The 61276-nt window shown below is 56.2% G+C and overlaps 2 protein-coding genes across 4 annotated transcripts; one reads left to right on the top strand and one right to left on the bottom strand.

Annotated features, from left to right (window-relative positions):
• Positions 1 to 31297: 31297 nt before the first annotated feature.
• Positions 31298 to 45764, top strand: TIPE1 (TNF alpha induced protein 8 like 1). Its single transcript, XM_045804332.2, has 2 exons — positions 31298 to 31410; positions 43354 to 45764. Exon 2 carries the CDS (start codon positions 43359 to 43361, stop codon positions 43917 to 43919), a length of 561 nt encoding a protein of 186 aa, XP_045660288.1. The 5' UTR covers positions 31298 to 31410; positions 43354 to 43358; the 3' UTR covers positions 43920 to 45764.
• On the bottom strand, positions 38146 to 59409 carry MYDGF (myeloid derived growth factor). Of its 3 annotated transcripts, none has more exons than XM_045804333.2 (6): positions 59187 to 59409; positions 57861 to 57911; positions 52010 to 52071; positions 50489 to 50570; positions 49141 to 49213; positions 38146 to 42237 (listed from the first exon to the last, which is right to left on the bottom strand). In XM_045804333.2, the coding sequence occupies exons 1-6, from the start codon at positions 59358 to 59360 to the stop codon at positions 42140 to 42142; spliced, it is 540 nt and encodes a 179-aa protein (XP_045660289.2). In that variant the 5' UTR covers positions 59361 to 59409; the 3' UTR covers positions 38146 to 42139. The 3 variants fall into 3 exon arrangements, with proteins under 3 accessions (XP_045660289.2, XP_045660291.2, XP_045660290.2); XM_045804335.2 differs by lacking the exon at positions 38146 to 42237 and adding an exon at positions 44774 to 45055; XM_045804334.2 differs by lacking the exon at positions 38146 to 42237 and adding an exon at positions 47371 to 47845 and having other exon boundaries at positions 59187 to 59406.
• Positions 59410 to 61276: the final 1867 nt, after the last annotated feature.

Here is a 61276-nt window from a genome sequence, read left to right as displayed (position 1 = left end):
CCCTTGGGCTTGGGCTCAGCACCGTGCAGCACAGAACCTGGCACAAAGTAGGCACTCAGTGAAGACAGTGAGGTACGGGTAAGGTCCAGGCAAGTGACAGGGAAGCCTCTTTGCCTCCAGGGTTCCACAGAACAATGGGCCAGTTCTCACCCCAGCCCTGCCCTGAAATTGCCATGAGGCCGGTGGCTCCCCTTGTCTGGCCTCAGTTTCCCCTTCCAGAAGATTCCAGTAGGCCACGATGGGGATGGAGGTAGGAGGAAGGTGACTCCTGTGATGCAAGCACACAGTGGGGAGCCGGAGACTCCCCCATGCCCTCCCGCATCACTGGCGCCGCCCACTCCCCAGCTTCCAGTTCCCCTAGGCCAGCAGGGATTTGGGGGGGAGGGAGGGGGAATAACTACTCATGTCATTTACATAAAACCTGCACAATTAGCATAACGATTGTAGGAGCCTAGAGAACTGGGCATGGGAAATACTAACTTTAATGACAAACAAGGCGGGCAGCCTCCCCATGGAAACAGCTGGTCCTAAGTCCACCCCCATTTTACAAATGGAGAAATTTAGGCCCATGGAGGTGAGGCCTAGCCAGGGTCTCTGCCTTCTACGGGCATCCATGGACACAAAATAAGAAAACAAAAAATGACTAAAATAATTTCAGATTATTGTAAGGGCCGGTGGGGGGGGGGGATAATGAGAAGAATAGCTGTCTGGGGGCATCAGGGAAAGCTTCTTGGAGGAGGTAACATTTGAGCTGAGACGTAAAGGAGTAAAAGCCAATTTGGAGGGAAAAACAGGGTAAGGGCAGAGGGAACAGCAGCATGTGCAAAGGCCCTGGAGTAGAACTGTGACTGGCCTGTTGGAGGAAGAGTGAGGAGATCTGTGTGTCTGGAGGGGGAGAGAGGGAGGAGGAGAGGGTGGGGAGAAAATGGGGGGCGGGGCATGGGAAAAAGTTTGAATTTTATTTCAAGGGCACTAGGGAGCCATGAGAGAATTTATAGTGAGCAAGTGAGGTGATCTGATTTAACTGTTAAAAAAGATCCCTCTGGCTGTCTTTTGGAGATGTATGCAAGCCCCCAGGGGGACCAGGGAGGAGATGACTGCACTAGTCTAGGGGAGAAGCTCAGAGGCGTGGACCAGGGCAAGGGGCCTTGGAAATGGAGAGAAATAGGTGGCTCCAAGAGGTGTTGCAGATGCAAAGACAAGGGACTTGGGGAGTGAAAGAAGAAAGAATCCAAGAGGACCCCCAACCCCTTCCCTGGAGTCCCTTCGCCAACATGGCTCCTTACCCCCCATCTCTCCCTTTCCCCTTTGGGCTCTGCTCATATCACATCCACCAGAAAGCCGTCCAGACTGCCCCAGCAGAGTTGAACTGCCTGCCTTGGCCCTGCCAACTTCCCAGTGCTCCTGCACGGCATAGAAGTCCCATGTGTTCCCTAAGAGAGAGAAGGAAGATTCCAGGGTTCTAGGATCTGAAGATTCTGACAACCTCATTGTCTTCACTTCTGGGTTGAGAATCTCACCTGCACCTCCCAGGGACGGGCCCAGCGATGCTCCTCTTTTCTCCGTCGCCTGGCAGGGGAGGGAGGTTGAGCCCATTAGGGGAAACCAAAGCACCATGAGCTGTTTTCCTCCATTGCTATCCAGTAGGGGTCCCTGGGGTTGGGGGCTTTGGCCCAGCTACTGGAGTGGGAGCCCAGCCAGGAAAGATCGGAGTGGGAGACGGGCAAGCCCGGGAGGGGCTAGGAAAGTGTCTATTTCTCCTCCTGCCGCCGTATTTATGGATTCCCTTTGATATCCCAGCGGTTGGCTGACCTGGTTCTCTGCTGCTGCGGGAGGAAGACAGGTTCTTGGAGCTGCTTCTTGGAGCTGGGGGGGGGGGGGGCTGCCTGGGTGTGGAAAGCCTGCGTGTGCGGTGACTGGGCCCCTGGGCTTGGGAGGAGGGAGGCAGGGAGCCAGCCTCGGTTTCCCTATTCACAAAACCGGGCTGTCAATGTACCGTTCTCAGGCCACCATAGAGTAAACATGTGTCAATGGTTGATTATTAACTCACTGTTCGGGGAACCAGTTAAATGGTCAAGCTAGTTCTGAGAGCATTTAAGGAACTGGGTGTTTATCAGGACTTTTCCTTTTAAAGTTCGCTAGAATAAGAGCAGCTTAGATACCAGCTAGCAAGTGTCCTATAGGCAACAAAATACTAACCCTGGTTCTCTTTTCTGCAATCTGCAAGTTCACTGTAACTTCCCTGGGCCTGGGCTCTGATCAGATGATAAAGAGCGAAGTCAAGCGGAAGTGCATCCGTGTGGAGCAAAGCTGCCCCGTAGAACTTTCCGTGATGAGGGACGTGTTTGAAATCCACGCTTTCCCACGCAGCAGCCACCAGCCACGGGGGCTCTCAAGTGCTTACCGGGTGGCCAGTGTGAGCGAGGACCTGGATTTGTAATTCCATTGCAGCTGACTTGTTTTAAATTGGCGTAGTCACCCATGGCTAGTGATATCATAGTGGACAGTGCCAGGAAAATAAAGTAACGTGTGATGGCCATTTTCGACAACACCCCCGTGGGACGTCGGAAGCACCTGTCCCTTGCACTCTTCCTTCATCTCCAAGCTTTATGTAGGTTTTCTTACGAGGTATAGACCGCAATGGTGGCTTGAGGGCAGCGGTGATCACAGCCCCATTCATGCAGCAGCCCCAGGGGGCAAGGTGTCACTAGCCGGGCCCAGGAGAAGTGTCTTGTTGACCCCAGTGGGTCCCAGCTTTTCAGCTTTGTGACTTCGGGCAAATGGCTTAGCGTCTCTGGCCCTGGGTCTCCACATCTGCCACAGGGACTTCTATGAAGGGTTCCCATGACCTCATTTGATTTCGGGGGGGGAATTAAATGAGCTCACCCGTCTCAAGAAGGCTCACAGCGAGCTCGAAATATGTGCTATTATTGGTAGTCCTGGATGGATTATTTCACCTCACGCTCTGTTTTCACATCTGTGAAATGGGGTCAAAGTACTTGAGAACTCAGAATCTTGCTATAAGACAGCTCGTTCGTCGAAAGGCCGTCAGCAGGGCTCTGGGCACACGGTAAATGCGGAGAAGGTGGTTGTCACTGTCGATGGTGGCAGTGCGGAGAGAGGCTGACTAACTTCCCAAGGCCACATAACCGGGCAACGCCAGAGCTGGGAGTTGAATTGGGGTCTTCCCAGCTGAGGTCGGGAGCAGCGCCAGGGCTCTCCACGGGGTCAAGAGGGACGGCGTCGGGCCTCTGAGGACCCGGCGCCCAGGCTCCAGGGTTAAGCCCATGCGGCAGCTGAACTTCCGTGCGTCTACTCCTCTGAAATCCCTGGGAAGCGAGGCATCAGATGTCCCGGAACAGGCCCCTGCTCTTGACAGACCACACACACATGGACGGACAGCTGGCGAGGACTGGTGGGCCAGGAGGGAGGGGCCCCGGGGAAGGGGGCACCTTGGCCAAAAAGAGAGGTCACAAGCTGCCCCAACGCAGCCATCCCCAGACGGGGGCTATGAGCCTTCTCTCTACAGTCCTCCAGACCTCAGTTCTTTCATCAACATTTGGCAAATATTTATGGAGCGCCCGCTGTGTACCACGTGCCTTGCGGAGCCCTGTCTTTAAGCACTGTGAGACCGAAGCTCAGAAAGCCACAGTCACCTGTCCAGGTCACACAGCAAAAAGAATGGCAAAGCTGGGACTGCAAGCCAAGGGGCTCTTGCTCCTGCCTCAGGGCCTTTGCACCTGCTGCCCTCGCTGCCTCCCTCGACCCCTCCCAATTAGCCTTTAGCCCTGTTTAGATGACGCCTTCTGTGAGAATCCTTCCCCAATCCACTGGCTCCCTAACCCCTCCATCACAGCCTTTTGACCCCCACCAACCCACCAACCATCTCCCCCACTAGACTGTGAGCCCCCTCGGGCTGGGGCTGTAGCCCCCGCCCCCAGCACAGACTTGCACGCAATAGGTAATTGTTGAATAATAAGATGAACATGTGAATGAATGAAGTCAGGATTTCTACCCATCCCCCGTTTCAAAATTGGTCCCTTGGGAAGTGAGGTGCCAGAGGTCTACACTTGGATTTGAAGCGGATATGCATGGATGAAGTCCTTCTGTCAGTGTCTGATATAGCCCTGGACTGGGGGTTCCAGGTAGGCGGTCTCTGTGGGTGTTTGCTGTGTAATGGGGGCATGGGGTGCCCCCCAAGGGGGGGACCTCAAAAGTTCTGGCTGTTCCAGTCACAAAATATGTAGGTGCTGCTGCGGATGGGGAAGGGCCAGGGAGGTCCCACCTGCTACGGGGTCTCATTTCTATCTGGACTGTCCAGGAAGGGCTGTCCCAGGCCACCCTCTCTGAAGGAGCTGAGAGGTAGGAGAGGGCTCAGAAGGGGGATGGGGCTCTGAAGGGGGAGAGGGCTCAAGGAGGGGAGGGGGCTCAGAAAGGGGTATCCCAGATGAGGGAGGGGGATTGGGGAAGGGAGGGGACTCAGAGTGGAAGGGGGCTCAGGGAGGGGAGGGGGTTCAGAAGAAGGAGGGGGTTCAGAGAGAGAGGGGACTCGGAAGGGGCTGTCTCAGAAGAGGGAGGGGGCTCAGGGAGGGGAGAGGCCTCAGAGTGGGAAGGGGCTTATGGAGTGGGAAGGGGGCTCAGGGAGCCGAGAGGGCTTAGCGAGGGGCGGGGCTCAGGAGGGTTGAGGGCTGGAGCGCCTGCCTCGGTTCTGTCTTACCCTGGGGCCCCTGGACTCCGGGGTTAGGAGTGTATCGTGTCACCGGGTTTCGTGTCCATCCAGAAACCTGACCGCGTCCCCAGGGCTTAGGGTCGTCCCCAGTCCCGCACCCTACCCCCTCCCTTCTCGAGTCTTCCAGGTTCCCTTCGATCTCCCTCCCCCACCTCCCCAGTCAGCTGTGTCCGTATTTATAGCGGTGAGGGCCCATGTCGCTTTACTTCCGAAAGGGATTGTGTCCTTTACTTCTGCCTTCAGAACCCTCCACACCTGTTCCCGGCACAAGCCTCACGGCCGCGGGGAGAGGACCGCCTTGCTTTCTGGAGCCGCCGTGGGACAGGGGGCTAGGCCCCCTCCCCCCTCTCTCCGAGGCCCCGCCCCCCTCCGAGCCCTCTGCTCCAAGTCTCCCCCGCCCCGAGCCCCCGTCTGATCTGAAGACTCCCTCCCTGCACACCAACCCCAAGCCGCCTAGTTCCCAGGCCCCCAAGGCCCCCGGCCCCGCCCGCCCCTGTTGTCCTCTGCCCGGCCCATTGTCCTGGCTCCCGGTGCGGGGGCTGGGCGGGCAGGGGTCTGCGTGCAGGGGCTGGAGCCCGCCCGCTGCCCACCGGTCTCTGGGCAACGCTGGCAAACCCCGCGCGATGCTGGCCCTTCGAGCCCGGACACGGAGGCGGCGCTGTTCCCCGGGAGGGGCCACAGCTGGGAAAGGGGGTCTTAGGCCGCAGGCAGATCTCGCTGTCCCCCGTTGGAGAGAGGTTAGTGGGCGGGAGCCATGGAAAATCTTCTCCCTGCGCAGTGCCCCCAACCCCTTTACCATCCCTCCTTCCCCTTCAGATCCCACAATGGAAGCTGGGCACACCCGGTTCCATGAGCCGCCCACGACCTTACCGTTGGACTCTGCAGGGAGGCACACGCCACCCCTGGGGAAACCGGCCCGGGAGCATCTGAGATCGGGTTCAGGAGCAGGGCCTAGGGTTGGAGCCTCAGCTCCGCATTCCCCCCAGCGTGGCCCCATCGCTCTGCTGAGCCTCTTTTTTCATCTGTACAATGGGCAGGTAGCAGGACCCACCGGCTGGATTGTTCTGTGGATCCCACGGCTCCCGCGTGAGCGGGTTCAAACTTGGACTGCGGCTTACCAGCCCCGCAACTGGCCGGGCACGTCCCTGCTCTGGGCCTTGTTGTCCTCATCCGTAAAACGGGGATTACAGCAGGATGCACTTCCTGAGACGCTGAAGGGGGAAGGGCACAAACCCGGGGTAGCTGTGACTTTTATTCTTTATGTTACTTTTACTGTTATTTCCCTCTTAGTTTGAGTCTTTATGAGGCTCAGAAGGGCTGTGTGTATGGGTGGGGGTCATATTCCCAGCGCCTCCCAGGCCCCCGGGGCTGGGAGTCAGGGGTTGGGGTGGGTGTGTCTGGGACTGGTCAAGCTGCTGGCTGAGGGACCCCCCTCTCCGCTCTCTCCTCCACCTGGACCATGTAGATCACCCAGAGCCCCTGAAGTGGAAAGACCCCCCCCCAACTCCTGACCTGTCTGAATAATCCCTAGAGAGTGGGGAGCAAAGCCCCTCTTACCCTCACCCTGGGCCACGACTCGCCTGCTGGGGGGCGCGGGCTCCAGGCCAGTGAGGTGATGGCAGCTTTTCCGTGCAGAGAAGGGACCTGGCTGCCCCTCCACCTGCCCTGGCAGCCACCAAGGTGGGGTGCTGCTGCCAGGGCCACCTTCCCAGAGTGCACTTCCTGGCGTGGGGGTCATGAGAGCCCCATTGGAGCAGATTCTGGGGGGTGGGGGGGACAGAGAAGGGAAAGTGAGAACAGTGAGTTTAGGCAGAGGACTCTCAGAATTTCGCGATAAAGAGCTGAGAAACGGAGTGGTCACTGGAGAGGAATGTGGGATCAACGGAGGGGTTTTAAAAAGACGCAAAGTGTCTTGAACAGTGTAAACGCTCACCAAACGGATGCTGCTAAGTATACTTTTATTAGATAATAATTAAAATCATTATCCTAATGACGGGTATTACCAGTTCCCGATGCTTTGGGCAAATCCCAAACGGCTCCAAAGACTGTCGTTCCCTTCAGCCCACAAAGGAAGGGCTAAAAGTGACAGCAGGCGCCAGGGCTCGGAGGCCAGGGTCTAGACCAAGGGTGTGCACGTGGAGGTGGCATTTCTATTTTCACGCATTGGCGGCAAAGCCCAGGAGGCTGCAGAGTCTTGCCTCTCAGTGGGGTGGAGCGGTAATGAGGCTCTCCAGGGAGGATGAAAGCTGGAACCAGCTTCTAGAAGCTGGTCAAGCCGGGAGGGCCCCAGATCGGATCAGGGCGGGGAGTTGGGAGGCCCCCCTGCCTGGCTTCCCCCAGTGGCCAGTTTGCAGGTTATGCCTGGGAGGGGCGACATCCCATAGTTGGGTCTGAATGCTGATGCTTTCTGCCAACGCACATTTATTGAGTGCCTACTGTCTGGGGCTCTGGGAACTCACTGGAGGCTGCGCCAGATATTAATGAAAGAAGCACCCGAATACACCTGCAACTGTGACCAAGAGAGTTTTAAGAACTCGGAGGGAATGAGGGAGCTAGCCTGAGCTCAGAACAGAAGGAGGGGAGAGGCAAGGGTGCCTGGCAAAGGTCCTGGGGCCACATGCCCTGAACAAGCCCATTCTTTTCTTGACTCAGAGCCTCGTTGACCCCATCCGTGAGATGGAAAGAATCAGACCCTCAGAGAACCTAGCTCTCCAGGTCGTGGGCGCACATGAGCACTTGCTCCGACATTGGCTTCTTTATTAGGCTCTAATACCCACCCCCGCCCCGCCACCATCCAGGGATCAGCTTGGCTAGGAAGCATCTGTTCACTGCTCTAACCGCTGGGCCTGGCATGCAGTGGGTGCTCAATCAGGACTTGCCGAATGCATAAACAATAAGCATTATAGAACGCTGAGAGTGTGTCAGGTGTTGTGTTAAGCGTTTTGTTAATGTATATATTTTTAAGATTTTATTTTTAAGTCCTCTCCACACCTGATGTGGGCCTTGAGCTCGCCACCCTGAGATCGGGAGTCACGTGCTCTTCCGATGGAGCCAGCCGGGTACCCCATGTTTTGTTAATTTTTTTTTAAAGAATAACCTACTTTAACATTTTTTTAATTTTTTATTTGTTTGACAGAGAGAGAGAGGGCACAAGTAGGGGGAGGAGCAGAAGGAGAGGGAGAAGCAGGCTCCCCGCTGAGCAGGGAGCCCAACACGGGGCTGGATCCCAGGACTCTGGGATCATGACCTGAGCGGGAGGCAGACGCTTCACTGGCCGAGCCACCCAGACACCCTGCGTCTTGTAAATATTAACTTACTTGCTTCTAAGGCTCCGTGGGGGGACCGAGGTGCCTCGCTCCTGTGCTTCACTGCCTTTCTGGATCTTGTGGGTTGTGGGTCTGTCTGCCTGTGTCACGTGTCCAAGTGCTTCTCTGTGCGCTCTTGGTACAACTGAGTGTGCGATGATCAAGCATACCCGGGGCTCCCGCAGGCTGGGGATGAAGGCCCGGAGTCCGCAGGTCAGTGGAGGCCCCAGCCCCAGGGGCTGCAGAGGGGAGAGCAGGTAGGCAGCAGGGCCTCCTCCTGTGAGGCATAAGGTCCAGCCCTCAGGGCTTTTTTTTCTCTCCTAGAGCAGGGGCCCCCCTCCCACCTGCCGTGGCCTGGCCCCCCGCCCAGCTGCCGACCTCGAGAACTCGAGTCCCCCCAGGGATGCAGGCAATCAATTAGAATTGGCAGCGCTGCCTAAGTAAAAGGCTTCCTTTAATGAGGAGGCCGGAAGAGCTGCTGCTGGCCGCAGCCCTGGGCCGAGCCAGGCTGGGCCGAGCCAGGCTGCTGCAGGGTCTGGGCTGGGGGCAAGGGCACAGCAGGGGCAAGACACACCGCTGTGCCCTCCTGGGGGCCTCACAGTCCAGTAGGAGTGACAGACGTGACACCAGGTGACCCACACGGGGTGTTAACAGCTGGGATGGGAGTGAGCGGGCAGCAGCGGGGACCAGAGGAGGCATCAGATATCAGGGCAGGCTTCCCGGAGGCAGTGATCCATAAGCTGAGATCTGAGGGATGCGTAGAAGTGAGTCCTGAAGGGGGACGGAAGAAAGAATATTGTGGCAGGGTTAGGAACTATCCCACGTGTTCTGGTTGTCTAAACGAGAACTATAACCAACCATGGACGACAAGATAATGCTCCCCCGGAGATGTCCATGTCCCAATCCTGGGGACCTGTGAGTATGTTACCTGCCATGGCAGAAGGAGCCTAGGCTGTAAATGGAATTAAGGCTGCAAATCAGTTGAGGTTAAAACGAAGAGATTATCTTGGATTATCCGCGTAAACCCAGTATAATCGCAGGGGTTCTTATAAAAGGGAAGCAGAGGAATCCAACGGAAGGAATGCAAGAAAGGGCCCCTGGCCGTCGCTGGCTGTGAAGGAGGAAGAAGGGGGAGGAAAGGCACCAGCCCGGGAACGCTAGCCTTCAGAATCTGGAAAAGGCTTGGTCGGTTGGTCGGGGTAACTCCCTGGAGCCTCCAGGGGCATCAGCCCTGCCCACATCTGGGTTTTCGCCTGGTGAGACTGATGCCAGACTTTGGGCCACAGAACTTGAAAACACTCAGTGTGCGTTGCTTGAAGCCATAAACTTGAGGCGAACCTCGGGGGTCCTTGGCTTGTTGCCTCGCCGCGCCCCGTGTCTGCCCCTGTGGTCCCGCGGCCGAACCTCTGTGTGTCTGAATCTTCCTCCCCTTTCTCGGACAAAGACACCGCTCGGGGGACGTGGGGCCTGCCCTAAATCCAGGATGACTCCGTGTCTTGAAATCTTCCTTGAGAGATCACACTGATTATATCTGCAAGGAGCCAGATAAGGTCTCATTCTGAGGTTCCAGATAGGGGGGCAACCAACACGTATTTGAGTTTTGTCTGTGTCCTCCTGCGACATGTCAACCCCAGGAGGGCAGGACCTCTGCCCATCTTGGATCTCGAAGCGTCCCCTATGCCTGGAATACTGCTTGGCACACAGCAGAGACTCAGTAAGTGTCCATTCATTTGGCAAGTGATTATGAAGCCCCCGCTGTGTACAGGGCCTTGGTCTTTCCACACCTTCTCTGGAAAACGAGAAAATGTCCGATTCTTCATTGTTGCAAGGTCCCGAGGCAAAGAGATCGAGGCATGGGGAGAATTTGACCTCTGGTTCTTCTCTGGGTAACCCTGGGTACCAGCAGCCATGATGGGGAATCTGGAGGCAGAGGGAGGGAAGGTGCTGGTGGACAAGGTGCTTCTGCAGGAGCAGCGAGCCCCTCTGGGGGTCGGGTGGGTTGGGGGAGGGGGGAAGGAAGGGGTCTCTTGTAGGAGACTGGGCCAGAGTCTGTGCACTGAGGTGGGGGGGCTCCCAAGATGGGGGTGGGCAGAGAGAAGCAGAGCCTAGGAGGAGGGAGGAGAGACAGAAACAGACACACAGAGACAGAAAGAGAGGTATGTCAGAGGCTCCCAGCTTAGGCCCCCTGGGGCACCCCTGGGGCACCCCTAGGGCCTATGGCTCTGGCCCTGTCCTGCCCCCTCCCTGTTCCCCTGGCTGGTACTTGAAACCCCATCCTGAGGGGCCACAGTCTTGGATGTGGGGTCTCCCCACCAGGGAGGTCCTGGGCTCATCAGCCATGAGACCCTCTGAGGATCAGGGCCCTGCCCCACAACTCAGCCGGATGCAGATCCCAGAGACCAGGACATCGTAGCTCCTGAAATGGGGGATGTCTGTCCCACCCAGGCCTGAACTGAGACATTCATGATACCCTTAATGTTTGCAAGCACCTGGACATAGTCCCTGCTTCTCTCCAATACCTCAGCCAGAGCCTGTGTGGGAGGGTTTCACCCCATTTTACAGCAGTGGAGGGGATCTGAGGTCTAAAGATAGGGAGGGATTGTTGAGGGTTACAGGTTTATTCTCCCAGAAAACAGGAACTGAGTATCTACTATGTGCCAGGCCCTGTGCTGGGGGTTCTGGGTTCGCTGCAGTGGACAAGACTGTCTGGGGGCCCTGTCTCCACGGGGCTCCCAGTCCTGCAGGAATGATGGACTCAACACCAGGGATTTACAACTTAGGATGATGAGGGTCATAATGGGAGACCCCCAGATATTTGGGGGATGCAGGCGAGTCACCTGGCCCAGTCTGGGGATCAAGGAAGTCTGCCCAGAGCAAGGACCATTGAAATTGGGATCTGAAAGCTGAGTAAGAGTAAGGAGCAGAGAGAACATGGTCCAGGCAGGGGTACAGCATGTACAAAGGGCCTGGGGTGAGAACCAGAGAAAAGAGTCTTTATAAGAACTCAGGAAGGGAATATGGCAGAAGTGTTGGTAAGAGTCCACTCATGCAGGGATGAGTCTGGTTTATTATTCTGAGGCCTTTTTGGGAGGTCCATATTTGCCTGTAAATCTTTTTCTATCCTTTGACTTTTACGCATCGTTCTTTTTTTTCTAAACATTTTATTATGGAAAATTTCAAACATCTATAAAAGTAGAGAAACTACTACAAGAAGCCCCAGCTACCCATAATCAACGTCAACTTTTATCAATTCATGTCTGACCCCATTTCACCTCTTTTGGTATTACTTTGATGACAATTCTAGGTACTATATAATTTCTCCATGCATAGATCAGTTTGTGTCTCTAAAAGATAAGGATATTTGGTTAACAATTTAACAATACTTCTGTAAAATCATCAAATACCCAATCAGTCTTTGAATTTCCAATTTTGTAAGAAATGTTACAATTTTTTCCCCTGCAGTTTAAACCAAGATCCAAATAAGATACACACACACAATTGGTTGATTTGTCTTTAAGTCCCTTTTATTCTATAGATTCCCATCCATCTCTTTCTTTTTTCTCTGCAATTTACTTGTCGATGGTGTAGCATCCTGTTTTAGGTGTGTGTCTTCAAAAAAACATAAGAAATGGATTTTGTTTTTTGTTGTTCCTATGCATCCAATCTGAGAGTCTGTGTCATCAAGTGGTAAGTTTAGTCCACTTACGTTTATTGCATTTATGGACATATTTGGATATATTTTCATCATCTTCTTCTCCTGTGTTTGCTGTTCAACAAGATTTTTTTCTGTTGCTTCCTTTTTATCTCCTCTCCAAACTTCTGTTGAATTCGCTGGATTTTCTTTATTTCCTTTTGTATTCCCTGTAGCATTTTGGAAATTATTCATGCTCTTCCTGTCCTCTGGACAGTCACCCTTGTATCTTTCAACCTGCATACTTAGCTTATCATAGCAGAAAGGTGATCAATGTCTCTTTGTATCTATCAATGGACTAAGTCTTATGATTTGTGCGCGCATACACACACACACACACACACACACACACCTCCCTCCATTCTGCATGCCACTCTTGAGTCCCGCCAGGGCACCCCCAGGGATGGAGAGGGGAGTGAGGTGCCCACATGGCAGAGGAAGTGGAGACGGAATCCAGAGGCCCTAACTCTCCGTGTGACTTCAGGCAGGTCCTGCTTTGGCCTCAGTTTCTCCCTCTGTGGGAAAGCATTACAAGTCCCTCCTGTACCGACATCTGGATTTTGAGCCCCCCACTGTCGTCTTTGTTCCCACTACGCAGGCAAGAGACTGTGCAGGCAGCTAGAGTGTAGGACTGTGATGAGGGGCTTCAGGAGCTGAAGGAGAATGCTAATGTCATTATTTACTTCACTGAGCTAAATAATCTCAGGAATTGCTCATCGGGGCCTGATAATTCGATTGGATTTCATGCACAATTAGGCCTTCAGAGCTGAGGCATTCGTACTCGAGTTCAAGGATAAAGCCAGTCTTCCTGACAGAGAGGCTCAAGGTGAGGGCATAGCAGTGGGGGCCCCCAGGGCCCAGGAAAAGGTCGGATGTGCAGGCTAGCGGGAGGCCTGGATGTCCCAAAGTCAGTGGGTCCAGCCAGAGCTGGAGCTGGAGACCAATCAGGTTCAACTTGTCATTGCTCATTTATTACTTGATTTATATTTGGAGAATTTTTTAAAACCAAGTCCAGAGAATAATATCACATAAAGACCACCTCAGTTAATGAGTATAGTTAATGTTTTGTCATTTTTGCCTGAGGTGTGTGTTTTTCTTCTCATGTGAAAGAATTCAGAATGATCAATTTAACATCTAAGTCAGATCCATTCCTCCTCTGCTCATAGCCCTCCAGAGCTCAAATCCCCCCCTCCCCCACGGTCCCTAGGGCCTGCAGGACTTGCCCTTGTCCCCTCCCTGTCCTCCCCTCCTTCTTCTTTCCCCCTCACTCACTCTGCTCCAGCCACATGGGCCTCCTTGCTGTTCCTCCAGCATGCCCCAGGACCTTTGCACAGGGTGTTCCCTCTGCCTAGAATGCCCTTCTCCCAATGTTTTCTTCCTAGTGGTTGATCACCTATCCAACCTTTAGTGCCTCTCCTCCTAGTCCCTCTTTTGTGCAGCCTTAACCCTCCCACCCAAACCAGAGCCTTCTCTCCCATTCCCCTCTAGACAACCCTCCCCAAGCAGCACCAGCTTCCTTTGGCCCCAGCCTGGCCTCCAGGGTCAGAGAGTGGTCTAGTGGGGACCTCCTGGGCTCGAGCACCTGCCCAGGCACCCAAAGGAACTGCTGAAAGAACACACAAGAGCAAATCAAACACATATGATGTGCATGTCATTGAGTCCCTAAGGCGGACCAGGGCTCTCCTGGATCTCTGTGAGTCTCTCTCCAGCACCCCTTATCTGTGCCTATCTTTGAACCCCTGTGTCTCTCTGTGTCTGCCTCTCTCTCCCCTCTGTCTCTGTCCCTCCCATGGGGCAGCACCTGCTTCATTCACTGCTTCCCCCCCACCCTCCCTCGTCTTCTTCCTCTTTGTCCCCCTCCCTGCACGCTTTTCCACCCTCTGCTCTCCCCCACACCACTGTGGGCCCCCATACCCTCTATCACTGGTTGTGGGGTGGGGATTGTCTGGTCTTCCTCCATCAGCACTCCCCTCCTCTCTCTTTGACTCTCCTCTCTCCCCTGACATTCTATTTTGGTCTTTGTTAGCAGGGATCTCAGATGTGCTGGGTGCCCTCCCCCAGCACTGCCCATCTCTGAGCTCCATATTCGCCTTCTCTATGAGGTGGGGGCCCCCCTCTATTTCTGGGGACCTCCATCTGTTTCCTACCTCCCCAGGTACTCAACTTAGAGCTGGGAGGCAGAATTGAAATGTATCCTGTGGCCTCACCTTCTCCTTTTCTGGGAGAGTGGGGTGGAGGGACCAGGGAGGGAAGGGAGCGTCCCCAAGGTCACACAGCAACTGGCCTGAAGTGCCCTGCAGCCTCAGGTACTAGTCCCAGTGCCCCTGCCTGCTCTGTGACCCCCCCCCCCAGCAGTTCAGCTTTCTCATCTGCATGGGGACAGCAAGAGTGCCACCTCATTAGGTGACAATTTAAAAAGTGCAGGGAAAGTGGCTGGAGCATGTGAAAGATGGAGTTGTGGGGACGACTGTAGATGGGGATATTCCCAGGAAGGGTGATTGGGGGTGCATGAGCTCGGTGCACGCAGATGGGACAAGCTGGTCTGTTCTACCCCAGAAGGGAGTATGGATTGTGGGGGCTGGGGAAGTCAAGAGCATTCAGTTGCCTAGCAACAAGGATGAAGCTGACAGACAGGGTCAAGACCACTGATGTCCCAGGATCTGGGATTGGGGGAGGCATTCAGGATTCTGCTGGGAGGGGCTGACAGTAGTCAAAGGATGTGTGTGTGCCTGTAGTGTGTGTGTGTGTGTGTGTGTGTGTGTAAATTCATTTGTTCCATCATCATTACTACTACTGTGTGCTAGGTGATGAAAACACCAGAGTGAACAAAACAGAGAAAAGTCTCTGCCCTCAGGGAATTGATATTCCAGTGGGGGAGAGGGAGGGTTAACAAGGTCAAGTGGTGAGCTATGCTGGGGATAAGACAAAGTAGGGTGGGGGTCAGGGAGGGGGATTTTTATTTTAGACAGAGGGTGGTCAGGGAGGGCCTCTCTGAGGAGGTGATGTTTGAGCATAGACCTGGAGGAGATGCAGGAGGGAGCCATGCAGAGATACGAAGGAAGAGCATTCTAGGCAGAGGGCACAGTATATACAAAGGCTCTGAGGCAGGACTGTTACTGGATGATGAGGGATGTGTTTATATATATACACATACACAATTTTTGACAGTAACAGGATTATATTCTTTTTTTAAAAAAAGATTTTATTTATTTATTTGACAGAGATAGAGACAGCCAGGGAGAGAGGGAACACAAGCAGGGGGAGTGGGAGAAGAAGAAGCAGGCTCATAGCGGAGGAGCCTGATGTGGGGCTCAATCCCATAACGCCAGGAACACGCCCTGAGCCAAAGGCAGACACTTAACCGCTGTGCCACCCAGGCGCCCCCAGGATTATATTCTAAATCAAAATTCCTCTATCACTTTTAACAGCTGTGTAGTATTCCATGGCATGAACATAAAGCGATAAACTTAATAAAGCTCCAATTCTATAATGGCCTTCCAAGGATCCCCACCTACTGCTTTATCACACCCTTGTGTAATCTCCTCCAATTGGGTGTGAGTGGGGCCGATGATTCATTTCTAACCAATAAAATTTAGTGAAAGTGATGGAATGTTACTTCCGAAATGAAATAGGTTACATAATATTGTAACTTCCATTTTGCTGTTTCTCTCCCTCCCTCCCTCCATCTCTCTCCCTTCCTCCCTCTTCCTCACTCCCTCTTCCCCTCTCTCTCCTCCCTCTTCCTCCCTTCTTCCCTCTCCCTCCTCCTCCCTCCCTCCCTCCCTCTCTCTCCCCCGTCTTTTCTCTCTCCCTGGCTTTTCTTACCTGCTTGCCCTTTTGGTGAAGGCCACCTGGTAAGACACTGAATGCTGCCAACACGCACCAGGCAGACTTGAAGCCAAGCCTGCCCTGGTCACGCCTTCAGATGAGACCACAACCCAGTTTCTCCTGGAACGTGATCTTGTGAATCCCTGGAGCAAGACACTCAGGTAAGCCATGCCTGGGTGTGGACCCACAGAAACCACGAGTAGTAATGTGTGTTGCTTAAAGCCTCCAAATGTGGGGTCATTTCTTACGCAGCCAGAGGTGACTAAGACAACAGGCAGGATTTCCTCTGTGGGGTCTGTTTCTAGAAGGCGTGGGAGAGAAGTGGAGGGAAAGGCAGAGGCAGAGGCTTACAGGTGGGGCAGGCTGGGAAGCGGTGGTCTGGGGCTCAGAGAGGGGGAGTTTGGGCTTGGGTCACAGGGTGGTGGGAGCCACAGGCGGTCTGGGGCAGCGTGGGATGGGATGAGTCTGGGCTTTGGATTGGCCATTCTGGTCAGGGCTTTGTGGGGCCTGAGCTGTCGGGGTGAGAGCAGGACTGGAGCAGGTGGGGGCCTGGGCCTGGGACCCCAGAAGGCCCCTGTCCCAGCAGCCCTGACTCTGCGATTGCACTCCAGATTTAACATCTGCCTCACCCTCCAACTACCCCCAGATCGCCCTGCCCCGCTCCCTCTGCTGCCCGTGAGAGAGAATGCAATTGTATTTTTATAACTTCTTGTTTTTCCCGAACTGAGTTCCATGTGCACTGGGCTAAATTTAAAATCGGATGGATGTAGGGTGATCATGTTCGCTCTCACTCCCCTTGGAACAAAATGAACGCCTCCATTCAGGTGCTGTATCTCTCAATGCTGGGCGAGGGGTGCTTTCTGGCTGAGGAACTGCAGGGCTGAGTCTGGAAAATTCACATGTGGATCCCAGATGCCTCCTCCCTGAAGCCTGACCCTGACCCCCTCCTTCTGAGCCAGGGGACATCTCTGGGGTCCCCAGTCACAGCCCTGGTTGCCCTGTCCTGGAACCGCCTGTATGTTTGTCACCCCTGTGGGAGTTTGCTTTTGCTGTCCCCTCTGCCTGGCACAACTTCCCCACCCATCGCTAGGGCTGGCTCACCCTTCGGTCTCAGCTCCAGCGTCTCCTTCTCTGGGAAGCCCTCCCTGACCACCTCAGCTCAGAAAGCTGCCCACTCACTTTCTATGCCATCATCGCACATTTTCTTGATACATTTGCCATCTCCTGGAATTCTCTTAGGCTCATGACAGCACGTCATTAAGTACAATTATGGGAACTGGACTTCGTCTGCCCATCCCTTTCAACTTCTCGGTCGCCCTCCCCAGATTATTCATTTACCACTTAGTAAACATGTTTTAAGTGGCTACTGCACTAGACCGTGTATCTGATGATTCCCAACCCTGTGTGCATATTAGAATCAGCTGGGGAGCTTTTAACTCCGACCACCACCTTCCACCCCGCCCACCCCTTACAACCTGGGAGATTCTGAATTACTGCGTCCGAAGCTGGGGGCGGGGTACATGATTCGAATATGTCACTGCCGGGTAGAAGGTTCCAGGCTTCCTCATGCCCCACAGGGCTGTGCTCACTGCTGCCACCAGGTCTTTGCCAAAGCCAGGCCTCTGCCCGAGACACCTTCCCACTTCTGCCCCACCTATTTAAATCCTCCGAGACTTTCTCTCTTCGTTATAATAATTTATTTTTAATTTTGAAAAAAGTAAAAAAAAAAAGTGCAAAGATGAATTTAGCAAACACCTGTGTATCTTCCAGCCAGGACTGACAATGAAGGGTTAACACCTGTCCTATTTGCTGCAGGTCCTTTTCATCTTGTAAGAAGCAAACAAAACATTAGGACTAAGGAGGAGGTCTCTTGTGAGCCCCACTTCCCTTCACACAGTCCCATATGCTCGTGTGAGCCCCTCACACGCACAGCCGTGAACAGTGACTAGGCTTATTTGTGCATTAAAAATATGCATTAATGTACTCATACGGTGTATAGAATTCTGCAACTTAATTTTTTTCTCCTCAAAAAAATTTTTAATTTTTATTTATTTATTTAGAGAGAGCGCGTGAGCAGGGGGTGGGGCAGAGGAAGAGGGACAGAGAGAATCTCAAAGCAGACTCCATGCTGAGCATGGAGCCCATTGTGGGGCTCGATCTCTCGACCCTAAGATCATAACCTGAGCCAAAATCAAGAGCCAGACACTTAACCGACTGGGCCACCCAGGCTCAACATTTTGTTTTTGACTGGCTGGGTTCCAACTAAAGCCACACCACATGCAGCTCTGTGACCCTGGGAAAGTGACTTAACCTCTCTGTGCCTCAGTTCCCTCATCTAATATAGGGGTTCTCTATTGCTGAATAACAAAATACTTCAAAACTTAACAGTTTAAAAAGACAAACCTGGGGCTCCTGGCTGGCTCTGCTGGTGGAGCGTGTGACTCTGGATCTCTGGGTTGTGGGTTCGAGCCCCACGCCAGGCGCAGAGATGACTTAAAATCTGTAAAAAAAGAAAATAAATAAGACGGCGAACCCCTTGCAGGTCCAAGAACAAGAGAGCCCGAGAGCCTTCCCGCCCTAGCCTTAGAAGGCACACGCTGTTGCTTCTGCCTTATTCTGTGATGAAAACAAGCCGCCAAGTCCAGCCTGCCCTCAAGGAGAGGGGAATCAGGTTCTGCCTCTTGAAGAAACTGTGAAGAACTCACGGACATATTTTCAAGCTGCCGCATGCCGTAAACACACACTCATTTTCGGGTGGCTTTCTAAGAGATGTTCTGTGTCATCATAACTAAAATGCTTAGCATGGCATCTGGCACATAGTAGGTGCTCAATGCTGGTGAGAAATTACATTGTATAGATCTAATTATTTCATTGTTGACTGCTCTACACTGTTCCATCACATGGATACGCATTTTTATTTACCCGTTCTCCTCTTGACGGACTTTTAGGTTAATTCCTGGTTTTAATATTCCAAACCGTGCTGCTGAGAACAGCCTTTACACATCCCCCTATGGGCTCGGCAAAGTACTTCCCTGAGGACGGTGACTAAAGATGGGTTCTCTGGGGCATTGCCTGTGTGCACTCAGGAAACACCACCCCCTCCCCCAACATCTCCATCCGTCCCCCAGACAGCAGCTCACCAGAGTTCGTGCCTCAGGGCCTTTGCACGTACTGTTGCTCTGCCTGGACCGCTCTTCCTGCAGATATCCAGGTGGCCCCCTACTCACCTCCTTCAGGTGTCTGCTCGAATGTTGCCTCCTCAGAGATGCCCTCCATGAACACTCCGTCCCTCGGGTAACCCGTTTCCTGTTTGGTCAGGGAACTTGTCACCTGCTATTATATCATGCAGTTTATTAGGTTGTTTATTAGATCGTCTTCCCTGCTGGCATGTCGGCCCCACAAGGACAGGCAGTTCTGTCTGTCTTCTGCCCCCCGCATCCCCAGCGCCCAGAACAGCGCTGGCACATAGTGAGCTTCTAGCAGATACTGCTGAGGGGGCACCAGGCTTGGGTGTGGCTGTCCGGGGTCCTGAGACATCTCTTTCCCACGGGTTCCATCCGGCGCTCCCCCAAGCTAACATCGAGGCCTCAGCAGGATGGTCTCCTTCTGGAGGCTCCAGAGGAGAACCCACTTCCTTGCTCTTTCCAGCTTCTAGAAGCTTCCTGCACTCCTTGGCCCACGGCCTTCTTCTCCAACTTCAAAGCCAGCAAGGGCTGGTCAGGTCTTTCTCAAACCGTGTCAGTGGGGCTCTTTGCTTCTGTTGTCACTTCGCAGACTCTGGTGCTCCCACCTCTCTCTTGTTCCAACCCCTGTGATGGCAGTGAGCTCACCTGGCTAACCCAGGATCACCTCCCCAGCTCAAGACTCTTAATCCAATCCCATCTGCAGAGTCCTTTTTGCCATCGCAAGGTGACCTATGCACAGGTTCTGGGGATTACAATAGGGACATCATTGGGGTGGGGCATCATTATTCTGCCAACTACAAGAAGACGCGGACATGGATATGTTCATTCATGCTGCAAACACATATTGAGCGCCTCCTGTATGCCAAGCTGTTCGAGGTCCCAGAGACACAGGGGAACAAGGCAGACCATCACTCCAGCTTCGCGGAGCCCAAATTCTAGTGAAATGGGCAGACAGGAACACGATCAGTGAAGCAAAGAATCTGGTGTTGGCTGTCAGGGAGGGTCTGCCCGAGAGGGTGACGCCTTGGCTCCCGGCCCTAGAACCTTGCGGCCAGCCTCGCCCAGGTGCTGCCTGCCCCCCGTCACACACAGAGGACTTCAGGGGGTGCTCAGCAGGGTATGAAATAACCTCAAACCCCATCAGCAAAGACTCCACTTAAATGTCATTTCCATCTTTCTCAAGTCTCAGTTGGGTCTGGGGGCATCTTCCACCCGCTTGCCCCGCCGCGTGCCACGGGACCGCTGTTCTGAAGCCTGCCGTAACCAGTGAGATTCGGAGTAAATTGTGTTTTCAGTTATCTTCAATCTATGACGAGGACGCTGATTTTTCTTTCACCTCTGTGATTAAAAAAAGAAAAAAAGACTTTTAGAAACCAATACATGTATGGATGCTCCGATGTGAGTGGGTTTCAGGGAAAATATTAATTAAACCATCATGGATACAGGGACATGTGAGATGGAAGAAACCACTGGCAAGGTTTGGGAAATGGGACCTGTCTGTCTTACAGATGGGAAAGCAGATGCCCAGGAAGGGGAAGGACTTCCCATGACCACCACCCACCGGTGGGGTGAAGATCTTTCTCCAGGAAGGGAGGAGAGGTGGGGGGCAGAAAGTATTCCATCCTCTCCACCCCCTTACTAATCTGTGAACAGGAGTCTCCCCCAACTTCCTTACCCTCAGCTAATGAGAAGATGAGGCTCTATGATGATTTCCAGCTCATGCAAAGGTCCTGGGGCAGAACCTGCCTGCCATGATGGAGGAACAGTGAGGAGACCTGCGTGGCTGGAGCAGAGTGAGTGAGGGGGAGAGAGGGAGGAGGGGAGGGCAAGGAGGGGAGGCAGCACTTTGTGCAGGGCCTTGGGGACCATGGGGAAGGATTAGGCTTTTACCCCTAGGGAAGTGGGAGCTCTGGAGGGCCTTGGGCAGAGGAGGGCAGGACCTGACTTGGGTGCTCATGGCGTCCTCTGGTGGCCTCTGGGAGAATGCACTGAAAGGGAGGGCAATGGTTGGGGGAGACCAGTCCCAGCTGTCACTCACTCTCTGTGTGTCCCCAGAGGGAATTCCCTCTCTGTGGGCTCAGTTTTCTTATCTGGTAAAGAAGGACCGTAACAACGCCTTCCTCCGGGGCCACGGCAGGGACTCTGAGATAATGTGCAGAAGGTGCTTGTCGCCCCAGATTCTGGCTGGTGTGGGGCTGCTGAGTTATTATTTTATGGTGTCAGGGTTCTGCTCACACAGCCTCAAGGTGGGAGGATGAGGTCAGCCGCACCCCCAGCTCAGGCCCCGATGAAGTCAGTTAGTCAGGGGGGTGGGTGTGAGGACCGCGATAGAAATAGATTTCCCACCTGTGCCCTGTGCCTCCAGAAGACGTGAGGATGAGCAAACAATGGGAGCGTCACATATCCCAGGCTGTCAGGTGCAATCCCCAGCACACCTCGCTGCCCAGGAGCTCCCTCCTGCAGGAAGCGCTCCTGGATTGCCTTGACCCTTTGGGGTTTTGCAGGCAGCTGTCACGGGGGAGGATCTCAGGGAAATAGCGAGGACCCCAGAGAGGCTGGCCAGACCAAGCTATGAGAGGGAAAGGTAGAGAGGACAGCAGGAGTGCCCCAAGGGTGAAGGAAGGTGCTGAGCTGGAGACGAAGTCAGGCAGGTCTGGGTCTGAATTCTGGCTCTTGCTTTGTGACTCTGGAGAAGTCTTTTCTGGGCTCCATTTTCTCAGCCACAAAGTGGAGAAATAAGTCTCCTTAAGGTGCTTAACAAGTATTTACTAAGTACCAGGGACACAGCAGTGAGCCAGGCAGAACCAATTCTGCCCTCCCGGGGCCTCCCAGGCCAGTGGGGGCAATGGACGCTTCACGGGGTTGCTAGAATACAGGCTGGTCATGGATTTGCCTGAGGGTGCCCGGGGCTCTGAGAACCCCAGAGGAGGCCCTGATTCAGCTTGGGGCTGCGGTGATCGGGGAGCAGCTGCTTTCTCAGATGATCCCTGGGGAGTGAATGGTTCTCCAGGAGGGGAAGGGAAGGGAAGGGAAGGGAAGGGAAGGGAAGGGAAGGGAAGGGAAGGGAAGGGAAGGGAAGGGAAGGGAAGGGAAGGGAAGGGGAGGGGAGGGGAGGGGAGGGGAGGGGAGGGGAGGGGAGGGGAGGGGAGGGGAGGCGAGGCGAGGCAAAGAGGTAAGGAAGAATGGCTGGCAGCAGGCTCAGCCCTGACAAAGGTCTGCAGGGAGGGGAGGGGAAAGATGTGAGAGGAGCTCTGAGTGACTGGGGGCTCCCTGCAGGAGAGCGCCTGATGCGATTGTCCGGGGTCATCGGGCAGATCATACAAGAAACTCCTCCCAAGGGCCTGGCTCACAGCAGCAGTCCCAGTTTCTAGGCTGTGAGCTTGCTGAGGGCAGGTGAGGGCAGGGACTGTCCTCGGCTGCACCCCCAGCCAGCACAGCGCCTAGCACACAGTGGGTGCTCTTTTTCCAGATGACAAAGTTGTGGCTCAGGGAGCAAGTCATTTGTCTAGAGGAAGACAGCAGGTAACTGGCAGAGCAGGGATTTGAACCCATCGAGTAAAGTCTTACTGACTGAATAAGTCATTATGGGTTCACAGTAGGGCTTTACATCCACCTCATTTGTGGCTGCCTTTTGTGTTGGGATTGGGACTCAGGTCCTGATTTTCACAGTTCCTGTGGATCCTCCGACTCAAATTCCATCTCTCGCCTGCCCACCAGCTCCAACCAACCCAGTCATTATGCGCTAATTGCTGTTTTCATACCTTTAAGCCTAAGCCTTGGCCCATGGCATTCCCTCTTTCTGAAACACTCTCCTTGTTGCCAAACTACTTTCTCCTGGCAAACTCCTATTCAACCATCAAAACCCAACGTCCCTCCTCCATGTAGCTTACTGGGACCCTCCCAGGTAAACTCCTTCTCCCTTCTGCTCCCTGAGTTCTGGGACCTCCCTTTGCTGGGAGCATCTGCCTGGAGCTCTGCTTCCCCAAGGCTTGAGGCCCAGTTCTGGAGGATGAGGCCGCACGGGGTCCCTGATCTCCCAGCACAAAGCTGGGCACTCAAAGGGATAGAGGGCGGTTTTTAGGTTTTTATTCTGGAGGTCTGTGAATCTATGGAACTTCTTTCCTGACTCGTAGCTCCCGCCCTCCACACACATAACCCCGGCATACCTGCTGTGAGGGGCTCTGGAGGAGATGTCCTTGCTGGATCCACAGGTACCAGAAGCTGGAAAGTCTGGGGACTTCAGGCACAGCTTGATCAAAGTGCCTCGGAACTCACTCTCCATCTATGACTCAGCTCTACTGTTGCCCCCCATTGGGTTCTGGGTCGAGAGGACCTATTTGTCAGACTGGTCCTTAGCAGAGCCCAGCTGGTGTTTCCCATCTCCAGACTCCTCTCCTGTAAGTCCAGATCAGGTCGCAGGGCTGGCTGCCCTTGGCTCACACTGAGTCACGTGCGGTAGCGGTGCTCTCAGGGACCCGCATCTCCATGGCTCCCGCAAACACCGCTCTCTGTCGGCACGCTCTCGCTGCCCGGAGCCCGCGTTCCTGGGAGCAGCCCTCGGCCGATCTGCTTGAGAGTTGGAGGGACACCCCAGCTCCCTTGCGCTTGGGCTGGAGCAAAGCTGGGGTGTAGTCTACACTGTGTCCCAGAGGTCCTCAGCAAGACAGCCTCAGGTGCCGTAGGCGACAGCTGCCTTGCCCGCCACACACAACGTATTGGCCGCCTCCCTTCCTGGCCAGCTTTCCGCCCCCTCCCTGAGCGAAGCAGCCCTCGAGGCAAGGTTTTGGCTGCAAATAGTTCATCTGGGAGGTTGTGGTGATTTAAAAATGTGCCCACAAATCCTGCGACACTCCTCCTTTCAAAAAGTGAAGCCTGATTCCCCTCCTCTGGCATGTGGGCTGGATGGAGTGACTCACTTCTAACAAACAGAATATGGCAGAAGTGACAGTGTGTGACTTCTGAGATGGAAACGTAAAGGAACATGGCTTCCTCCTTGCTCTCCCGCGCCGTCTCCCGCTCATCGCCCATTCTGGGGAAGGCCAGCCACCATGTTGGAAGGACACTCAAGCAGCCCATGGGGATGCCCATGTGGCAAAGGGCTGCCCCCCCCCCCCGCCACCAGCAGCCCTGCGTGGGAGCCAGCTTGGAAGCAGAGCACAGGCAAGGATGGGTACATCTTGCCAGCCACCCGATACATCTCACGGGAACACACAGGCCACATCCAGCCTCGTGTCTGCCCCGTAGCAGAGACGTCTAAGAGCATCTTGCATTGAAAGGGCTTAGATAAAGGGAAACTGCCAGGGATAGGAGTGGGGATAGAATAGCCACCTTTCCCTTAGCATCAAGAGTGAGTTTTCTATCCCACTCTGGTGCCTCCTACCCCCACCTCTCTGACCCCCTTCACCCAGGCCACTGTCCTTCAGCCCCAGGGGAATGCCAGGTGTGAGGAGGCTACAGACCCCCCCACCTGCCATGCCTAAGGGCTCTGGCCACATCATCCTTCCTTCCATTGGATCTTTGCACATACCATGGTCTGCCTCCCCGCAGGACCTTTGCACATCCTCCCCACCCCGAAATCTCCTCCTGCTTCACCTCCCCTCGCTGAAGCCCACACATCTGATGAATCTCAGGTTTAATGTTGCCTTCCCTGGACACCTATCTCCTCATCCCCACCCATGTCGGCTCTCCCTGTCAAAAGCCCTCGCAATTACTCGTTCTTCACCTTTTTTCTCTCTCTTTTGGCATGATCTCAGATTTACAGAAAAGTCGCAAAGACAGCATAAAGAGCTCTCTGCTCTTCACCCAGCTTCCCCTAACGTTAGAACCTTACACAACCGCAGTGCATCTGTCCAAATTAGGAAACCGACCCCGGGCACGATCTTGAACTAAAACTCCAGACCTCATCGGGATTTCTCCCGTTTGCCCAGGAATGCCTTTTTCTCTGTTCCAGGATCCAGCATGGGACCTGCATGGCCTGAGCCCTCGCTGCCTTTGGGACCTGTGTCATTACAATTTGTAAATGATTGCATTGGTCCTTTTTCATGCCCCCACACCTCCCCCCCCCCCGAGTCAGTTCCATGAAGGTGGCGAGTTTTGTCCATTTTGCTCCCTGGTGGGACCTAGCATGTGCTCAGTAACCCTATGTGGAATGCATGAGGGCCCTGGGAGGTGCCCAGAGGGGGAGAGGCCGGGGCACCGACTTCGCCGCCGGGGTCCCGAGACACCCGGGGACTTTCTATAGGGTATGGTAACAGTCTGCGTGGGTTGACCCAGCCAGTCCCCCGATTCCACACAATTCAGCGTGGATGGGACATCGATAGCCCCAGTTAATGGAGAGAAGGAACAGACGACAGACAGACGGAGTCCCTCGGCCGGAGCCTGAAATCGTGCTGGGTGTGTGACTCTGGGCAGAACCCGCTCCTTCACGGAGCCCTCTTGCCGCTAAGCTGAGGAGCGCAAGGAGGGATCTGACGGCGGGGGTAGAGGAGGCGAAGGTGTGGCAATGCCTCCTTGAGAACCTAGGAGAAGACTCTGTCAGCAGTGAGGGGGAGGGGAGGTCGGGGGCAGGGCACCATGGGCGGGTCTGGCAGAGCCTGTGAGAGCCGCTGCATTTTGGAGCAGGCACTGATCTGAGCAGGGGGCTGGGACCTTGGGAGTTGGGTCAGTCTGGGCCCTGGGGGAGGGCAGCTCCTTTGTGGGGGGGGGGGTGACACAGCCCTGTAGGGAAGCAGGTGGCCTGAGCGGACCTGCCTGCAGAGACAAGGGGCCCGGGGTGAGGAGGGAGGTGTGGAAGTCACAGCCAAATTTGGCTCAGCACCAACTGTGTCCCCAACTCTGTCCTTGACCCTTCTTTTCCCTTAACTTGTCCTCAACTCTGACCATCTCCCCAAACAGCTGGTTTCCATATCTTCCCAAAGACCCTCCACAATTGCCTCCACCCCCATTATCTCTCCCAGGGAAAGGCAACTCAGCCAGGTCCCCACACCCTGGCTCTGCCTGCTGTCCACCCTTCTCAGGACCCTCCAACATCTCCTACTCCACCCTATGGGGTACAGTTGGGGTAGGGCATCACAGGGTACCCCCTCTTTCCCTACATCCCCTCCTCCCTGGCCTACCAGCTCCAGTATTGCCCACTGCTGTCTACCCCAGGCTGGCTACTAGAGGAATTTCCCAATACCCTAGTCTCTCTCGGGCTCTAACACACTCCATGGCTCTCCATTGCCCTCAGGATGAAGTCCGGAATTTTATCCCCAGCCTCTGATGTCCTGAGGATCCCTATGGTCTGATCAGGACACGGTTTCCTGTCTGCCTCCAGAACTTCCCAACCTCTGTACCCTTGTCAGGAGACTTCCCTTTCTGGAGCGCCTTCCCTCCATCAACACATCCCTCTTTTCCACGATGTCCTTATGCCTCCTTCTCATAGCCGGGGAGCTCTGGGCCAGAGCTAAACACCTCCCCAAATAATAACAGCTGGTCCTCATGCTGGGCACTCACAACGGGTTAAACACTTTTCTGCATCCTCTCGGCCAATCTCTGCAACTACCCCAAAACATGGATATCATGCATCTGACTCACCGACGAGGAAACAGAGGCTCAGAGAGGACCTATGATTTGCCCACAGTCTGCAAGCCAAGAATAAAAAGGGCTCTCCTTCCCACCTCTTCCCTGGCGAACTCTCACTCTTTCTTAAAGTCTCAGCTCAGTTGTCACCTCCCCTGGAAGCCTTCCCGGATCCCCAGTGGGGTCAAGTGACCAGTGTGGGCTCCCACAGCTGCCTGTGTGGTCCCCATCACAGCCGTGTCGCTGCTGCCTGGCCTTTTGTGGAGGCGGTCGGGATAGGCACGTGTGCCGCCACGCTGTGTCCTCTGAACGCGGTGCTGGGGCTGCACCCATCTTCCCGATGAAGCCCCCCGAGGCTCGGAGAGCTGAAGTTTCCTCCTGCCAGGAACGACGGGGACTCAAGATCCGCAGAGGCAGCAGCGGCTCCGGCCACCGCCTTCGGAGCCGCACGCACCTGCCCGCACCCGCGGTTGGTCTCCGCGCCTCCCACGCGCCGGCGGCCGGTGGCTGCGCGGCTGCCACTTGTAAATCCGGCCTCGGCTGCGGCCCAGGCGCTCCTCCGCTCCGCTGCTGCTGCGGGGGCGGCGCGGGCCGAGAACTGAAATTGCTGTAGCGCCTTCCCGCCCCACCTTCCTTCTGCCTCCCGGTTAGAGGGGCCTGCGACCCTGACCCTAAGCGGAGCCCGTGACCCGGGATGGAGGAGCCCCCGGCGTTCAGTGCCCTCGGGAAGGGTCCCTGAGACGTCCAGGCCTGGGCTGCGGTGCGGGCACGGGCAAGGTTCGCCCCTCCTCCCGTGCCCTCCTGGGCCTGCCCAGCCCCATAGGAGGGGGTCTTGCGGGCTTAGGCGCTAGGCGGCCGAAGGGCGGGGGACACAGACGGATCGCAGCACCTGGGAGTTAGCCTGGGCTTGGGGCGAGGGAGGGGGGATTCTGGCCCCCGCGTCGGGTCTCCCAAAGCGCCCGGAGTTCGCGGGGAAGCCGCCAGGGGAGCGAGGAGGGCTTCCTGGAGGTTCTAGGAGCACAGGCTCCCCCCACTCATCTCCCACGCCCCACCACCGTGGTCCCATTGCGCAGACGCAAGACAGAGGCCCAGAGAAGCGGGTCGCTTGTTCCGGGTCACACAGCCCAGCGGGGTGTGAGGCTGATCTCGGGGTGCAGGTGATGCTGGAGGCCTCTAGGGTGACTTGGACCTGGGGACCCTGCCCCTGCACGCAGATGTCGCGCGCTCCGGCCACCCATTCGCGAGAAAGAGAAGGCGCGGCGGCCCGGGCTGCGCGCAGAACACGCCCCCTGCCGGGCACGGCCGGAACCCGCGCAGCCGAGACCCGGCTCCGGACGGAGATCTCATTCCCGCTGAGCCCCCACTCCCGCTGGAGCGCCGAGCTCCAGGCCAAGCTCCGACACTCGCTGAGTGCCCCTCCATCCCTGCTAACCCCCCAGCCCTGGATATAGCCCTGGATATAGCCCTTTATTCCTGGTTGAGCCCCAATTACGCGTTGAAACCCTGACCCCAGGTAGAACCCCCTGCTCTATTCTTTACTGGTTCAGCCCCAGGCCCACTGGGGAGACCTCAGGGATGTTGGGGCCACCCAGAGGAGCTGTACACGTTACGGACAATTCAGACTGCCCCAGGTTCTGATTCCACTTCTGCCACGACCTGGGGCAGGTCACTTGCTTCCTCTGAGCCTCAATTTCATCATCTGTGAAATGGGACTCCTGTATCACAGGGTACCTTTGAGGTTTTGGGGAGTTAATCCATGTTAAGTGCCAGTGGTGACTGGCACATACGAGGTGCTCAATAGGGGCGCCTGGGTGGCTCAGTCAGTCAAGTGTCTGACTTTGGGTCAGGTCATGAGCTTGGGGTCCTGGGATCAAGCCCCAAGTATGGCTCCTTGCTGAGTGGGGAGTCTGCTTCCCCTCTCCCTCTGTCCCTCCTCTGCCCCTCCCCTTGCTTGCCCTCTCTGTCTCTCTTCCTGTCTCTCTCTCTCAAATGAATAAATGAAATCTTTTTTTTAAAAAAATGATCCATAAAAACCAGTTCTAATAATGTTACTACCAGGTAAGCTGCTGGGCACTTGGTAAAAAAAAAAAAAAACACAGACACACACAAACAGCTTTAGGGGGTGCCTGGCTGGCTCAGTGGGTAGAATGTGCCACTCTTGATCTCGGGGTTGTGAGTTTGAGTCCTACTTTGGGTGTAGAGATTACTTAAAAATAAAACCTTTTTTAAAAATTTAAAAGGGGGGCGCCCGGGCGGCTCAGTCGTTAAGCGTCTGCCTTCAGCTCAGGTCATGATCCCAGTGTTCTGGGATCGAGCCCCGCATCGGGCTCCCTGCTCCGCTGGAAGCGTGCTTCTTCCTCTCCCACTCCCCCTGCTTGTGTTCCCTCTCACTGGCTGTCTCTATCTCTGTCAAATAAATAAATAAAATCTTTTAAAAAAACTTTAAAAGGGCTCGTGGGTGGCTCAGTCGGTGAAGCATCAGACTCTTGGTCTCAGCTCAGGTCTTGATCTCAGGGTCTTAAGTTCACCCGCATTGGGTTCCGCGGTGGGCGTGAGCCTACTTTAAAAATTTTTTTTAAATAAAATAAAATAAAATAAATCCAGCTCTATAAAAAACATGTGTGTTTTGTACACCACACAATTCGCCCATTTAAAACACAATTCAGCAATTTTGGTATATTACATTATTCATTTTCTAAAATTGTGGTAAATATGTAACAAAGTTTACCATCATAACCATTTTTAAGTGTACAATTCAGGAGGTGTTGAGCACACTAATATTATTGCAACCGTCCTCACCATCCATCTTGAGAAACTCTCCATCATCCCCAACACAACTCTGTCTGCGTTAAACACTAACCATTCTCTCTCCCCGGTCCCCTGGTCACCTCTATTCCACTTTCTGTCTCTGTGGATTCAGGCAATACTTGTCCGCTTATGACTGGCATCTTAAACGTATGTTTTCAAGGTTTATCCAGGTGGCATGATCAGAACTCCCTTCCTTTTATGGCTGAAGACCATTCCAGGGTATGGATGGACCAGCTTTTGTTTATCTGTTCATCTGTTGATGGACAATTGGGTTGCTCCCCCCTTTCGGCTGCTGTGGGCAATGCTACTATGGACATCATGCAACTATCTGTTAACTCCCTGCTTTCAGCCTCTTCGGGTACACACCTAGGAGGGGAATTGCGGGCTCACATGGTAATTTCGCTTTTTGAGGACCCACTGAACTTTTCCACGATGGCTGCCCCTTTTCGCGATCGATCCCACCACAGCGTACAAGCGGTCTCATTGCTTCGCGTCCCTGTGGGTTATTTGTTATTTGTCCTCCTCGGCGGACCCATGGGCCTTCCTAGTCCCATGCCTGCAGATGCAAACAACAGGTGCTCAGAGAGGTGAGCACAAGCGGGGAGATCAGGAAAAAGCGCGGTTTGAACCCACCTGGGTCACACTCCACCCACGCCCACCCTGCGCTCACGGAAACCATTTGCTGTGGTTTGATGCGATGGTAAAACCAGTTCGCTCAGCGTCTCTGGCCTCATGAGCTAACCTGACCCAGAGAAGGGGTCTTCGCAGTTTGGGGCGGAGGCAGGAAGAGATGGAGCGCTAGCCGTGGGTCTCAACGGGGTGACTGTGCCCCCTAGGGGACACTTGGCAATGATTAGAGACATTTTTAATTGCTGGGACCTGGAGGCGGGCGGGGGCGCTGCTGGCACCCAGTGGGCGGGGCCAGGGATGCTGCTCGACACTCCCTAAGGCCCAGGATGCGCCCGCAGCAGGAACATAGGACCTGGACACCAGGCGTGCAGAGGATGAGTCGTCCTGGACTACGGAGAGGGCAGGACCTGGCTGGGGGCAAGAAGAGGTGGGATGAGCACTGCTGGGTTTGAATCCTGGCCCTGCCACCTGTGTCTGTATGTCCTCAGGCAAGTCACTGCCCCTCTCTGGGCCTCAGTTTCCCTCTCAGAAACGGAATAAAGAGACATTTCATTTATTTTTTGCCTCATGAGCAAAATCCTGTGCTGGGGCTGTGTGTGTTCCGAGCGCGCACAGCAGGAACTCCACAAACACTTGTTGTCTGGTCTGCTCTGGCCTCCCCTGGCCCTAGCTGAAACTGGGACCCAGAGCTGGGCTGCAGGGAGGAAACTGAGCAGCAGGGGAGCTGGGAGCCGCTCCTGGGCCCCGTTCCCAGGACTCACAGCTGCATCCTCCTGGGGGGGTGGGGCAGCTGGCCCAGCCACCTCACCCGCCGGCGGCCAGGAGGCTCCTGCATGTTCTGCCGGCTCATTCCCACGGAAATCGAGGCTGGATCTGGGAGTGCCCTGGTGGGGTTTCCAGGGTCTGTCCACCTAGGGAGTGCCTCAAACCTCCCCTGAGAATTTACCTGAGCCCGGGGAGATTTATCTTCAACCTTGCATCAGATTCAGCCCATCTGGGGCTACAGGAACCTGTATTTTTTAAGGGGCTCTCAGGTGATTCTGATATAAAGGGTTCTGAGGGGCTGTACTTTAAGAAACACGCTTCGGCCCCAGTTGCTTTACCCAGGTGGGTAAAGTGAGTCCCCGAGGGAGGAAGGGGCTTGCCCAGGGCCAGAGTTGGTCTGTTTTTCTTTTGGGCTCTCTCAGTCTCTTTCTGCCTGCCCCCTCCCCACCGGGTCTCTCTGTTTTTGACTCAGGATCTCCTTCCTCTCCTTTCTTTGGCTCACGCCCCCCCCCACCCCCAACACCGCATCCGGCCCATTTCACGATTCCGGAGGAATCCCCCGAGCTGTTTGGCTCCGCCCCAGACCCCGCCCCCTCCTGATGACTTGCTTTCATTGGCCTCTTCGTACACAGCCGGCACTGCCATTGGCCTATTCCACGCCCTCCGCCCGCCCCCCCCCGTCGTCCCCTCTCAGGTCTTTTCCGCGCGGGCGGGGGCGGAGCGGGCGCGGCGGGGCAGCGTCGGGGGGCGGGGCAATTGGAAGGCGTGGTCAAGCTTCCCTCCCCGCCCCGCCCCGTCCAGTCCCTTCCCAGTCCTCCCGCGCGAGTCCCGCGGCAGCCGCAACGGCCCCTCGGAGGCTGCTGTACGGAGCCCCGACGGTCGGACCGACGGACAGGCCCCGGAGAGCAGGTGAGGAAGCGATGCCGGGGCGCGCCCCCATCTCGGCGAACCTGGGGGGACCACCTGGACGCCCTGTCTCTCTCGGCCGCATGCCCCTGCACCCGCTGCCTGTCCGTATTCCTGCCTGAGTTTCCCTCTGTTTCTCCCTTTCCCTCTGTGTCCCCGTCACTCTCCTGCTGTATGGGTTAGGGGAAGACAGAGGGGTCTGAACTGCCCTCCCAAGCGTGGGGCTGTGCTCTGGGACCAGCGTCCGCCCACCCCCATGGGGACTCGGATGGACTCTGCCCCTTTCACCGTGGAGGGTGCCAGGTGCTAGGGCCAGATGCCCAGATTCCAAAGTCGGGAAGGCATTCCAGGTGGTGGGCAGCCTGGCCAAAGGTGTGGTGATGGGAATGTGTGTGGCTTCTGGCTAGTCGAGGCGGCAGGAAGAGCCATGGCCAGGCCCACCCAGACTGGCCACCTGGGAGCTCCCCAGTGGCCTGAAGCCTTGGCCTCAGTTTTGTCAGCTATGAATTGGGACTGTAGCTGCCGAGGTAATTGGCGGGTGACCTGACCTAGATCTGTGTGCATCACCACCTCCTCTACCCCTGGGGTCTTTCCTGGAGGAGGGACAGCCCCAGCTGTAAACAGGCCTCCGAGGTTGCTTCCTGAGCATATCTGAGCCCAGCCAGGGGAGTGGCATGCCCTGGGGGGGCCACGGCGGGGTGAGGCAGTTCAGCCTAGTGGTTGTGGAGTTCAGACCCTGCAATCAGACTGGTAGGCTCTTATGCCGCCACTCAGCGTGCTACCCAAAACGAGTGATGGGGTTCTCTGAGCCTCAGTGTCCTGTCGGTAGAATGGGAAGGGACATAACTCCCTGGGGGAGAGGGCTGCTTCCAGGTTAAATGCAGAAATGTGGGCCTTGCAGGTCTCCTCCTGGCCCTCCCTCACTCCCCTTCCCTCACCTGCTCCAGCCATACCAACCTCCGCGTTCCTCCGACATGCCAGATATGGTCCTGCCCGAGGGCCTCTGCATGGGCTGTTCCTTCAACTGCCATGCCAGGTCCATGGGCACTGACTTTAAAACATAACAAGTTGCCTAGATGGGCTGGGCCAAGGGACTGCCAGGCAAGGGCTGGGCAGCTGGGAGGAGCTGAGAGGGGCCGGCCGAGGGACGCTGTACCTATGGAAACCAGAACAAAGAGTTGTCGCCCCAGACACACAAACACCTGGGCTGTGCTTCTCCCACTTGGAAGGCCTGGTGGCCTGGCATGCTGGCAGTAGGTGAGTGCCCAGACCACTGGAGGGCTGCTAGTGGGGGGCTTGAACCCTGCTCTGATGAGGGTGGGAAGTCCCTAAGTGAATAGATGAGTCAGACAGGTGCAGGTTGGGAACCCTATGGTGTCCCCTCCTGCTGTGTGGCCTTGGGCAGGTCAGATGGTCTCTGAGCCTGTCTCCTCATCTGAGGCCTGGGTAGGACAAGAGCCTTTCGGTTGCTTGGTGATCTGATGTGGTGGGTTTAAGAGGCTTCAGTGTCCCTGTCTGTTTAATGGGGCCAGGGGAGGGTGCCTGAGGACAAAGCTCCAGCTGTTGTGCCGGAAGTGTCCCCGCCCAGAGGCAGATGCTGAATAATGGCTGAAGCTTGTCCGGGTACAGCCCCAGGTGGTAGAGACATGGGGGGGGGGGTTCCACAGCCCCAGTTGTTAGAGACATGGGGGGAGTTTCCACAGCCCCAGGTGGTAGAGGTGTAGAGGCAGGGGAGGGGGGTCCTAGAGATGCGCAGGCCTGGGCCAGTGACACAGCATGTGCACCTCCCCTGGGCACCCCTCACCCCCACCCCCACCTGAGCTTTCCTGGAAGCTCCTCTGGCCAAGGCCTTGGGATCTTCCAAGTCTCTGTTCTCCAGGCCTCAACTTCCACTTCTGTCCAATGCGGTAGTGGAAGTTGGGGAGCATTTACCTGGGGGAGCCCCCACTCCAGAGGAGCTCTTGCTGCACTATGATGTGAACTTGGGCTATCTCTGTCTCTCTCTGGGCCTCAGTTTCCCTGGCTGAACAGTGCGGCCTTTGGATGAGCTCTCAGACTCTACGCCCCTCTGGTGCTGGAGGTCGTTTATTCACTCAACAGGTTCTGACCACCTACTGTGAGCCAAAGCCTGGGGAAGGGTGCCTCCGACACAGCACTGACCAAGGCTGAGCCGGTGCCCTCCCTCACTTTGCTCACAGATTGGACTTGGGAAACCCAGGTGATCATCCAGAAATATCATTATGCTTCATTGTAACTGCACGAAGATGATGGAGAGACAGATGGATGTGGAAGGCGGTTTAGATGGGGGATCTGGGAGGGACTCCTGAGGCGGTGACATTTGAGCTGAGGCCTGAATGACAAGAAAAAACAGCCATGTGGAGACCTGAGGGGAAGGGCATTCTAGTCAGAGGACAGAGCCCATGCAAAGGCCCTGGGGCAGGCCTGGGCCTGGAGTTTTGGAGGAACAGTGAGGAGACCCATGTGATGGAACAGAGTGAGTGGGGGGAAGAGAGCAGAGGGGGTGGGGTGGGGGTGGGGGCAGGTCACGCATGGTCCTGCCGGCAGTGGGAAGAATTTGGGCTTTTACCCCAGAAAGGGGAGCAGTGGAGGGCTGTGGGCAGAGGAAGTGGGTCCAGACGCAGGTGCTCACTGGCGCCCTCTGGTGGCATCTTTAGGGAGGACGGATGGGGAAGTGTGAGAGCGGGAGCCCTGGCGGAGGGTCCGGGGCTCAGGGGACTAGGACTCAGGCAGTGGCGAGGGGAGAGGGGGGTGGAGCTGGGACTCACCTAGGCGCTGTATCCACCTTGCTGCCAATGACCCCAAAGCCTCCTCCACTTGCTGTGAAACATCTTTCCCTCGCCTTGGCCTGGTCTTTTATGTAGGGGATGGGCTCTGCACTCCCAACAGCCCTGCTTGGCGCCCAAGCCCGGCATCGGTGGAAGTCCGACCATAGCTGGCAGTGTCCCAGCTCCCCCTACCTCCCGGCAGGTGGCCAGACCCGGCTTGTCCTTGAGGTGGTCCGTTTGAGAACCCCGTTTGAGAACCACTGAGGCCCCTAAGCCCCTCAGACAAGCAGATCCCTCTCTTCCTTTTGCATTATTCACATCGGGATCGACTGTGGGGTGTGAGTGGTGACTGATAAAAACCCGACGCCGTGGGGGCCCTGGTGTCGGCACAGGGTCTCGTGCGGGAGCAAGGATGGTGGGGGCATTTGCTGCTGTGGACGGAGGCCTTGGGCCCCTGAGGCCACCCTGGGCCACCGCAGCCAGGGCTCAGAGAGGGGAGATGGAGCAGCTGGCCCAGCCCTGCTGTGCAGGTCCATTAATTATTGATACCCTTTGTGGGAGACATGAAGAATTCATGTGGTGGGGACAGGCTGCCCGTGGGCCCGGGGCCTGCTGCCGCCAGCTCCGCCCCGCTCACGAGAGCCCCTCGCTGCCTCGTCAGGAATTTTTACAGCCGGGTTGTTACACACAGCCATTATTAAAAATGACAGACTATGAGCTCTCATTATATTTAAAACAAGGGCACAGAATATTATTTGGCCATAAAAAGGAGTGAAGCATTGACATATGCTGCCCCAGGGACGGACCCCAAGCCCACGACGCTCAGGGAGGGAACCAGACACAGAAGGCCCCACGGGGTGTGAGTCCACGTGTGTGACACGTCCAGAACAGGCTCGTCCGTGGAAGGGAAGGGGGTTTGTGGGTGTGGGGGGCTGGGGGGGGACTGTTGATAGGGCTGGGGCTGCTTTTTGGGGAGATGGAATGTTCTGGAACTAGATAATGGAGATAGTTGCACAAGGACAAATTTTATGGTGCGTGAATCATATGTTGATAAAACTCATAAAAAGGCAAAGGTCATCAATACTCAAAAATCGTAACTTCCTAGTTATTCTACCGTAGTTTACTACGCTCTGTGGTCTTGAGGTCATTTGCGTCTATCGGAGGTGGTCGGTGGAAATGGTGAGCAGCTCTTCCCAGCCCCACCTTCGCTGACATCAAGTTGGAAGCTTGAAATTGGCCATGGCAGGAGCAGGCACGCCGTGGAAACCATACCCGTGCTACACATGGGGGTTTGATGTATTGTCCTGTTGATTGTCTAGACCAGGGGCTGGCAGACTTTTTCTATGAAGGGCCCGAGAATAAATACTTTCAGCTCTGTAAGCCGTACAGTTCTCCGTCCCGTCTACCCAAGGCCGCCGTGATAGCGCGGAAAAGGCCGAAGATGGTATAGAAGGGAATGGCTGGGGCGGTGTGCCAATAAAACTTTATTTACAGAAGCAGGCGGTGGGCCATGGTTTGCCAACTCCTGGTAGAACTCACGGAAGTGATGAAGAGAATGCCAGTGATGAGAATTAGACTCAACAGTGTGTTGGGTCTACAGCGGTTTCCTTGTGAAAAGCACAAGAGCATCGGGGAGGTGCTCTCCGGTCTGGGGACACCTGCCATCGGGCTTAGTACCGATATTGCTCTCGTTGCCAGTGAGCGCAGTTCTCATTCTCCATGGTTCACGTTAGTCTGGCTTGTTCCCGTAAAGGAGAACGTCAGACAACATCCGTGCCCAGAGCTGCACGTGTCTGTCAACCACATCTGTTCTCCGGCGGCCCGTCCCCGGTTGGTGAAACCTACCGAGAGCATTTTGGGGGAATCGATTTGGCTGTGGGGACTTGACCCGAGAGTTCCGTGTAGTTTATTATGTTTACAAACGGCGTGGCACGCTTTATATTGGGATAAGCATATGTATGTGCATGTATGTGTACATTTCAATTTTTTTCTGGAAAGCTGGCAGTTTAGACCTCTCCAGCACGTGTCAAATGGGATGCAACATTCACGGAGCAGCTGAGCGGCAGTGAGGATCCTGGGAAGGAGGATTTCCCGCCCCGCAGGATCACTGTCACCCCCGTGCCCGTGTCTAGAGCCAGAAACATGCGGGCTGAGGGGCCACCCCAGCGGGACTCTGTCCTGGGAATGCACAGGGGGTGGGGGAGGGGGTTGCAGGGTGCTCTGGCCCCAGTGGGGTGGGGGAGGGCCAGGAGGAGTCTCCCCACCCCCACCACCAGGGCCTCCCAACAAACAGGGCCTGGGCAGCTTTCCAACATCATTTCCCTTCCACATTACCTGTGCCTCAATTTGCATTCAGTAATCAACTAGTCATTCAACAATCCATAGTGAGGATCCATTGCATGCCCAGGGCTGCATACTGGGGACCCCGCCAGGACTAAGGCAGACCCATTGCCCACCTTCATGGCCTTGAGCCTGGCATAGGAAGCCTAAGTCGTGAATCAACAGGCCAATACAATGAATTGTCACAAATAAACGAGGTGAGGTGGAGGAGACCAGGAGTGAATGATTGGGGGTGTCAGGGAAAGCGTCTCTGAGCGGGGGGACCCTGATGCTGAGAACGCCACCTGCTCCTGACCCCTGGCAGAGGCACAGCGTGTGAAGTGAGGGGGTGGGCAAGGCTGGAGCCCACTGAGCAACAGAGAGACTGATGGAAGGGGGTGTGGCTCTAACAGGGGAGAGACAGGCCCGGCTCCTGGGTTTGGGAACTGAAGAGACTGGAAAGAACAGGGTCCACTGGGAGGGTGCCCTTCACTGGTGCGTGCCCTTCACCTCTCAGGGGAGGCTCGGGGACAGTCCTGCCTCCTGTCTTTGCCTCTGCAGGTAAAGGATGTTAGAGCAGCCCAGAGGTTCGAGGTCAGGGTCTGTGGCCAGTTTGCAGGGCGTTTGGGAGCTGGACTGTCCAAACCGAAGATGAGGACAAAGTTCCGAGTCCAAAAGACAAAGTGGGGCTGGCAGAGGAGGTGTGGACCAGGCTCCACAGTTCTGGAGAAGAATGTGGGGGGCAGGGCAAGAGTCAACAGAGCCAAGGGGGACTCTGTACCTGGACGCCCATTTCACAGATGGGAAAGCTGCCCCCAAGGGCATGGGCCTGTCCGCGGTCCCTGTGAGGAGATACCAGGGCTGTGGGAGGACACGGACAGTGGCCTTCACTCTCCTCGCTGTCCTTCAGCACACCAGGCACAGTCCTGACCCAGGGCCTTTGCACCAGCTGTTTCCTTTGCCCAGTTCACCTTCCCCCCAGACCTTGTTTTTCCAGTCCCAGCTTTGGCAGCTCCACCTCAGAGAGGTCTTCCTGACCATCCTGGCCAAGGGCACCTGCTGTCCCTGGCTGTCACTCCCCCTCCTCCTTGGCCCTTCTCTCTTCCTGAAATGGTCCTGTTTGTTTTTGTGTTCACTGGTCTCTGGCGTCTCCTTCCAGCAAGGAAGATGCCTCTTAGGGGGCTATTTTGGAAATTTGGAGGGCTTTCTCTTTGCTTGTGACAACGGGATGTTCTGACGTCGGGGGGCAGGAGCAGGGACACCAGGCATCCAGCCACGTGCCTTGAGTAGCCCCCTGGCGCCCGCGACTTCCTAATGTTCTGCCAGAAACATAAAACCGTTGAGTGGGGTTTTGCATGGCTTTAATATCCAGTGACTGTTCCCAAAATGTCACTCCTGGGTAAACTGAGGGAAAGGTGGAGCTGTTTTCGATAGGAACTGGTGGCTACCTGCTCGCTGCCATGCCCCACACAGAGCTGCAGTGTCCCCAAGTGCTGGGGGCCTGAGCTTCTAAGGCGGGAAATTCTTTTTGATCAGCCATGTATTATTAGGCGCCTACTGTGTGCCTGACAAGGTGGAAGTGATTTACAAATATCACCTTGTGTGTCTCTAAAACTCCTTTTATTTGTTTGTACTGCAGTAGGAGCCAAATCCTGCTTTTTCAAGTGTTAAATTTATTTCACATTTTAAATATGAGGCATAAAAAACGAGGCATAAAACAGATACAGTAAGGGGCAGAGAGGTATAAAATATATACTTAATATAGAGAGTAAGCGTCCAGCTTCACGAGATATAACCCGCATACCATAAAATTCACCGCTTTAGTGCTCAACTTCCAGAACATTCCCTCTCCCCAAAAAGAAATCCCATCCCCATCAATAGTCACCTCCCCACACTGTCCTCCTCCAGGCCCCGGCCCCCGCGAGCCCCCTTCCCGTCTGTGGACGAGCCCGGTCTGGACGTGTCACACACGTGGACTCACACGCCGTGGGGCCTTCTGTGTCTGGTTCCCTCCCCGAGCATCGTGGGCTCGGGTCCGTCCCCGGGGCAGCGCATTAGGCGCCTCGCCCCTGTTCACATCCAAGGGATGTGCCTGTGCGTGGGGGACACATTGTGTGTGTCCCTTCACCCGTTGATGGACACGTGGTCGATTCCACTGTTTGGACATATAAGCCATACTACCGCGTGCGGGCTTGTGCGAGTTTGTGGACGCATGTTCTCATTTCTTCCGGGCAGATACCTAGGAGTGGAATTGCTGGGTCACGTGCTAAGTCCGTGTGTGTTTGAGGAACGGCCAAAACACTGGTTTTCACGGCAGCTGCCCCATTTCTCATTGCCCACAGCCGGGCGGGGCTGCCGTCTCTCGTGGCCGCCTGCTGCCGTGACGGCAGCCGTCCTGCACAGGCTGAGCTGAGGGCATTAGGGTTTTGACCGGCATCTCCCTAGTGGCCCGTGGTGTCGAGCATCTTCCCAGCTGCTTGTTGGCCATTTATGTTTCTTTTTTGGAGAAAGATTAGATTTTTTTTTTAATCGAGATATAATTCACATACCATAAAATCCACCCTTGGAAAATGTACAGTTTGCTGGGTTTTAGCATAATCACAGGTTGTACGACCATCTAGCTTGATGGCTTTTTACGTTTGTACAGACCCGGATCGAGACACAAAACATGGGATGTTCCAGACCCCTTCCGGATCAGTCTCCCTCAGACCGCCACCTTTCTACCGTTTATATTTATTTATTTATTTATTTATTTATTTATTTATTTATTTATTTATGTTTTTAAATATTTAATTTAATTTTTTAAAAGATTTTGTTTATTTGAGAGAAAGAGAGAGGGCGGGCGCACATGAGCGGGGAGGAGGGGCAGCAGGACAGGGAGCAGCAGACTCCCCGCTGAGCAGGGAGCCTGATGCTGGGCTTGATCCCAGGACCCCAGGGTCATGACCTGCGCCAAAGGCCGACACTTAACTGACTGAGCCACCCAGGTGCCCCTGAAGATTTTATTTTGAAGCAATCTCTACACCCAACATGGGGCCTGAACTCACAACCCCAATATCAAGTTACATGCTCTCCCGACTGAGCCGGCCAGGCGCCCCCTATTTTGTTTTTACACCTGTGGGTGCGGATAGACAGGGCAGATTCCATTTCGGGGAAATGGGGGCCCCAAATTATTTTGTAATAAGGTGGCCTGGGTCTAGAAGGCTGGAATCCCCTAGAAGGCAGGGACAGGATCTCTTTTGGTCATTCCAGTATCCCCAGTGCCTGGGACACAGTTGGTGCTCCATAAATGCTCACTAGTGACTGAATGAGCGTTCTAGCCAAGCCCTTGATCCTTTAGCAGGCTTTTGTAGCTTTGACGATAATGGGACATTCGGGCACTCGGTGGGCAGGGACCAGGGACGCTGCCCATCTGGCCTGAACCCCTCAGCAGTTCCTGGGAAGGCCCTGCCCCAGGAAGGCTGACGCGGCGCAGGCTGGCCACCTCCTGGCTTGCCTGCCCTCGGACCTGGGGGAGTGTGAAGGAAGGAAGGCCGGCCGGGGTTTATTTTCGTCCCTGGCCCGCTCCCCCGGGAGAGCAGTCATCTCCTTGTCTGCCTGCTTGGATGGGGGTTTCTGGCAGAACAATGGGTCGGGGAGGAGGGGGGTCATGCAGCTGGGCTGGCCCAGGTGTTAGCAGGTCTGGGGGCTGGCTGGAGGGGTTAGGAGTGTGGAGGACCGGAGGGAGGCTGCAGCTGCCTCCGCCCACCCCCTTTTCCTTCTGGGCTCAGGAGGGAGGTCCTGCTGTGGGCCCAGCTACCCTCCGGAACCAGCACACTCAACCAGCACTTGCAGATTGGAAAGCCAAGGACCAGAGAGGGACAGAGCCCCCATCCCCCGTCCCCGAGGGTCACACAGCAACCGAGATAGGCAGCAAGACCTGGGATCCAGGGTGCTTGGGGTCCAGGGAAAGACCTTTCTCTCCCTGAGCCTGTTGGTCCATCTGTAAACTGGGGGACTGACCCCAAAGCCTTGGGGGTTCCTTCTTGTTACTGCTGTTTGTGGACATCCTTTCCCTCATGCATTCAATAGACACTTAAGGGGCGCCTGCTGTGTACCAGGCCCTGGGCGGACCGCCGGAGGCACCGTGTGAACAAGGGAGCCCCAGCCCCTGCCTGCACTGTCAGGCCAGGGAGATGAACAGCGAAATCAAGGTGTGCAAGTCCAAAATGGAGCATGCCCAGTGCACCATGGGAGCCAAGGGGACCCTGGCCCAGCCTGGCACACCCAGGAAGGCTTCCGGGAGGAGGGGACTGCAACACTGAGACCTGGATGAGCAGTTTATAGGATGAGTACTAGGGAGAGGAGGGTTCCTGGTACAGGGAATGGAATAGAACATTCTAGAGAAACTGGTGGGAAGGCATCTGGGAAGCACAGGTACTCTTTGTGCCAAGCGGCCAGCCTGAAGCTGCTGCTGCCCTTTGTCCAGAGAACCTCACGGAGAAGTAGGGCTGTGCCTTCAGGGAGGTGAATGGCAGAATTCCAGGCGGTGGCATGCAGCCCCTTGCCCAGGGAAGGGGGCACTGGGGTTGGCCACAAGCTCCTGCCCTAGGACAGAGTTAGTTCAATCTTCCCCATTTTACAGATGGGGAAGCTGAGGCACAGGGCGATTATGTTGCTTAAGTGGTCAGATCCGGGAGCAGGTCCGAAATACTGGGCCTGGATTTGTCACTGAAACAGCTCCTGGCCCCTGAAAACTCGAGGTGATTTGCAGGCATCAAATGGGGAAGGTGGAGAGAGGCCCGAAGAGGCAGTCAGTTGCTGTATTGCTGTATGGCCTCGGGGAGGTGGCTCAGCCTCTCTGAGCCTGTGTAATTTCTTCAGCAAACTGGCAACCAGCCTACTACCTGGTGGAAATGATGAAACAGGCACACGCTGCCGGCTCAGGGCCTGCCACGTGGTGCCGAGTCAGCAGCACCCCTGCTCTGGCCCAGGCCTACGTAGCCCCACACGCTGGTGACGGTGTGGGGGGCAGGGAAGGCAGTCCTGCGATCCCCGTGCCCACCCTGACCTCTGAGGGCAGGCGAGGGGGCAGCCCAGGGGGTGGGACTTCTCTCAGGGTGTGAGCTCACACAAAGACGGGCTTTGTGGGGGCTCTGGGGGCCGAGCCGGGCACACATGTGGCCTTCCTGGCCTGGCCGGCCTGGGGCCGCGATGGGGGTGGATTCTACCAGGGCCTGGGACCGTGGGTGAGGGCGGGGGTGGGTCTCAGGCTAGCCTCGTTCATTCTTCGGGAGTCTCCAAAGACACAGCGGGTAAGGAAGCAGGCCCCTCGCCTCCCCCGTGCGCTAGGGTGAGGCCGACCGGCTGGGGAGTGAAGGCCGTGGGGATGGGCAGAGCAGTGTCGGGGGTCCCTGGGGCACTGCGCAGCCCAGAGGAAGTGCCTCACTGTCAGTCTGGGGGTTAAGGGATGGCTTCCCAGAAGAGGCAGTAACCTAGCTGAGCTGAGGGGCGAAACCTAGAGAAGAGGCAGGGGCTCAGGCAGCAGGGCTCTGGGGGGATGAAGAGGAGTTCACCGGGGAGGATGCAGGCACCCGAATGAGCTGTGGGGCCTGGTCCCGGGAGCTGTGGGAGCTGCCAGCTGGTCCTCAGAAGGGAAGGCTCATGCCCAGATGTGCAGGCTGGGAAGAACTCTGGCACCGCTGGAAGGACGTGGTTGGAGGGGCGGCGTCAGAGCTCGGGGCATCTGCAAGTCGGCCGTGGAGACAGGTGTGAGGGACAGAGTCTGCAGTCAGAGTCCTGGTCACTGCTCCTCGAGAGCTGGCCTGCCGCTCCCCTTGGCCACTGTTCCGGCCCTTCCCTGAGCGGGAGCTGTCACGAGTCAGTGTCCAGATCAGAGGCATCGCTGGAGCAATGTGTTTCCAGAAACCTCACACGTGCCCCCTACCCCCGGGCCCCACGGCCCAGGCTGCTGCCCACCTGACTCATTCCTCGCTTGACGAGGGCCTCAGGGCTGTCTGCTATAAACGCGCCAGGACAGTAAGCCCGGGGAATTGGTAATAACTGGCCTCCTCCACCCTAAACAGCCAGGGCCTGGGGCCCCCGTCCTACTGAACTGCAGGAGGGGGTGGGGAGTGACAAGCTAGATTTCCGGGGATGGAATCTGCCTGTGAGAACTCACCCTGAGCCCCCTCCTCGGCCCACAGCAAGGATATGGTGGGTCTGGGGGACTGGAGAACATCCTGCCCAGATTTCACCATTACGCATTCACTCTTTTAACTTTACCCCCTCCTTCCTTTTCCTTCTTTTCTTCCTTCCTTCTTCCTTTTCTTTCGAAACGAATTCCCTTCGATCCCTTAGGGTCCCCTGGGTCCCCACCTTTTCAGTGTGACTGAATTTTCCACAAGCCTTCCCACGTGGGTATCCTGCCCTGTTTCTGTGCCGTGCTCTAGCTACTCAGAACGTCCTTCCTCTAGGCTGCGGAGTGTAAAGCTCTGTCGGTCTGGGACGTGCCCCTCCGCCCGCTTTCTCACCTGCCCCCCTCCAGGAGGCCTGCCTGCACCCCTGCCTCTCGGGGTGCCCAGGCGATGGCATCTTGTAGCTTCTGAGGGGAGCACGGGCCACATGTCCCTGACACGCCTCCACCCTGCACCCAGGCCTGGCGCCCAGGAGGCGCTTCCCGGCAGGTCTGTGGAACGGCGGGCTCGTGTCGGTGCGGCTGCCTTGGGGCTGGGCCAGTGGCACGCACCCATTTCACGGATTGGGATGACGTGGCAGCAAACACAAGGGGCCCCGCCAGGAAGGTCCCTGGAAGGCCCCGGGGCCGTGGGGACTGACGCCTGTGTGCCTTTCCTCCTGGCAGGGCCGATGGACGCCTTCAGCACCAAGAGCCTGGCCCTGCAGGCCCAGAAGAAGCTCCTGAGCAAGATGGCGTCCAAGGCCACCGTGGCCGTGTTCATCGACGACACGAGCAGCGAGGTGCTGGACGAGCTGTACCGCGCCACCAAGGAGTTCACCCGCAGCCGCAAGGAGGCCCAGAAGGTGCTCAAGAACCTGGTCAAGGTGGCCGTGAAGCTGGGCGTCCTGCTCCGCGGCGGCCAGCTGGGCGGCGAGGAGCTGGCGCTGCTGCAGCGCTTCCGCCAGAGGGCGCGTCGCCTGGCCATGACCGCGGTCAGCTTCCACCAGGTGGATTTCACCTTCGACCGGCGCGTGCTGGCCGCCGCCCTGCACGAGTGCCGGGACCTGCTGCACCAGGCCGTGGGCGCGCACCTGACCGCCAAGTCCCACGGCCGCATCAACCACGTCTTCGGCCACTTGGCCGACTGCGACTTCCTGGCGGCGCTCTATGGCCCCGCGGAGCCCTACCGCTCGCACCTGCGCCGCATCTGCGAGGGCCTCACCAGGATGCTGGACGAGGACAGCATATGACCTCTGGGCCTGGGTTTCCTGCAGGGCGGGGCGCGGGGCACGGGGGCGGCTCTAGAACGCTTTTTCTCCCATCCGATGCTGGCCAAATCCCCGGGGCAGGTGTCCGTCCCCTTGGAGAGGATGCTAATCCGTGGGAAGCAGCGGTTTTAGGGACTCTTGTCGCCTCTCCCTCCGCCCCATCTCCAGAGAAGAAGAGCTCAGTCTGCCGGCCCTCGGCCTCCTTGGGCACCCCGACTGCTGCCTGCCCAGGCCCGCCTGACCTGACCTGACCCGCACCACCCCTCCAGCCCCCAGATGCCTCTGAAAGCTGGCGCTCGCCACTTAATGATGGGAACAATGTTGCCTGTTCCTCGGGACGGGGTCATGGTGAACCAGAAGAGAGGGAGTGTTATGGGATGAGCTGTGTCTCCCCAAATTCTTTGAAGTTGTAGCGCCCACGACCTCTGAATGTGACCTTCTTGGGAAATAAGGTCGTTGCAGATGTAATTAGATCAGATGAGGTCACGCTGGAGTAGGGCTGGGACCCTGGTGCTTGTAGGAAGGGGACATTCGGATGCAGACAGAAGGCGGCAGCGTGTGAAGATGGGGGCAGACACTGGAACAGCCGTCGGAAGGAACCGGCCCAGTGGACACCCTGATCACAGGCTTCTGGCCTCCGAACAAGAGGGAACACATCTCTTGTTGCTGCCTCCACTGGGCCAGGGGCACTCGGCTCTAGCAGCCCCAGGGCAGGAGCGCCGGGAGCCACGGAGAGCGCTGGGTGGCTGCTGTCAGCGAGGACGCCTCGACGGGGCTGGAATGGCAGCCCTGACTCCCACGTGGGAGGGGTCAGAGTGAGCCCCCGACGCGGGGCTGCAGGGTAAAGCCGTCTGAGATGCACGCCCATTTTAAGATGATTATCTCACGTGTGCTGGTAGACCAACAGCTGGTTTGACGAGACCTCGGAAAGCAATGCTCGACCAGTTTTGACTTTGGCAACACTGGAGGATGCAGTGATTCTCAACTCGGTGCAGACGGACACGTGGGGTGTGTGGGTGTAGCTGTGATTCTTGCTTCTCAGAGGGGCATGCGTTCTGGCCGGCTCCGTAGCGCTGCGGCAGGTGCACCCGGCAGGGCTGGGAAGGTTGTTGGGGCACCTGCGGGGTGGGGGAGGGGAGATGAGGTCTCATGACTAGCTGTGCAGGACCGGCTTTGGGGGGCAAAGCTTTCAAACAGGAGGCCTGCAGGCCTTTGGAGGCAAGAAGATGGGTGTGGTCGGCCCCATCCATTGTCTGAGACACCTGGCGTTAGTCAAGGAAATCGCATGTACCCATCTAGATGTGGAGTTTTTCTCGGCAACTTGCCTGAGCCCGCACTGGCCGCCAGTGCTGCTGCATCGACATTGCCCCTCTGGCCTGCCGCAGTCCCCACCATGCCCTTTTGCCTCCCCCTGGCCCGCTGCACTGGCCGACAGGGCACTATTGCCCCAGATGCAGGACGGCCTTTCTCTGGTTGGGTTTCTGCTTCCCTGAGAAAGCCAAGATGCTCCTGCCTGAGAGCCAGGCCCTCTGCCCACCTCTGCCCCATGCCACTAAGAAAAACCGGCCCTCATCTTCCATCAGGAGACAGATATTCATGCTCAAGGACAAACGTGCATTCTGAGCACCCGAGAAGCCCCAGAGGAAAGAAAGCCTTTGTCCTCGGCTTTGCACACTGAATCCATCTATGTGCACAATGCTTTGTACTGGAACCCTGCTGGGCTGTCCGACCTGTCTTGACTCTTCATAAATTTGAGATTTAATTTAGAAAAACCAAAGAGCACTACAGAACTATTTCAATAAAAGCACACATCTTCCATTTGTATTATGTGGGACTAGAGGTTAAATTGCTGGTGCTGGCTGACAGCTTTCTCTTGCCCTGCCGGGCTCCCGCCTTTCAAACCGAGCTTGCATGTAACGTCACACGCCCGTGGTCCCTTGCTGCCAGGTTCAAGTTCCGCTCCCGCGGGTGCCGGGAGGTTGGATGCACGGGCCTGCAGAGCTCGGCCTGTGTGCGCCCAAATGAGGCTTCAGCTCATCATGACCACAGGCCCGGAGGCCAGGGTGGGTTCCTTTTCGAGTTTACCTGAAAGGTCTAGAAAGATGCCCGCAAATGGCTGGTGGGGGCAAGGGTGACTAGTTTGCATCCGATGTCCTGCCGTGTCCCGGGACAAGGGAGCTATCGGCTCTGCTGGCCCCCTGGGGTTTGGAAGTGGTAAGTGATTCCAGGCTGACCGTGGTCGCATCCGTCCCTCCTGCTGGGGTTGGGCCCACGTGCCCCGCGGCAGCCCCGGGTTCTATGGCACCCCCGTCAGTTTCCAGCTTCCTCGTTTCTGCAGGGGGCCCTGGGCGGCCATCCATCTCCGGGGTGCTGTAAAGACGCACTCAGTTTTTCCGTCCACTGAACCCCAAAGCCAGAGTGGCAAAGGCTGCTGGCCCTCCCTGGGGACCCTGTGCTCACCAGACCTCAAAGCGCATCTGGTCTTGAGTGGGGTGAACCCCCTGTGGACACGTGTGCCCCTGAGAACTTCTCTCACAAGCGGCGTGGCTTGTGTGCTGGACAGTGAGGGATGGTGGGGTCCTTCCCCCCCGCCCCGAAGCATCTCCGGGGCCACGCAGGCCCCTGCAGTTGAGCTCTGAGAACAGCTGTCCATGCTCCCACGCCTGTCAGTACGCTCTGCGGGTATGGACAGGGGGACAGTCCCACTCCACTTCCGACAGGTGTACGATCTGGGGCAGGAGCCCTCACATCTGCTTCTTTTCTGGCAAGTGGGGTCACTGCCGCGCCCAGGTCCTCCGGCCGGCACGAGGGAGGCCAGGCGAGTGAAAGGGGAGGAGAGTCCTCCGTTGATCTCACGCAGTGATTCCGAAGAGCAAGGATTCCACTTCAATAGCCCTCGGTTTCTTTTCTCCTCGTTTACTTGCGAGAAGGCCCAGTTGGAGGGCAGGCTGAAGGGCAAGCTAGGTCAGACTCCCAGGCCCCACTGCTGGGAGACCAGGGCCCTTCTGAGTGGCTGGGGCATTTGGGGGTTTTATTTCTTTGTTTGCCTGTGGGGGTTTGTGGTTACTGTTGTTTTAAGTCGCCACGTGCAACCCGGCTTCCAAAGCAAAGCGAAGCCAAGCAGCCAGGTGCAGAAGAGGTCTGCCCTGAGGCTCCCCACTGCGGGGGGTGGCCTGTGGGGGGTGGCCGGGCCTGCCCCACGAGCTCAGGGAGATCCAGGTTCACGGCCGACCACCTTGGGACCTGGCGCTTTTGCGTCTGCAGAGAAGTCGTGCCTGGAGATTCCAGGTGCCCGCGGTGACACAGGTCTCCAGTCTCCAGCGAGGCAGGTGGTGCAGGCGGCCAGACTCTGTTGCTGCCCCTGGGCCCCTGGGCCCCCCGCCCCGAGTGCCCCGCCAGGCCGGCACCAGCGCCAGTTGCCAAGTCCGTGTGGTTGCTTTTCAACCGTCTTATTTATTTAAATATGAAAGAACATTTCATTTCTTCCTAGTTATTCTGGAAGAAGGTCCCCTGGGAAAACTGTAAGAAAACAGCTGGCTCGGCTCAGGGCAGAAGGCTCGCTCTCCCTGGGAGTGATCCGGGGCCCGGCCTGAGCACAGGGAGACACGCACGGGCTTCAAAAAAGCCGTGATTCCCCCGGGAGCCCCCCCTTCGCGTGCCCCAGTGCCTCTTTTGGTAAAGACGGGCAGCGGGTCTCAGACCCCTGCTCCATGTCCAGAGCACATCAACCAACGGTCCCCCCTAGACAACCAGTAATGAGCCAGCTCTCCCAGGGCCCAGCTCCTTCAGCAGAGATGAGGAAAAGCCGCCCCCCGATGGGGCTCCTGGTCACAGCTCACTGCGGGATGCCTTGGCCACAATCACCAGCTTGGACAGCTCAGCCTTGAACGCCCCGGGCCTGTGGGACACTGCGAGAGAAGAAGCACGTGGTCGGGCCCTCGCCACTCCAGACGCTCTGGGTCCTGGGCGGGGCAGGGGAGCAGTCCCCGAAAGGGACTCGGCATGGAAAGCCTCCAGCCCTGAAAGTCTTACGGGTGAGGGACCAAAGAAAGGAGAGGTTGGCGGGCCAGTCCTGAAGGCAGCAGGAGGCCTCAGGAACATTCAGGGTGGGAAGAACGGTGGTCATTTCTGCCACGTTGAGGATGGATGGGGGTTGTGGGGGCGGGCTGTGTCACCTCCTGCTGGCGCTGGCAAACTTGTCTGAGGCCCAATGACACCTCTCCAGCAGGACCTGGGAATGCGGCCTCCCCATGCTATTCCCCAGTGGCTCAGCTCTGCCCTCTGCTGTGCGCCCTGAGGTCAAGGCTCTGCTGGCTGCCCCATCTCCTGCCCTGGAGCTCTACTCAGAACAGCCCTCACACCCTTGAGGACCTGCAGGTGGGGCAGGGCTCCTTCCAGACCCAAGGTTCCTCCTCCCAAAAGCCCCACTCGCTGCACCCCCCACGCCACTCCCATGCCTGGTGACGCCCACAACCACAAGGATCCTTCTCCTCCCCTCCCGCATCCCTCAGGTCCCCTGCAGCATGGCTCCATTCCCGTGTCCATCACCATCATCACTCACCCACCCTCGCTCTACGCACAGAGGCCAAGTCCAGAGCTTCCCGCCCCTCCTTCTGCTCGGCCTCTGCCCCGCACGGCTGAACGTGGCTCGGGACACCAGGGGCCCCCAGACCTCAGGGGTTAGGAACGCGCTGCCCAAGCATCAAAGCTGTTCCCAGTCACAGAACCCAGGACAGCAGATGTCACACGCCCCCCCCCCCCCCCCGGGAGCAATCCCACCGAACGTCCCCAAGGGCCCCAGCAGATTTTCAAGTCCTCAGGTCCCTAGCGGGGCTTGGCCTATGCCATGAGCTAAGAGTGGTTTTTACATTTCATGTATCTTTAACCAAAGTCAAAAGGAAAATGGTATTTTGTGATATATAATTCACATTTCTGTGTTCATAAAATAAAGTTTTATTAGGACACAGCCATGCCCGTTCAGTGTCCCGTGGCTCACGGCCTTTGCTCTCCCGGGTTGAGTCGTCTCGGCAGAGGCTGTTTGCTCCACAAAGCCGAAACTATTTACTAAGGGCCCTTTACAGAAACAGCGTGCAGACGCTGGGCCGTAACCCGTCCCTCTGAGGAGGTGGGGTGCTGTCCCTCCTCTCCCCACCTTCTGTGCCTGAGAACCTGGGGTTCATCTCCACAAGCCATCCTTACATACCTGCTGTTTTGGTCACTTCAAATTCCTCACTTTTCAGGGGGATGTCGCTTTCTCTTTCAAACGCAGCTTTCGACTGAAAGAGAGCAAGGGGAAATGTCGCTAGTCGGGAGAGAAGGGATCCAGCCTGCTCTTCCTGCCCCCGAGAGCAGCACGGGCTGAAGCCACACGCTTTGACGGAAGGGGCGCATGCGCTGCTCTCCCAAGCACGTAAGCGAATCCGGTAGAAGCGGTGCTTAATCCACTTAAGAGATTGTCAACTGGCTTAAAACTCGATGCCTTTGCTGCCAATCCCCAAGGAAGGTATTTTCCCCTTCGGTGAACATATGGTCGTGACAGAAGCAGGGCGGTCTCTTGAACGCAATTTTTAAAAATCACAATTGTCTCTGTTTCAAATCGGCTTTAGGTGTTTTCCAGCAAGAGGGGAGCACAGAGCAGCCGGACCAGCGGCGCGGCAGTCAGCGGGGGGACGGCTGGCGGTGGCCACGTCCCGCAGCCCTGCAGTCGGGCGCTCGCTGCGGGAAGGTACTGTGCACATGCGTTGGAAGGCCGTCAGGAGCTGACTCGAAGGAGATCATCCTCCATGACCCTGGGTGGGCCTGATTTGATCAGCGGGGCCAGGCTTCCCTGACGGAGGAGTCCCCACAGCGCCCGCCCCTCCCGCCAGCCTGGCATGGGCTGTGGAGGTGCCCTGCCGGTCCCCTGGGGCCAAAGCCAGTTCCTGGCAATAAATCTCTTAACGCCCGTCCCCACTGGTTCCGCTTCTTGGACCGATACAGTGGTTTTCAAACCGTGTGTGACCCAAACGCAGAAGCAGGGGTGGGGGACGGGGTTCTGCAGTGCGGCCAGCCCCTGGTGCGGACCGTGCGGGTCAGCGGTGTGGCAAAAGGTGCTGCCTGAGCCATGAACCACAGGTCATGGGGCCCACAGGACATGGGGCCCTCCCCCACACCAGAGAGCACACTGCCTGCGCTTCTGGGCCCACTCCTGCCCTTGCTGTCCCCGCTCGTGTCCTGGGGCCCCTCCCCTCTGGCTCCTGCTGGCCTTGCCAGCAGGGGGTACTGGCAGGAAATGGCAGGTGACAGGAGACGGAGGCCAGGTGTCCATTTCCTGTTCCGCCCGCCGGGTCTCTAGGGGTCAGTGGGGTCCCACTCTGGGCCCAGCGCCACCTTCCTAGCACCTCCCGGTCCGGAGTCTCTGTGGTGTCCCACGTCCTTCCATGTTATGAAATCAAGGGTTGATATCTGTCCCCTCACTTCACCCGCCTCCCCACCCCTGCCAGTGATCTGGGAGGCACAGTCAATACGGGACGCCCCGGGGCAGCCACCCCTACACACACACCCCTACTCACATAGGCCATGCCGTACTCGATCTCGGCGCCCCGCACCTCGGCCTTGAACTGCGTAAAGTATAGGTAGGACTTGCCCTGGGGCCTGCAAAGGAAGGGCAGGGGAGGGGGTCAGCCCCGGCCTCCTCAACATCACCTCTTCTTTTCTCTTTACTAGAACATTCTTTTGGCTCATTTACTAACAAGTCTGTTTCTCCTTCTGGGCACAAGCTGTTCTAGGACAGGGACTGAATGCTTTTCCATCGAGTGCCAAAGACATTCCAGGTATCGTACTGGGGACAGGGAACGACAACAGAGGTTGAGAAGTACAGGAGTTAACTAGGCAGAGGAGGAAGAAAGCAGAGGGCAAAGGTCACATGGAAGGTGCAAATGGGGACCTTTAAAGAACACCAGATCAGCAGGGCCAGAGCAGAGAGGAGCTGAAAAAGGGCTGGTGGCAGTGAGGGGACGACGTGTGTGGGGGGTGAAGAGCCCTGTGTGGCTGTGTGCGGACAGCAGACAGTGATGGGGGTGGAGGGGCAGCAGGGGGGCCAGGAGAGTCCTGCTGGGGGTGAGTCAGGAAGGAGGCGGGGAAGGTCCAGGGAGCCTCCTGGGCTCCCTAAGCCCCAGCGGCTGTGCCAGGCCCAGTGAGTCAATGTCTGAAACTGGGAGAACAGCCCGTTCAGGCAGGACCTCTTGCCAAGCGCGTGGCCCCGTAGTCAGGGCAGCTCTGGGGCTGAGCATGGCTGCAGGCCTGTGTGGCCCGGCTCTGTGCCCACGTAGGGTGCTGGTGCTCACACGCCCTGTCATCGCGGTGGTCCCCAGGGCTCCTCTGCCTGATACCGACAGGCGCCAGTCCACAGAGTGGGTGAGAATGTCCCCGAACGCTGCCTAGTAAGCACCTGCTGTTTATAAAACATCAGGCAAAGACGGTGGGGTGTTGCCTGCAAGTAGGATTCGAACATGGGTGTCCTCTGATTCGATGTCGTTGTCAAGGCCCTCCAAGTGATCTGTCCTCCTCTGCCAACCCCCTCCCCCCGAGGGCAGGACCACAGCTTGGACTTCTGTGTGTCTCCCCAAGTGCCTGCACTACACCAGACCCACAGCCAATGCTGGAAGAATCAGTTCCAGGCCTCAGATCCCAGGGGAGCAGGGCTAGGATATGACACCGCTCTGGCACCCTCCTCCCCACTGGGCTGAGCACCCCCTTCCCTCTGTCCCCTCTTGGGCCCACTGCTCACTCATGCCGCACTCCAGGGCGGGGAGATGGAGGGCGACGATGCAGGGGAGCCTGGCCCCTGCCCCCCCATGTCCCCTGGGCCCCAGTGTCAATACGCTTCCTTGGGGAACCCTCCCCACCCCAGCAGCCCCCAGCATGGTGCCACACCCCCTCTCCTACCTGCACGTGGTGAAGATCGCCCCCAGCCCACGCCCCGCAGGGGTGCTCGGTCCTGCTGCCTGGAGGCACCAGGGGCACACGCTCCCAGCAGCCTCAGCAAAGCGCCTCCTTCAGGGGAGATCCCCCCACCGCGACCCCGGGCTCACCTCCAGATGGTGCAGGTGAAGTGCTGGTGGTCTTCGCTGGTCCCCAGGCTCATCTGCCACTTCTGGGGAGAGAGGGAAAATAAAGGTCAGCCCAGGACGCGCAGGGTCCCTGATAGGTTTAGGGCGCCCTCCAGTTCTGCCAAGGGAGCGAACCTTCCCTGGGCCTCCGGGCTGGAGCCTGGCTTGGGGGCGGGGAGACTAGTCCCGGCGAGACCATGGTGGTGGGCAGGCGTCCTCATCCGTCTGTCCACACCTGCAGAGGGTGCAGCCCTAAGACTGAACCGTACTGCCAGCCACGGACTCGGCGTGGCCGTGACCCGGCCGTGCGGGTTTGGCGATGGTCACAAGCGTCCCGCTCTCGGTGGCAGCTGTCAATGACGGGGGAGGCTGTTTGGCGGGGAGCCCGGGGGTGTATCAAAATCTGTGCCTTCTGCTCACTTTTGCTGTGAACCTAAAACAGCTCTAAAAAATAAAGCCTATCGAGAAAACTACACACTAAAATAAAAGGAGACCACGTACTACTCATGCTTGTTGATCAGCATCCAGTCCTCGAGGCAGACACGAGACCGCGCTATGCACGGTTACAGGGAGGACGTGGGTGCGACCTGAGGACAGGAGGCACCAGAAAGCTTTTCATGTGTTCTTCTTTTTGAAGGATGTGAACGTGTTAGCTTTTAAAAAAATCAAACGAACAAGATTAAGAGTCAGACGCTCAGCTGACTGAGCGACCCTGGCACCCCTGAAGATTAAAACTATTCAATGACTCCCGAACACACTGCTTGCTACCAGCTGCTTCTAATTTTCGTGGCCTCTGCAAAACCGGCGGAGGGCCAGGGACAGCCACTGTGGGTTCTGGGGTACCGAAGGCGTCTGTCTTGCTCGTAAAATGCAAGTGTACAGTCCCCTCCCTGGAGTAACAATATACTCCCAGTACTGGTACTCCTGGTTGGACATTGCAACGTCCTCATTGACAAAAACAAGGCCATTTTTAGGTGAATCACAGTGGGAGTAAATGGTCACCTAGATGCCGTCTGCCTGCAGCAGGGACGTGGGAACCAGTGACTCTGGCTGACGAAGGGACAGCTGTGGCCCACACCTGCGGCCTCGGTGGACTTTCCTCCCTCCCCATCTAAAAACACCTGCCCGTGGCTCCAAGGCCTGAGAGCACCTGGAAACGGTTTTATGCTGTGAAATAGATCTGAGAGGTTTTCCACGGCTCTGTAAAGGTTCTTGAAAATGAGGCAAATGTTTAAACACTGTTTAAAAAATTGAGTGCAAACAAATTTAAGACTGAGAGTTTCTTAGCAAGAGGGTCAACATCCCTCTGAGCGGCCTTCTGGTTATGTGACCTTGACCGTGGTCTCAGGGCTGCAGGGTGCAGTGGGCAGACGGTAAGGCTCAGGTTTGGGCTTCTGACATTCATGTGAGCGTGTGTTCTGGGGACAGCCTGAGCCCCTGGGGAACTAGGCGCAGGGGTGGCCTGGTATGACAGATGACACATAACTGGCAGCGCGGTTAGTTTTTATTAACATGTAAATGACAGATGGGGAAACGTGCTCATTTTGGTGACAGCTCTAGGAGCCCCGACAAATGCTTCTAATTCCGCGTCCACCATCCAATCAAGATACAGACCAGATCTATGTCCCTGGATCCCCTGGCCCCTTCCCTCTGCAGTAACCCCTTCCTGCAAATTCCCGGTAACTGCTGACCCCATCTCGGAGTTGTGTCTTTGCAAAAGTGTCACCGGAGCGGAATCAGGCGGCACGCAGCCTTGTGCGGTTTCACTCAGCATGGGGCACTGGACAGTCATCCACGCTGCTGCCTGTGTCCACGGTTCATTTATCCAACAGCTGGACTGAGAAATATTTACATACCACACAATTCACCCTCGTATGGTGTACAATTCTGCATTTTCTAGCATGTTCACAGGTCTGCAACCATCACCATGATCTAGTTCCAGAACATTCCATCACCCCAGAAAGCAGCCCCATCCCTTCCCCTCCCCCCAGCCCCCGGCCCGCGAGTCCCCTTCCCATACATGGATGAGCCTGTTCTGGACGAGTCACACACGTGGACTCACACCCCGTGTGGCCTTCTGTGTCTGGTTCCCTCCCTGAGCGTCGTGGGCTCAGAGTCCGTCCCCGGGGCAGCGTGTGGGCGCTGTGCTCCTGTGCGTGGTGGACACGTTGTGTGTATCCATTCACCCACTGATGGACACCAAGGTTGTTTCCACTTGTCGGCCACTGAATCCTGCTGCCGTGCACGGTCAGGTACACGTTTCTGTGCGGCTGAGTTCTCATTCCTAGTGGGCAGACGCCTCGCAGTGGAAGTGCAGGGTTGTAAGGTGAGCGTGCGTTTAACTTTATAAGAAATGGCCGGTTTGCATCCCCACCAAGAACGGCCGAGCTCTCAGGCTGCTCCGCCCCCTGGCGGGCACTGAGAGATTACGAATCACCCCGTGCCTACGGCCAACTGTCAGCACTGGCCTCGCAGGTGACCCTCTGCAGAAACAAACCATTATCAAAGGAGCAAGCGCGGACTGTTGTCCCCCAGAGGCCTCGGCTCCGAGCTGCGTGTGCCCGGCGCACCCACACACCCACACCCGCCGCCACGGGTCCTCCTGGGGTTTCTTCTGTTCCAGCTGCTCCAGGGGCATGTCTGCGGTGCCTCCCTGTACGTCGCCAGGCAGAAGCCACGGAACACCAAACCATCCCTGTGCATTCGCTGAGAATCTGGCCTGCCATTCTCTTGTGAGGTGGCCACAGGACAGCCACCAAAGAGCCCATGGGTCGTGGGTGCCCCGTCCGGCTCACACAGCACCACCCGCCCCAGCGCTCAGTTCCCTGTGGTCTCTGTCACCGTTCTAGACAGCTGCTGCGGGGACAAGTCCGTGCCACGACACGTCTGCTTTGCTTAGAAGTGATTTCCTTCAGGATGAACCCCTCTTCCAAAACAAACGAATCCAGCCTATTGCTGGAGTGATAGTTTGTGACCCAACTGCTAGTCTAGGACAAGGCTCCAGCCTGTGGTGTGCGTGAACTCAGCAGCAGGACATCCACCTCTAAGAGTTTAAGTTTAGTCGTGGGGGTGGGAGGTGCATGTGCTCTCTTCCAAGCTGCTGGTGACACTGGGTCAGAAGCACAGAGCAGCGGTTAGGGATCTGTGTCCCGGGGACTTCAGTCACTTCCCGGCTGGGAGAGCCCGGGCCTCCATGTCCTTGAGTGCAAAATCCCAGAGCAGTATGGCCTCCTGGGGTTGTGGAGAGGAAGAAATGAGGTGTGCGCATGGCTTGGCACAGTGCGGGACTCCCGGTAAGCGCCATGGTAGAGCGGCCACTTCAGTTCATTGTCCTGTAAATCAATTATCTACACGCAACCAATAGGCTGCCACGTGGAAGAGGGCATGTGGGGACTGGTTCTGGGTGCCCGGGGGTAGGCTGGACTGATGGGCTTTGGCTCACAGTTAGAAGAACGTGCCACCACTTGGCTTCACCCCATAGTGGGGAAGACTATCTGGAGAAGCAGCAAGGCCTGGAGGTGTGGCAGGAAGGGGCGGACCATTGCAGGACGCCTGCTGTCCTGGTGGCAGGGGTCACTGTTTGTTACATTTTGTTAAAATACTGTCACTAGGAATCATGTACTTACAAACAAGACACATCTAAAATATAACGGAAGTCACTCTTGCCCTGTGGTTTCCAGCGAGGGATGATTCTGTCCTTCGGGGAACACTAGGCAATGTCTGGAGATGTTTTTGGAAGTCACGACTTCCACAACTGGGGTGCTCCTGGCACTGAGTGGGCGGGGTCGGGGAGGCTGCTCGAGGTCCCAGTGCCTGGACAGCGCCCTCAGGGAACGACCCGGCCCCCAATCCCGGACGTTAGCAGTGCCGAGGCGGGAGAGAGATCCGCTCTTGCCCATTTCAATGTGTTACCCCGAGTGGGAGGAGAGAGGGGCTTAGAACCAGCTTGCAGGGCATGTCAGGCACCTGAGAGGCTCCCCAGCGGCCTCCATTTTTGGACTCTACAATGTTAGGCGACAGTGCCACACTGTTCTAGAACGAGAGCAGTATTTCCTGAAGTCTGATTCTTGGGGAGGAAGGCACAACTAGGGACAAAAGGGGGGGGGCGATTGGGCAGCTCAGTCAGTAAAGCATCTGCCTTCGGCTCAGGTCACGATCTCAGAGTCCTGGGATCGAGTCCCACACCAGGCTCTGTGTTCAGCAGGGAGTCTACTTCTCCCTCTACCCCGCAACCCTACTCACACTCTCTAACAAATGGATAAAATCTTCAAAAAAGAGAAAGATGGTTTTTACTGATTTTTATAGTGTATTTTACTGATTATTTTATAGTGACGATGAATTCCTCCTTTTCATTTTTCTTTTATTCGAACGATGTTGAGCAGAAAGTCTGTGCGTCTTCCTGACCACTTGCAGCTCTCCCTCCTGATGAAACCAAGCAGCAGTACGCAGACTGCACTCCAAGCCAGTCCTTTACTCTCGGAGCGCTTTGTAACGGGGTGTCACTGGTGGTCTGCTGCAGCGGGCGCTGCTGCCTGCCGCTGCCGGAACCAACCACCCAAACCTGCTCCCTTACAACCACTGCCATTTCTTCTCTGCCGGTTCGGGAGGCCCAAAGTCCAAATAAGGTGTCCCCGGGCTGGGCTCCCTCGCAAGGCTCTAGGGCAGGATCCTTCCTGCCTCTTCTGGTTTCTGGTGGCTCCAGGTGTCCCATGGCTTGTGGCCGCGCCCCTCCATCTCTGCCTCCGTCTTCACATGGCCTTTTCCTCTGTGTGTCTTCTCTTCTGTCAAATCTCCCGAGTGTCTCTTGTAAGGCGAGCTGTCACTGGATTTAGGGCCCACCCAGAGAACTCAGGATGATCTCTTCATTGCAAAATCACGCACTTACATCTGCAAATATTTTTTTCTAAGTAAGGTTACGTTCACAGGTTCTAGGACTTAGGATGTGAACGTATCTTTCGGGGGCACCCCAGTTAAGTCACTACCCTGCGTGATAAATGACCACAAGTTTAGCAGCTTAACTGCACTGCCCACTGATCAGCTCTCAGTCCCCCAGGCAGAAGCTTGGCCATGGCAGGCCCTCTGCTCAGTCTCACAAGACTGGACTCAAGGTGTCATCAGACCGTACGCCTGTCTGAGGCTCAGAGTCCTCTTCCGACTCACGTGCTTGTGTTCCTGTGGTGGTAAAACCGAAGCCTGACCACCAGCCAGGGGCTGCCCTCAGCTCCTAGAGGCCACCTGTGCTCCCCTCATAGCCAGCAATGGTGAGTCACATTCGTCTTACGCTCCCGATCTCTCTTATTTCCTCTCTGCCACCAGCTGCTGGAGGAAACAGCCACCAAGAAATGGGGACCTTGCCAGTCCTACATGGCAAGGAACTGAATTCTACCAAAAACGTGAACGAGACTGTACATAAAAGCCCCGCCGGCTGACAACTTGATTTGGGCTTTATGAAGCACCCAGCTGAGCTGACCGTGGCTTCTGACCTCCAGAATAGTGAGATAATAAGTGGGTGTTGTTTTAAGCTGCTAAGTTTGTCATGATTTGTCATACAGCACAAAAGGCAAATAAAATACTCCTAAGAGAGGCTCATGGGCGCAGCACATTTGTATCTCAGGTGCCTCTTTCCATCAGACATTTGTTTACTCTGTGGAATTACAGGGGGAATCTGCTATCACTAGTTACCTTAAGCACGGTCTTTTATTGGTTAGACAAGAATAGTTCAATGAGTGTAAGTTAATTCAGGTATGACCCAACTCCACTGCTCCCTGGAGAGTATCTCTCCATGACAGTGGATACTGCCATACAAAACTATGTGGAATTTTGAACAACTCACCTCGTTGGTCCCTCCTTGAGAAGCGTAGGTGAACGCACAAGTGTATTTGTCCTGGAGAATGGAAGGTGGAAAAAAGCTTGTTAGGAGGTAATCCTTAGTACTTACAGTGGAGGGTCTCAGGATGTCCTTCTGAGATCCAGAATCAAGAAGATCCAGCTTTTGAGCATCTGCACTAAGGGGAAGGAGGCAGAGCAAGATTCCTGGCTGTTGTCCCTGGAGGCCAGCCCCAAAAGGCCTTCCAGTGTCTACCGACTTATAACTCCCCTACCTGCCCCCCACTGCTAGTGAGCTCCTGAGTCAGGACAAACAACTCACGAGGCTTCTGGGGGATGAAGAACAGGAAGGGGGAAGGGGGAGGTCCTACACCCTCCAAGCACCCCCCCATCTAGGCACATGGACTTTGGAAGCAAGATATGGACACCAGAAGACCCATCTCTGCTCTGCTGTGGGCCTCAGACAAGTGAGAACTTTTCTTTCTTTCTTTCTTTTTTTTTTTTTTTAAAGATTTAATTTATTTATTTGACAGAGATAGAGACAGCCAGCGAGAGAGGGAACACAAGCAGGGGAAGTGGGAGAGGAAGAAGCAGGCTCATAGCGGAGGAGCTTGATGTGGGGCTCGATCCCAGAACGCTGGGATCATGCCCTGAGCCAAAGGCAGACGCTTAACTGCTGTGCCACCCAGGCGCCCCAAGTGAGAACTTTTCTGAGCCTGTTTTCCTCATCTGTGAAATGGCCTAGCAAATCAAGCATTTGGCACGATATCCGGCTATAAGGAAGTACTCAAAGATAGCAGCTATGGACATCCGTTAGAGACAGGGAACACGAATATGGGAGGGGAAGGACTTCAACAAGATGGGGACAGGGCTGGGCTAGACCCAGGCTTGCTGACTTCCAGGTGAAATGAGAGGGAGGGTCGGTCTCCTGCAATGAAAGAGCAACGTCTATCCACTTCCTCCCTCGTCAGAGCTGCAGAGGGGCTGACCTTCTGCAGGGCCTGGAGGCAAAATACCCCTCAGCCTCCTCTCTCCCCACCTCTTGGGCGGCTCAGCCTTCCAATGGCCGGGGACTCGCCTGGTCTGGGAGTGAGGGCTGCTTGGGCACGCTGGGCACGTGAGAGGGAACAGGAACTGAGGCTGGTGACCCACCCCCTCCAAGTCTCCAGACCGCAGGACGCCTAGCTTCTTTAAGTTCAGTCCTCAGTGATGACCGCGCCCCCCAGAGTCCCTTCCCAACTCAGTCCCCGCCCCCGACCGTCCGCGCCCCCTTCTCAGGACCCGCCCCCACCGGCACCACCGCTTAAGCCCCCGGGGCGGCGGCGATACGTACCCCCGGGCCCACGTTCTGGGAAAAGGAGTGCACGACGCCGCCAGGTCGCACGTCAAACGCCACCGTCGTGGGCTCGGACACCGCCTCCGCCGGCCTCAACGCAGCGGCCGCCAGCAGCAACGCAGCCCACAAACTCGCGCCTCCGCCGTTCCTCCTCCCGCTGGGCGCCGCCATCTTGGGATCGGGTCCGCAGGGCTGGGGTGGCGACGGGACGCGGCGAGGGACACGTGGGGCGCCCGCTTGAGGCCACGTCGGCGGCGGCGCGGCCACGTGACCTGGCGCGCCCCGCCTCCTCCCCGGCCGGGCTGCCATGTTGGGGCGGGGCTTGAACTTCCAGGGTGAGTCCCTGGGGTGAGTGGTCCTGGAGTCCGTCAGTTCCGCAATTCCTAACCCTGTGATTGACCCTACAGCTCTTCCAGTTAGTAAATGTAGTAAATTCCGTCTGGAATGAGGGAAATGGACAATGACCATTGGGCAAATACCTCAATTGTTGCAGCCAAGATCCCTGGATGGATCTGAAAATTAATAAAGGGAACCCTCATTTAGAATGGAGTGGAGAGGCCGGTAGGAAGAGCTCAGCACCCAATTACTTCTGGTCAATTGCGGACCCAACAAGAACTCCAGCACCTTGCAAGTCCATAGTATGTTAACCACTACTTCACTGCCCTAGCAGGAGGAAGGAAATTTTCCCCTACCCTGGCAACAGCCCAGCCAATGAGAGACAGCCACAGCCCAGCCAATAAGAGACAGCCACAGCACAGCCAATGAGAGACAACCACAACCCCGCGAATGAGAGACAGCCACAGCACAGCCAGCGAGAGATAGTCACAGCACTGCTAATGAGACTAAGGCTACAGCCCCTTATAAGATACAGCCACAGCCTAGCCAATGAGAGATAATCACAGCAGAGCCAGTGAGAGATGGTCACAGAACAGCCAATGAGAGACAGTCCTTGCCCACCCAATGAGACGCAGCCACAGCCCAGCCAATGAGAGATAGTCAAAGCCCAGCCAATGAGAAGCCATCACACCTGGCGTTGAGGTAAGTGGACTTTGGTTTGTAAGAGCCCCTTCCAACCTCCTCTTTCTTCTATAAAAGAGTAGTTCTCCCCCTTGTTCTGCGGATTTGCCTCTGGTTTTTGCGGTAGCTTGCTTGTCCTAGGTTGCAGTTCTCTGCTATTCCTGAATAAACCTATTTTTACTGGTAAAATAACTGGCAGTTATCTTTTAAGGTTAACATCTAAAAATTAGCGGGGGGGAAGTATGATGAGAAACAGGATATTTCTATAGTCTAAAAGTATTTTCCCCCAAGATACTTACTAGTTATAAAGGGGAAAATAGGAATTTTAGAATGAAAACACCATCTTTAGCCCAGTGATCAAAGTTAATGTCACCAGTGAGACTTCAACAACCGAGAAGGACATTTTTTTTTAAGATTTTATTTATGTGACAGAGAGACAGCCAGTGGGAGAGGGAACACAGCAGGGGAGTGGGAGAGGAAGAAGCAGGCTCCCAGCGGAGCCCAATGTGGGACTCGATCCCGGAACGCCAGGATCACGCCCTGAGCCGAAGGCAGATGCTCAACGACTGCGCTACCCAGGTGCCCCCGAGAAGGACATTTTCAGTGGCAACTCTAGACTTCCTGCCTCCAGTGCATGACTTCAATCTATAAGCAAATATCCTACAAAACCCCAAGCTGAGGGACATCCCACAAGGTAACAGGGCAGTAGTCTTCAAAAACATCATGAAAGACAAAGGCTGAGGCACCGTCACAGAAGGAGGAGACCAAGACAACAAAACACAATGTGGGATGCTGGATGGGTTCCCTGTCTGAGTTCAGCCTGTTGTAACAAAAATACGACAGGCTGGGGGTGGCTTATAAACAAACACGTTTATTTCTCAGGGTTCTGGAGGCTGGAAGTTCAAGATCAAGGTGAGGCATATTTGGTGTCTGGTGAGGCCCACCTCCTGGTCCACAGGTAGCCCTATGCTCGTATTCCCATGTCCTCGCAGGGTGGAAGGGACAGGGTGCCCTCTGGGGCTCTCTCATAAGGGCACTCATCCCATTCATGGGGGGCTCCACGCTCGTGA

Source organism: Ursus americanus, chromosome 14, assembly GCF_024610735.1.
Source record: "Ursus americanus isolate L20-20 chromosome 14, mUrsAme1.1.p, whole genome shotgun sequence".
NCBI classification, from domain to species: domain Eukaryota; kingdom Metazoa; phylum Chordata; class Mammalia; order Carnivora; family Ursidae; genus Ursus; species Ursus americanus.
This window is presented reverse-complemented; position numbering and strand designations above follow the sequence as displayed.

Excerpts from the sequence above, each read along its gene's own strand:
- TIPE1 (XM_045804332.2), top strand. The coding sequence starts at position 43,359 with ATGGACGCCTTCAGCACCAAGAGCCTGGCCCTGCAGGCCCAGAAGAAG.
- MYDGF (XM_045804333.2), bottom strand. The coding sequence starts at position 59,360 with ATGGCGGCGCCCAGCGGGAGGAGGAACGGCGGAGGCGCGAGTTTGTGG. Across the intron at positions 52,072-57,860 it reads CTCAAGGAGGGACCAACGAG|AAGTGGCAGATGAGCCTGGG; the intron begins GTGAGTTGTTCA and ends CTCTCTCCCCAG. Across the intron at positions 50,571-52,009 it reads TTCACCTGCACCATCTGGAG|GCCCCAGGGCAAGTCCTACC; the intron begins GTGAGCCCGGGG and ends CTTCCTTTGCAG.